The 72,089-nt window shown below is 41.2% G+C and overlaps 1 protein-coding gene across 4 annotated transcripts; it reads left to right on the top strand.

The window, feature by feature from the left end:
- The first annotated feature begins 19,033 nt into the window (after positions 1–19,033).
- On the top strand, positions 19,034–59,789 carry TMEM196 (transmembrane protein 196). 4 transcript variants are annotated; one of them, XM_072153810.1, is made up of 5 exons: positions 19,034–19,917; positions 49,044–49,100; positions 51,831–52,073; positions 53,733–53,858; positions 58,402–59,789. In XM_072153810.1, the coding sequence occupies exons 1-4, from the start codon at positions 19,765–19,767 to the stop codon at positions 53,817–53,819; spliced, it is 540 nt and encodes a 179-aa protein (XP_072009911.1). In that variant the 5' UTR covers positions 19,034–19,764; the 3' UTR covers positions 53,820–53,858; positions 58,402–59,789. The 4 variants fall into 4 exon arrangements, with proteins under 4 accessions (XP_072009911.1, XP_072009910.1, XP_072009913.1 ...); XM_072153809.1 differs by having other exon boundaries at positions 19,034–19,935; XM_072153812.1 differs by lacking the exon at positions 53,733–53,858.
- The last annotated feature ends 12,300 nt before the right edge of the window (positions 59,790–72,089 follow it).

Genomic DNA, 72,089 nt, shown 5'->3' with positions numbered 1-72,089 from the left:
ATAAGTAAAGATTACTCATGGAAGTAATTTGATTTAATCCATACCTCCCATTTATGCATGAAGGAGGAATAGCTAAGATTTTGTAGAGTGATAGCCTGGAGTTGACTTGTGAGATTACTTGATGGAAGAGAGGGCTGGTGGACTCCTTCCAATGTGTGGTTAAGACTAGTTTAGAAGTCATTAAGACGTGGACTCCTACTGTTTTGTGTTTGGAAGTAAGTTTATCAATATTAATCAGAAGAAGAGTGAAGAGTGGACCCTGGAGAAACAATAACCGAGTTGCCTCATAAATTGAAAATTCTAGAGAAGGCTTCCTGCCAATATGGGCGAATAGTAGGGCTTGATCAGAGAGTGTGAAGCAATGTTCCATTTTGGTCACAGAATCACAATCGTGTTTTGACTAGTGCATCCTGGTAGGAAACACTATGAAATGTAGAATGAGTTAAGGCCACAGATCTAGACCAGTGAGTCAAAGAGTATGTGGTATCTAGGCCCTTTTCTCATTGAGCCATGTGTGGAACCTTAACAAACTCTTCCTTATTGTCTAGCAAATTATAGAAAAGAGAGATGCCCTTCTTCTTAAAAGTGGTATTTGACATGAACTTGGTATTTGCATAAAAGTGAAAGAGAGTTATAGTGCAGGAAGTTTCAGATTTTAAGATAGGAGTAGTATTCCCTTTGGGGAAATTCCTGTTTTGGAGCACAGAGAACTAAAAGGAGCAATACTCTTGTTTTCTGTATTATGAAATCTGATGTCATATAAGCCACTCTTTAGGATTAAATCTGGGAAGATATAGTCTAGATAATCTAACGGAACCACATCTAGAGAAATTTCTTTCTGATCTGCTAAGTTATCTTAAAGAGAACCCCTCAGGCAAATTAACCCCCTTAACTAAATATATTTTCATAAACTGTCATTAGAAAGCATTGCCCCTATCCCTTCATTGTCCCTCTATTTGCCTGTAAACTGAAGCAATGAGGTCCTGAAGCTGTATGCAAATGACCTGTGAGATGTCCAATGAGTCATTATCATATTCAGCTGTCCATCTTATTCATGAGTGGGAGGCACAGCCACACCCCTAGTGCTTGACTGACAGCCTGTATAATGATGTGAGGTGTTATGGTGTAATGGCTCCTCCATGTGCTTCCTGGTGCTGGCACCCCCTGCATTCTGTGTGTGTATAGGAGAGATACAACAGCTCCAGGCAGCCATGTTATAGCAGAGCATGTCAGGTTCTTGTGTAGCTGATGTCTGTGTCTCACACATGTGTATTAGGGGGGGGGGGAGCTTGTCAGCAGATAAAGCACAGACACCAGCAATGATTTACTATACATTACACACAGACATGAGCAGGGGGAGAAGAGGGGAGGGGTAACAGGGGTGACATCACTGCCTCTGACCATGTAACCAGCCTCATTTACATAATAAAGAAAAGATGATTTTACAATGATTCATGTATAGATTGACTAGATAAAGGCTGGGATGGAATCCTTGTTAGCTGCTCCAACAGGCAGTGGGGACAGGACTAGTGACAGAGACTTGATAACAGGAGTCCTTTAAAGTTTGCGCCTTGCCAGATCTGGGGCTCTAACTGTTACCAGTCGTGACGGGGGGAGACCTTTGCCACATATAGTCCAGTATCTGGTAGAAGAGTGGGATATGAAACCACTTTTCATCCCATTGACAGATGTTTCCTAAAACTAGGAATAGATAAGGACAATAATCCAACAAAATTTAGACGTATGTAGATCAAATTTAATCTTTAATTGTGAACAGTAATTGGACACTGACAAATAATTTAGGAAACACCCAAACCATCAATTTAAAGAGAACCCGTCATGCAAAATAACCCCCCTAAACTAAATATATTTTCATAAACTGCCATTAGAGAGCATTGCCTCTATCCCTTCATTGTCCCTCTACATGCCTGTAAACCTAAGAAATGAGGTCCTAAAGCTGTATGCAAATGACCTGTGAAATGTCCAATGAAGCATTAGCATATTCAAGCTGTCCACTCTATTCATGAGTGGGAGGCACAGCCACACCCCCAGTGCTTGACTGACAGCCTGTATAATGATGTGAGGCTGTATAATGATGTGCTTCCTGGTGCTGGTGGCCACGCCCCCTGCAGCCTGTGTGTGTGTGTGTGTATAGGAGAGATACAGCAGCTCCAGGCAGCCATGTTACAGCAGAACATGTCAGATTCATGTGTAGCTGATGTCTGTGTCTCTCACCTGTATATTAGGAGGATGCAGCATGTCAGCAATGCTTTACTATACATTACACACAGACATGAGCAGGGGGAGGAGAGGGGAGGTGGAACAGGGGTGACATCACTGCCTCTGACCATGTGACCAGCCTCATTTACATAATAAAGAATTGATGATTTTACAATGATTAATGTATGAAATAACTAGATAAAGGCTGGGATGGGATCCTTGTGAGCTGCTCCAACAGGTAGAGGTGACAGAAATAGTGACACAGACCTGATGACAGGTGTCCTTTAAGGCGAGATAAAAGGTGCTATCATTAGGCACAGGTTATTAAATGATCAGAAAAGCAGATATACTAATATAAAGTCTCAGTCATATCTCTCAGGGGTCTGGCTTTCTTAAGGTACATGAATACCATGATTTCTTCATATACTCAGTGTGTACATCAGATAAGCTTTGGGTGTATATGCCAAGCATATCCATAGACACTAGCAGATAGAGCCATCATTTTTGCCTATGTCTGACCAATATATGTTGTAGTAAGATGCCAGTATTCCTCCTGCTGAGCAACGTATATGCACAGCAGAGGCCATTGGAGTCTATGGGGGACGGATGCAACATGTTGCATTTCTCCCCAGCCTCTCACTGCTCCTCCCACTTTCATAGGTAGATACCAGGAGAGGCAGGGCCACAAAGCAGACTTATGAATAGGGCCTACTACTCCACACCATATACACAAATACTGCATAAATACATACAAAAAATACACATCATATATGCATACAACATATACACACATATATATATATATATGTACAGTAGGATATACACAAAAAACATCCAGCATATACACACCCAATTCTACAGATGCTGGGGCCCCCTGACACTGTGGGCCCCATAGCAGCTGCTATGGCTGCTACCCCTGTAATTACGCCCCTGGTAGATACAGTGTGGGAGATTCATTATGCCTTTTCCACCAGGCGTAAAGGCACATGAATCTCCCATACCTGCCAGTTTTTCTCTGACCAGCATGCCAATATGGGCGTGTCGGGGCAGAGAGTGGGCGGGAGGAGGGTGGTGACTTTAGCAAAAGACTCTGCCTGTTCATATCTGGTCTACAGGTCCGAACTGATGGAGTTTGTGCTCGCATTTACTAAGAGGATGAAGTCTCTTAGTGAATAGTGTCTCATGACTGCCAGCGGTGGAAATTTTCAGACACTGGCATTAAAAACACCAGTTTTAATGATTTCCTCCCAGTGTGCATAGAGAGGGACACTTGCTGGCCCTATGTAAGGAATCCTCTTGATGTTACCTTATAACATGTGAGAAGAAGAACTAGGAATGAATCTCACCATAGAAAACTGACACTTTTCTGTATTTATTAATCTTTTATAAATAATATTTTCAATTTGAAACGTCCTTTCATTGCTATGAACCAAATTTGAAGCAAAAGGGTTAATAGTGTTCACAAATACCTGGGCCAAGGTCTTGTTACTCTTGTGAGAAAAGAAAGCATATTGATGATGGAACAAAGGATCAGGAAGCATCTTGTTAGATTCGGCATCTCATTTTCACCAGGTATTATGTCAGTGACTGCTCACCACAAAGGAGCTGTTACTATCATGTCAAAAGAGACGTAATTGCTGTCTGTCAGGTTCTAAGTCTATACTATGTAATGGAAACAAAACAATGTCACTCACTCTGATCTGTGGACACAGGAGGTTACTGACGGAAAATATTTTACACATCAGCGATTATTTTAATTAGAAATGTATTAGGAGAGATGACTTAATCGATGTTGACAGGTATGGATATGCACAATGTAAATGTTAGGAAGAGTCATGTTATGCACAGGAAGTTACATTTATAAAATAGTAATGGGAAGGAGGACGTATGTTTGGTTTGGATAGTACATATCCATGTACAAGTACAGATTTCTTAAGGGAATATGTCATGTTTGTAGGTAGCATGTGATAGAGCAGGAGGAGCTGAGCAGATTGTATGTAATGGCAGGCAGGATGTTATAGAGCTGGAGACACTAGGCAGATACAAAATTGTGTCTGCAGGCATCATCTTAAAGAGCAAAATGAACTAGGCAGATTGTACATAGTGTCCGTTCTGCAGGCAGCATGTTATAGAGCAGGAGGAGCTCTAAGTGTCTAATGGAACAGGAACTTAGAATATTAATATAAAGTTTTCCCAGTAAAATGTTTGACTATATCTTGTACTTCATGCCTTTAAATGTGTATTAGTGACATATTAGTGACACTTAGTGACATGTTATGACAAAGTGACTTTTTGACTCCAAGGTAAGGCTATACTCACAGGTATATACAGGTATATACGTCCCCCATAGATGGCAATGGACGCCGTACCATTCCGTAGCTGAGAGAAAGATAGGACAAGTCCTATTTCTCCCCTGAATACAGCTCTGTACGCCATATATCACTATGGAGAGGGGCGCCGAGCAGGGCCGGATTAAGGTTGGTGGGGGCCCCTGGGCGCAAAATCTGGTGGAGGCCCCCATTGAGTGTAGCATGCATACACGTCCTCCTGCTCACTTTCCACTATCCCAGCTGTAACACAACTACATACAGCCGCCTCATCCCCAGTAACACAGCTACATACAGCCGTCTCGCCCCCAGTAACACAGCTACATACAGCCGCTTCATCCCCAGTAACACAGCTACATACAGCCGCCTCGCCCCCAGTAACACAGCTACATACAACCGCCTCGCCCCCTGTAACACAGCTACATACAGCCGCCTCGCCCCCAGTAACACAGCTACATACAGCCGCTTCATCCCCAGTAACACAGCTACATACAGCCGCCTCACCCCCAGTAACACAGCTACATACAGCCGCCTCATCCCCAGTAACACAGCTACATACAGCCGTCTCGCCCCCAGTAACACAGCTACATACAGCCGCTTCATCCCCAGTAACACAGCTACATACAGCCGCCTCGCCCCCAGTAACACAGCTACATACAACCGCCTCGCCCCCTGTAACACAGCTACATACAGCCGCCTCGCCCCCAGTAACACAGCTACATACAGCCGCTTCATCCCCAGTAACACAGCTACATACTGCCTCCTCACCCCCAGTAACACAGCTACATACAGCCGCCTCGCCTCCAGTAACACAGCTACATACAGCCGCCTCGCCCCCAGTAACACAGCTACATACAGCCGCCTCGCCCCCAGTAACACAGCTACATACATCCGTCTCGCCCCCAGTAACACAGCTACATACAGCCGCCTCGCCCCCAGTAACACAGCTACATAGAGCAGCCTCATCCCCAGAATTACAGGTACATACAGCCGCCTCGCCCCCAGTAACACAGCTACATACAGCCGCCTCGCCCCCAGTAACACAGCTACATACAGCTGCCTCGCCCCCAGTAACACAGCTACATACAGCCGCCTAATCCCCAGTAACACAGCTACATACAGCCACCTCATCCCCAGTAACACCGCTACATACAGCCGCCTCACCCCCAGTAACACAGCTACATACAGCCGCCTCGTCCCCAGTAACACAGCTACATACAGCCGCCTCGTCCCCAGTAACACAGCTACATACAGCCACCTCATCCCCAGTAACACCGCTACATACAGCCGCCTCGCACCCAGTAACACAGCTACATACAGCCGCCTCGTCCCCAGTAACACAGCTACATACAGCCGCCTTATCCCCAGTAACACAGCTACATACAGCCACCTCATCCCCAGTAACACCACTACATACAGCCGCCTCGCACCCAGTAACACAGCTACATACAGCCGCCTCGTCCCCAGTAACACATCTTTATATCTACCTTCACCCCTACCAGATATGCAGTCCCATGTAACATACACCTCAGCCCGCACAGCCACACACACACATTCACTGTATAGAGCATATACATACATACCATATACACAGCATATACAAAAACACACATCATATATATACATATATTTTAAGGTGTATATGCTGATATAAATTTATGCGCGTATAAATACAGCATATACATATATACACAGTAGATTCATATATACACATATCCACAGCATATACATATATACACAGTAGATTCATATATACACATATCCACAGCATATACATATATACACAGTAGATTCGTATATACACATATCCACAGCATATTCATATATACACAGTAGATTCGTATATACACATATACACAGCATATACATATATACACAGTAGATTCGTATATACACATATACACAGCATATATATATATATATATGTATATATATATACACAACAGATGCATATATACACATATATACACAGCATATACACAGTAGATGCATATATACACATTTATACACAGTATATACATATTTAGGGCTCATTTACACGGCCGTCTGGGGGGACGTACATACGGCCGCAAATTTGCGGCCGCATATATGTCCCCATAGAGGGCAATGGCGGGCCGGCAGAGGTAGGGTGCTGATCCGCGCTGTACACCGCAAAAAGATAGAGCATGCTCTATCTTCTTACGAGTGTGCGGCCATGCGCCGCTGTTTTCTATGGAGGGAGAAGGGATCACCTCCTCCTCCTATCCAGCACACGGCGGTATACCAACATGGCGGGCATACCGCGTGTGAATGTACCCATACACAGTATATACACAGTAGATGCACATATACACAGTATATACGCAGTAGATGCACATATACACAGTATATACGCAGTAGATGCACATATACACAGTATATACGCAGTAGATGCACATATACACAGTATATACGCAGTAGATGCGCATATACAGAGTATATACGCAGTAGATGCGCATATACAGAGTATATACGCAGTAGATGCGCATATACAGAGTATATACGCAGTAGATGCGCATATACAGAGTATATACGCAGTAGATGCGCATATACAGAGTATATACGCAGTAGATGCGCATATACAGAGTATATACGCAGTAGATGCGCATATACAGAGTATATACGCAGTAGATGCGCATATACAGAGTATATACGCAGTAGATGCGCATATACAGAGTATATACGCAGTAGATGCGCATATACAGAGTATATACGCAGTAGATGCGCACATACAGAGTATATACGCAGTAGATGCGCACATACAGAGTATATACGCAGTAGATGCGCACATACAGAGTATATACGCAGTAGATGCGCACATACAGAGTATATACGCAGTAGATGCGCACATACAGAGTATATACGCAGTAGATGCGCACATACAGAGTATATACGCAGTAGATGCGCACATACAGAGTATATACGCAGTAGATGCGCACATACAGAGTATATACGCAGTAGATGCGCACATACAGAGTATATACGCAGTAGATGCGCACATACAGAGTATATACGCAGTAGATGCGCACATACAGAGTATATACGCAGTAGATGCGCACATACAGAGTATATACGCAGTAGATGCGCACATACAGAGTATATACGCAGTAGATGCGCACATACAGAGTATATACGCAGTAGATGCGCACATACAGAGTATATACGCAGTAGATGCGCACATACAGAGTATATACGCAGTAGATGCGCACATACAGAGTATATACACAGTAGATGCACATATACGCAGTATATACGCAGTAGATGCACATATGCGCAGTATATACACTGTACATACACATATACACTGTATATACATATATACACTGTATATACATATATATACACCTACATATTTACACACAAATACATATTTACACACAAATACATGGGTATTCGAGCGGGGGGGCGCTGGCCGGACTGTTGCTTGTACGGGCGTGGGGGGGGGGGCGGCGGCGCGTTCCGGACTTTCGCTTGTACGGGTGCGGGGGGGGGGGGGGCGCGGGCCGGACTGTTGCTTGTACGGGCGCGGGGGGGCGCTTTTGCTTCGCATGTTAGGAGGGGGCAGGGGGACCGTGTTCGGGTGGGTGGAGTGGCTGAGGGTGGGTGCTTTTTCGGGCGCGGGGCGGCGGGAGTTGCTTGTTCTGCCGTGGGAGGGGAGCGGTGTTCAGCCAGGTGCTTTTTTCGGGGGGGGGAGGTGCGGAGGGCGGGGGTGGCGCGAATACTTGCGGGCTGCTTGGATGGCCGTGCGTGTGGGCGGGTGTGGAGGCGGTCAACTTTTCGGGGGGGGGGCGTGTGGCTCAGAGTTGCAGGGGAATAGGCGGAGGGCTGGCGTGGGGCGGTAAGCTTGAACATGCAAGCAGATGGGCGGGTGGGGAGGCTGTGACCTGTGCCGGGGGGCGGGAAGGTGGCACTGGCAGTCTCCTGTGCCGGGGATGCGGCTGGGCTTCAGGGAGATGTCGGCTCAGGAGGGCAGGCGCAGGGGGTGGCATCTGGGGGGGCAAGATGGTGGGGGCCCCAGGGCTCGAGCCCCGGGAGCCCCGCCTATAATCCGGCCCTGGCGCCGAGGGTGCCGACATGTGACCACCGTACTACACATCGTGTGAATGCAGCCTAAGAATGACTTGCTTGATTTCTTATTATATACCGAGTTACATATACAAGTGAACCATAAAAGTTAAAGTGAGACATCCTTTATTAATTTGCAATACTGTAATAATAAATATCCAAAAGGGTATTGTTCAGAAAACAAAGAGGGAAATTCATTATTGTACCTGTGCCAAAAAATACAGATTTGCACCAAAATGAGTCCAAAACATCTTCCGGCACATTTAAGAAGATATTTACCCCATTTTTCTTGTACTTTTCTGACTCATCCGACAAAGGGGACGTAACCTTGTGGAAAGGGACGTGGCTTCTGAGAAAGGAGGCATGGCCTAATGGAAATGAGGAGGGCGCATCACAATGTGGCACACAGTTTACACCAGCTAAAAGTAGGTCTAAAAGGAGCACTCCACAGTCTTCAACAGATCGGAAGTGCTAAAGTAATTCCATCATGTTACGCGCCTGATGATTAAGACAGTTGCACAACACGCAAAAAGCTAATGGGATGCCTATTTTTGTACAAAGATGATAAAGGCAATGGATAAAAAAAAAATTTATTCAGATTTAAATAATATGTTCCAGGTATGGACGGGGCTCTAAATCAGTGATTACCTCATTCTTCTGGAAAGTGTGAGTCTTTATCAAAAGAAGAGAAAATCCCGGCACTTCGAGGTAACAAATTCTCTGGATGTGTTTTGGCTCACCTGAGCAGTTGAAAAAGGCTCCGGTGAGCCAAAAGATCCGGAGATCAGTTTGCATAAAATATTTGCAATAAAAGAAGCATCTTGCCACCTGAAGTGCCGGGATTTTCTCTTCTTCAGATTTAAATAATATTTAGATTTTTTTTTAGTTATATTTTTTTTACACATGTTGCTTTTCTTTTTTCTATAAAAAATATATTACAAATATGTTTATAGTTAAAATATAAAAATATACATGAAACAAAATGGCACATCTTTAATAGGGATTAGTATTTTTTACAGAACTGCAACCATATTGTCACGGAAATTCCTAACCTCTTTAAGTCAAGAATTGTGATGGTGACTGACTAGTAGTTGCTCACCATAAGAGACAAGGTGAGTAAAAATGCAAATAGGATGTCAACTTCCATGAATACTATCCTCCAGCAATTCCTAATTACTTCTGGAATCCATGCCAAGTGTCTCCCGATGTCATTCTTCATTTCATTTTTGAGTAATTTTACATAAGAAATGTCATAGTTTAATGAATAGGTCCCTTAGTGTGCTATAGAAGGAGATGTTCAACCGGGAGTTTGTTTGTTGTATAACCAGTCTACAACCAACTTCTACATTCCCTAACAGCTGTCAGATCAACTGATCTCCAGCTGGGAAACCACTTTTACAGCAGTTTTCTTCCTCTTACTCTCTGACAGCTTATTATGACTCAAGTGGAAATGTTATATAAAGGAATCTGCTTATGGAAACATTGTTGGTATCATATAGTCGCAAGCTTGGCTTAAAATCATCAATATAAGAAGGACACCAAGAAAAAAAAACGGTAGGACAACGCTGGAACAATCTTCTGCCTTAAAAATTAATGCACGTCCATTAAGCTGTTGTTACTTTGTTATGAATCAATATACACAGCCATTAAAGGCAGGGTGAGACAACGCTGGTTGAGACGGGTACTGTTTGTCCCTGGGTATGACAGGTTTCAGTCTCCATCAGTCCAGCTTCTCTCTGGAAATCAATTTAAGTCCATTTTTGTTTTCAGGGACGTCGCAAGACTTCTGTCTCCAGTTGAAAAGTCAGGAATAGAACATCCATTCCAAAACACAAAGAATTAGCTCTTAATTTATTCAAATTCTACTGACCAATTGCTTAGTCAGTCCAGTTGAATTGATCAGGTTGACCCTGTCACTGAAAATCAATGGGATATTTTTACCTAAAGCCTTATTTTCTTTGGTTGTTGACTGCGAATTCTATACATTTATTCAGTCTTTTTTAATTCAGTTTATCATTGATCATAACAAAAGCCAAAATGTTCTTCAGAGACCATTTTATGTCATTAGTACATGATAGAATGTATTGACTTAAGATCTGGTTTCCTTTGTCAGACTCAGTTCACACTCGGTAACAATGGAAACGAAGAACTTTGACTTCCATGTTCTGTAAGGCTGTCTTTTTTTACACATCTGTTATAATAGCAAAAAAAAGGAGGCTGGCTGTTACTTTATATTTTTGGGGCATTTCATAATGGAAGGGGGAATGGAAAGCGCCAAATACAGGTGTTAATTAAAGAGGACACTAAGGGACATTAAGCCACCCACAGTCTTTACGGAACAGTGTTTTAGGGTCCCTACGTGCCCGCTATTAAAATAAAAAACTTTAAGACTTACAATGTTCCAGTGCTCCCTGCATCTGTGCAGTCACATGGTGAAGCTGGCGTACACCCCAAATTCACTGCCCATGTGCCATAGTTACGGCACTTGTGCAATGAAGCCAGGGTGTGCAGCTCCTTCTCCATTGAAGTATTTTATAGGCACAAGGAGTATTAAGCTTTTTTATAGTCCCCATAGAGGGGCTTGGTAAAGGGTGATTTGAGACACCACTGGACCTGTGGGTAGTTTTGTGTCCCAAATTGCCCTGACAGGTCCATTTAAACCTGATTTAGAATGTTGCTCCATTCATTCAAACAAACCTGCAGCATCAGCAGATGGAAGTTCTAGTTGGAGACTCTGATGGCAGTGAAAGCAAAGTCTTATCTCCTACTGAAGGAGGATCGGCAATAGATTTCATCAATTCATAGTAAAGAAATCTCTCACACAAAGAGGAAATTACCTTGGAAACATTTTCTTGATGTCCATTTCTCTGAAGAAGGTGATGGATAATTAGGAGAATCTAGTTTGTCCATAGCATTATTATTAATTCATTTTCTCTGCCTGCAGAGAACTAATCTGGAATGATTGTCTACCTAGAGCCTCAGTGTGTGTTACACTAACATAATCTATAAATTACCAAATGAACACATACACAGTACTGGTAACATCATTGTTGTTATATTGTGGACATAAAATGAAGTCAAGATTCAATTAGGTGTTTTGTAGTATAAAAGGTATTCACATTTATGTTTTTGGACTGAAGTTCCTTGGGTCCACCAGAGGAAATCTCATGTCACTATAAACAGAATATGTGCACAGTCACTTTTAATTGTAAAGTACCATTTGATGTTTTTGTACATGTAGGACACAGCCTTAAAAGAAATCTACCATTTGATTTCATGCATTATGAACCAAACCTACCTTGAGAATGCTGCAGCTACACTAATGCAGAAACATATCTTGTTTAATCCCTGAGCTGAGTGGTTTTGCTGAAAAAACAATTATAAAATTCTAATAATGAAGCTCTGTCGCTTCTGTGCCTAGCTTGGGCGCTTGTCCTCTTACATTAAGTATACACTGCTTCAGAGAATGATGCAATCACTGTGTATGAGTCATCCAGCTCAGGTTGATAGGTCCTGTCTGGACAATTCAGGAAGCTCCATGTAATGTGTTTATAAACGATAGGCTGAATACAATCCAGCTTTCCCAAATCCTGAGTGTTATAATTGTCTTTTCAGCAAAACCACTCAAGATTAAAGATTAATCATTAAACAAGATATGTGCCTGCATCCATGTAGCTACAGCATTCTCAAGGTACGTTTGGTTCATAATGCATGAAATTAAATGGTAGATTTCCTTTAATAGGGTCATGAATGAACGTTTCAGATCAAGATCCTTGTTGAAATCAAAATCTGTAGATCTGGTCCTTTACTGGATTTTTGAGGTGGGATTTATCACCACATTGGCCCAGATACATCATTGTATCCATGCCTGTTTTTTGCCTATCTTTGCACTTAAAAAATTGGGGGGGGGGGCTTTTATGAATTTGGGCGCAGGGTGGTGCTCGAAGTGTGCTTTATTTTTCAGTGTGACATAAGTTTGTGGCACAAGGGGTTGATGATTTGGCACACAAACCAAAAGGTAAAGAACTGTCTCCCCATTCACAAAGGTGAAATAGAACTCCCTACATCAGCTTAAGTTGCTCTAATTTTGTGCTAGAAGCTGCACCACAAAACGAGTTGGAAAAATAGAAGTGCCATAAAAGTGTCGGATTGACAAGCAGCACCACAATTCTGCATCAAAAAACAGAACAAATTGAGAGTGTCGGAAAAGCACCAAAATTGTGACACCAACACTTCATAAGGGCGCAGCAAAGGAGAAACAAAATTCAGCCAGTTTTCCTTTTGAAAGGCGATAATAAATGGCCCCCAATGTCTTTGGAGCTTGCACATGTATTAATCAAGTGTTTGCGTCACTTTTCTGGTAAATCTGCGTCACATCTTGAAAACAGTCCAGATTTACTAAGAGCATGCGCCAATTTGCACCACTATTGATATGTCTGGGCCATTGCCTGGTTTCTTCATGTGGTGATAAACCTCCCCTCTCCCTACTCAGTGTTTATTACTTGACTGCCTGGAGTCATTGGAATATTATATGGCACACATCAACTTTTTTTTAATTACCAACTTTTCCAAAAGAAGGGAGACCTACCAAAGTTCCGGAAGAACAATCTTAGTAGAAGCTCTGACAGATAAATTGGCAATGGGACAAAAAGTGGTCTCTCGCACCAAAAAGTGGGGGTGCTATTATAAATAAGATTGCCAGAGCAGAAAGGGGACAAGTCTCCTACCAAACTCCTGAGACCACAGCACTTGATGCTGCTAAGTATGACTAAAACACAAAACGTTTCAAAGATTTTCAGCTCTACGATGGCTGTAAATGAGGTTTCAGTAAAAAGGGTCGGCTCTATAACCATGGAGTCAAAATATACACACATTCAGAGTGTTAGGGTCCGAATGAGGATGATTTATTATATATGAATGTGTATTTTAGACATATGTAAAATTTTGACTTGACCTTATGGTCTTCCTAGACATAAGTCATAAGTAGGGATGAGCTCACCCACTTAGGTCGGAAAGACCCGAACTTAAAAATCCTGTTTGGGCCTGAGTTCCAGTATTGAGCCCAGACTAGGACCTCGCCCCCAGTAATTGCGATCACTTTCTTCTAAAGTATAAGATAGAAAACCTTGTGCTTTTATATTACATATATACTGTATCCGGGCTCTCCTTCAAATAGTTCAACATAAATCTGGACTGTGCCTTGTGACAATGGATGAAATTAGAAATGATTACGCTCCACAGTGATATCTTTTATACCAGACTATGGCACTTAATCAAATACAGAGCTGATCTTTCAACTTCGTTACTTGTACCCTTTCATCAGTTCTGACTCATGGCAAAAGATATTGATGTGGATATTAAAGAATGGACTTGCGTTCTTTTCAAGAAAGCTGTATTGGAAAAAATGACATAAGAGTGATATGATGTTTATTCCTAATTGAAAAATGGAGGAATTTTTACTACATTATATCATGTACCAACTTTATAAGTATGTTAGCAGCGCACCCCAAAAAATCATTATGTACTATATGTCTCATTCTCGAAACCCTTCAGCCATTTTTCTTTTTAATTAGATTTTCTGCTCAAGGACATGAGATACTTCAGTGAAGGTTACTAAGATTCCCATCAAATCACTGAGGAACCATGTTCTTTTGAGCAACGGACAAAATGTGCTACAGTCATTTTATACCTCTCCAGATTACTGCTGGTGCTCTTACTCCTTGCCCCAATATTTCTTTAATCAAAGGATTTGCATCATGGTTGTGGCCAAGGTTACCATCTCAGAGAAGAGTCTTATTTGATACAGATGGAATTTGGGGGCTACAGTTGGAGTATCACTTCAGACCCCCCCTATCTTTGGTTCTATAGTATGTAGGAATATAATTTTGTTGCCATATGTAAGATAAGAATCTTGTGGTTCTGTGATATACAGAACTAGAGATAAAGACTGCTCTAGACATTATTGGAGATATCAGCTTCAGACAAAATCCCACCTTTATGTACTGTCTGCTTCTCCAGTTTTGAAAGATTTGAAAGATTAAATTCTTATCTTTGAACCCTTGCCACAAAACTTTTTAAAAGTGCATCGATAGGGTGAGCCCTGCACATATACCATGGGAGTTGGCTGCATATTGCAGCAAACACCTGTAGCTAACACCCTAGAGGGTGCTTACCCTTTAAATGCCTCCAACAATGTTGCCAGAGACATTTAAAACCTGGAACCCTATTGGCTCAGATTATTGTTCCCAGTGACGTTTTTGAGGATCAACGATCCATAACCATGACAGCCTGGAGTCTATTGATAAAAATTATGCTTTAAATAGCTCGATATGGTGCAATATGCAAAAAGTTATGTATTTTTTGTATAAAAGGTTCTCATTTTTTTAAATCTATTAAAACATCATACACCTATATAAATTAGTTATCCCCATGATGATTCTGACCTGAAGAATAAAGGAGAGGTGTCATTTGGAGAAAACCATGAACCACCCCAAAGCAGAGTCCACCTGAAAATGGCGCAAATCCTATTTTTTGTTCATTTCAATTTAATTTTCCATTATATTGAATGGAATATTAAATAAAGTACAATTTGTTGCAAGAAAAACAAGGCATCTTTATTAGATATTTGTAAAACTGGAAATCATTTAATAAGAATGTAAGTTGAAAATAAAATGGCAGCTACAAGGCGGCATAGAAAAAAATTTTAACATAAAAAAAAAATATTTTTCTTTTCCTAAGAACAAGTTAATTAAAGTTAATCAATAAACCGTATGATTATTGCAATGATGCATTTAAAAAAACCATAAAACCTGCAAAAAAAACCTCAAATGTTACGATAACAAACTAATTTTAAAAGTTTCAGGATGCGACAAAACAACTTAAATAAACACTGCTCTACTGCTCCCTGAGGTTCATTGTTTCCAGAAGTAGATGTAACATGGCTAAGCTTGTTCTTGGACTTTTTCTATACCTTGATGTGGGTGAACAACAATTTACAGCATTTCAATTACAGTTTATTTGTCCAACTCCCGTAAATAGAGATAGGTTCTAGTAAATAAAATGTTATCTTTATGGACAACATGGACTGAGCTACTGGCAACGTACATCAAAATGTACAACTCTTTGTGTAGTCATCAACAAAATTTAGTGTATCCCAGAATCTAACTACAGTTCTCTATATCAGACTGACAGTCAAACGTTTTAGCTCAAATCCACCAAAGATAGGCATTTTAATTAAAAAAAACTTAATCTTTATTGTCTTCATATTAAAATCATGGACACATACAAATCAGATAATCCAACGCGTTTCAGACTTGGTGTACTTGGTGGATTTGAGTTGGAACGTTTGTCTGCATGTTGATCACGCTCAGGTGAAGTGAGGATCCGTGCTCTCCCCCATCAGGCACATTCACGTGGTAGAAGCTGAAAGTTACCTTGTAGCACTTTACTCTATATCAGACTGCAGCAGCCCAGCCCACAGCTGGCACAGAGTGAGCACAACTACTTAGAGGACAGTTACTAAATGACTGAGATTTCTATTTTTTTTACTCCAGTACATGTGTTTTTGTTTATGCTAAAATTTTTAATTTATTTGATACATCTAGCTAACAAACTACAGATACATTTGCTCTTCCTCCCTCCTACAGACATTAGTTGGCAGAGATTTGTTTGGAGCAGTTAATGAATGGAGGAGGGACAGGGAGGGAGGAAGAGCAAGCAGAGCAGAGAGAAGAGAATGATGATGATACAGGGATTGCAGCCTTGCACAATCACACTAATAACCCACCGGGGCACATTTACTAAGAAAGTTGGAAACTGCTCTGCCTGTGTATAATGCTGGGTATAATGCTATCCTACACTGTCCCCACAGAGTTCACCAACTTTTTTGTGGTGCACCTTTATCATAGGAAGTGCAACAGACTTTGCATGTTAAATACGGCGTTTGGTCCAACTGGGCACCAGAACACCCCCTAATGTGTGTCGCATGGAGGCTGCAGATGTGCCACACAAAAGCCCTTAGTAAATGTGCCCCACTGTTTATGTTCAAGATGCTGACTTATAGGTTTCTTTTGGTATTTTTTCATCCTCTATAGATAATATGCATCTCTATCAAGATACTCCAAGAATCTGTATTCCATAGAGTTATCTCCAAGGCAATGGGGACAGATGTAAATGACTTCTAAGCTATTCTGACATATCTCAATGAATTTTTTATTTGACAAAGTTAGCTTTACAAAAAAATTATCATTATTATCATTACTTTTTTTAATACGACCTTTGCATGTTGTGTAGTAACTGAGCTGCTGCCCTTGGCTCTTATCCATTGTCTATAGTATCACATACAATGTAAAATTCCTCGTCATTCACTCCATAGATTCCTCAACTATAATAATAATAATCTTTATTTATATAGCGCCATCAGATTCCATAGCGCTTTACAAATCTTCATTGTGTTATTCTTTCATCACTGAACATAAGAGTATGCACAAGGTGTATATACATATCTAGATAATCGAGATATTTTTAGTTCACCGTTTTTCATGTAAATGCTGTCTTTCTGGGAGCACTGAATGTCATGACTGGTGTGCTGGGTATAAGACAAGCGAGATAATCAATGGTAACGCAATATGTTAGAGTTTATATGTAGCAAGCCATCTGTTTATTAGTCTGGTTACATATGTCATGCAATATGTTGTCACCATTATGTATTATAGAGTCGGGGGCATACAGTTAGGGACTACTGTAGCACAGTTAGGAGTTTTATGATAGCATTTCTTGATTAGATCTGAGGATTCATGCTGAGTCACATGATTATAAGCTAGATACTTTTAAAGGTGACCCAAGGGAAGTGATGCCATCTGCCACATGTACATGTACCAATACAGCTAAACAGATCGGCATTGAGGGTCTACAGGGCATCTCGGAAATATCCCACCATCTTGAAAATTATTTAAAAGATGTTAAAGGGGTTTTCCTATTTTAACAAGTAGTTGATATTGTTGGAATAATGAAAAGTTATACAAATTTCCAATATACTTTCTGTATTAATTTCTCACGGACTTCTAGATCTCTGCTTGCTGTCATTCTATAGAAAGCTTCTATCTTTACTTCCAGTGGATAGAAATCTGTCTATCACGACTCGTATACCCCTGGTCAGCTCTGATTACTCTCTGTGATATAACGAGCTGTTCTGACCATGGTCAGATTTCTATCCACTGGAAGTAACATAGAAGCTTTCTATAGAAGGACAGCAAGCAGAGATCTAGAAAACTGTGAGGAATTGATACAGAAAGCATATTGGTAAATTGTATAATTTTTATCATGCAAACAATAACATTAATTTGCCGTAGTGGAATACCCCTTTAAACGGAAAGTAATGGTGTTGTCACTATGAGCTTCAGTGGATATAATTAGTGGAAACAATACGATCCTTACTTTTAAAAACTTTCAGTTTTTTAAGATACTCCAAGAATCTGTATTCCATAGAGTTATCTCCAAGGCAATGGGGACAGATGTAAATGACTTCTAAGCTATTCTGACATATCTCAATGAATTTTTTATTTGACAAAGTTAGCTTTACAAAAAAATCAATAAGTAAGTAACCGAGTTTGGAGTGTTCCTGCAGATCTCATACTGTCCAATGAGTGCTGCAAGACACACCCTTTTGACAATGGAATGTTAACCCCCAATTGTAAAGTATAACTTTACAGGAGGAATGACAAAGTAATGGTACATGGCAGAGCTACAGAAAAAGGTCAACATCTGCAAAGAATTTGTATGTTCTCTCCGTGTTTGTGTGGGTTTCCTCCGGGTCCTCTGGTTTCCTCCCACACTCCAAAAAAACATACTGGTAGAATGATTAGATTGTGAGCCCCATGGGGACAAGGACATATTTTGCAAGCTCTGTGCATCGCTGTGTAATCTATTAGAGCTATATAAATAAAGAATTATTATTATTAAGATGCTTAAAAATGTATCTACAATATATTTACAAAAACTGATACGTCAGGCGAGGTTTCCGCAGACATCTGTTGCAGTCATATGTATCACCATATCACATCAATACCTAACATTATCTTACAATCAGATGTATTTCATGGTATTTCTGCGTAAACCAAGATAAAATATTGCGGTGGTAATTTTTAATCCTTTGCTAAATTCTCTGTAATATTCTTTACGACAACACAGCATCACATCAATTAACACTCTTTAGTTCCAGCAGGAAATTCTGCTCCATGATTGTGTAACCCTCTCAGTGCTGTGTCATCAGCTGCGGTCCATGTGCTCTGATCAATACTCTGGAAGCCTATTCATGTAGCATTCATCATGTGTCTGGCTTCTCCCACGGACATACATTACAGTCGGTTTGTTATGAGATCTGCTCTATTAACCCAGCACTTATACAGCAGCTCAGAAACTGCACAGACCCTCTCACCACGGCGAATGTCTGTGATAAAGGCAGAGGTGATAAATCTCCTGCCCCCCTGCTGATGCTAACACAGAGGCTCTGCAATTCCGAGAGGAGCAGCTCTTTAAATTGCCTGTGTCTCCTCATACTGCTGGAGACACCCACATCTTTATGCTGCCTTAGGCAGTGCCTAATCTTACCTAATGGAATAGCCCTCCCTGCCTGTACATAAAACCTCAGTCTGCTATAGTGACACAAGAGACAAACTAGGAAAGACTCCAGTGTGGGTTGTATGTGATAGATGGAGCCGACAAGAGATTTAATGAAGGCAACTGAACAGGAGCTACTTACGTGAAAGAGCACAGAGAAGTGGATGGTTCAGCACTCTGGACAGCAGCTCAATGTGATAGAGTGAATTTAAAGGTTTAGCACTCTGGACGGAAACTCTATCCGAAGGGAATACTATAGGGTGACTTGGAAGCTTCAACACTCCGGTCGACGACTCTATGGTTGCACGGATGGTTGCCTAAATACCTGAAATATCACATGGAAGTTTGAAGTCTTTGGAAAGAGTTGCGATTTATCATTTGTCATCTAAGAATATGCTCTGGTGGAAAACTTTGGATAAGAGCAGAGCCAATAAACCTAAGAAGAAGCTCCTGTGAAGGTTGATGATTAATACTTGGCTTTCTTGCTTGCTCAGAAAGGAATGATGACTGGAGAAGCATGTGCACCAGTAGCCAAATCATTGGAAGCCTCTTGGTGCTCTCTGTGTTGGAGATAGGACTGGGCTTATCCAGTGTGGCTGTGGGAGCCGTCACTTTTGTCAGGGTCAGGACTGGGAAGAATGCACCACCACAGCTGGGAGACTCTTCTCCGGTATGGAGCGGGGCGTGTGTACGTTAGTCATTTCACTATCTTTTCACTATTATTAATATTTATTCTTCATATTTGTAACAAATTCTACAATTCCGTAGTCTATCATAGCTAGTAAGTACGAAGGCAAGAAACACTTTTTATAATAATATGATTATTAATATTTCTATTTACGGCCATTATCATTACTTTTTTTAATACGACCTTTGCATGTTGTGTAGTAACTGAGCTGCTGCCCTTGGCTCTTATCCATTGTCTATAGTATCACATACAATGTAAAATTCCTCGTCATTCACTCCATAGATTCCTCAACTATAATAATAATAATCTTTATTTATATAGCGCCATCAGATTCCATAGCGCTTTACAAATCTTCATTGTGTTATTCTTTCATCACTGAACATAAGAGTATGCACAAGGTGTATATACATATCTAGATAATCGAGATATTTTTAGTTCACCGTTTTTCATGTAAATGCTGTCTTTCTGGGAGCACTGAATGTCATGACTGGTGTGCTGGGTATAAGACAAGCGAGATAATCAATGGTAACGCAATATGTTAGAGTTTATATGTAGCAAGCCATCTGTTTATTAGTCTGGTTACATATGTCATGCAATATGTTGTCACCATTATGTATTATAGAGTCGGGGGCATACAGTTAGGGACTACTGTAGCACAGTTAGGAGTTTTATGATAGCATTTCTTGATTAGATCTGAGGATTCATGCTGAGTCACATGATTATAAGCTAGATACTTTTAAAGGTGACCCAAGGGAAGTGATGCCATCTGCCACATGTACATGTACCAATACAGCTAAACAGATCGGCATTGAGGGTCTACAGGGCATCTCGGAAATATCCCACCATCTTGAAAATTATTTAAAAGATGTTAAAGGGGTTTTCCTATTTTAACAAGTAGTTGATATTGTTGGAATAATGAAAAGTTATACAAATTTCCAATATACTTTCTGTATTAATTTCTCACGGACTTCTAGATCTCTGCTTGCTGTCATTCTATAGAAAGCTTCTATCTTTACTTCCAGTGGATAGAAATCTGTCTATCACGACTCGTATACCCCTGGTCAGCTCTGATTACTCTCTGTGATATAACGAGCTGTTCTGACCATGGTCAGATTTCTATCCACTGGAAGTAACATAGAAGCTTTCTATAGAAGGACAGCAAGCAGAGATCTAGAAAACTGTGAGGAATTGATACAGAAAGCATATTGGTAAATTGTATAATTTTTATCATGCAAACAATAACATTAATTTGCCGTAGTGGAATACCCCTTTAAACGGAAAGTAATGGTGTTGTCACTATGAGCTTCAGTGGATATAATTAGTGGAAACAATACGATCCTTACTTTTATGGAAAAAAATGTAATTAATATGAACAATTCTGTTTAAGCTCTTTTCACACTACCTTATATGTCAACCGTATACTAGTTCAACCAATGGGAGCTAGCATACATCCGCCATTGGAGTGCTTTGCGCATGGCACAGTACGGTGTGTCACCATACCATGCCGTCACTGGAAAAAAGATATATCATGCTATCATCTTTTGCAGTACACATGTCCCGGCTGTACCTCTATGGAGAGGGGAGAGGTAAGTGTATGTCCAGCCGAATGTATGCTACGCCCGGGTGTAGCAAACGGCCTAAGAAGCCTAAACTTGGTTTTCTCTAAACATGTGCAATCTAGCTATCTGCATGTACAGCACCGTGGAAAAGTTTTGGGCAGGTTTAAAAACTATGCTGTGAAATATATCAAATCTATATTTGATATCATATCATATCTATCATATCTATCATATATCATATCTATATATAAAAGTTTGCCTTCAAGACAGTAGCAATTCTTCTAGGTTGACTTGCACATGATTTCTGAAGGAACTTAGCAGGAAGGTTGTTATATATCTTAAGGAACCTAGAACAGATATTCTGTGGATGTGCTCTGCTCATGTGATCTTACACAGTCATGATGTTGTTGAGTTTAGGACCGTATCATCACTTTTGGGACTCCTTGTTTTTCTGTCCAATGAAGATTGTTGTTAAAGGGGTTGTCCACTTTACCTCAAGTTTTTTGTAATGTGTGTGTAAGTATGGGGGGGGGGGGCAGGACATTAGGTAATTTACCAATATACATCTATGAAAATGTGTATGTAAAGTGATCCCTCCTGTATTTTGCCTGACTTTTGGTCACATCCTTCCCTTACTAACGAAGTACCCAATATTCTTCCCAAATTAATAAAATTCCCAGCAGCCTCCCCTCACTGATGAAATGCCCCTTGCAGCCTCCCCCAGTAATGATATGCTCTATGAAGCCCTCCCTAGTAATGATATGCCCCATGCAATTCCCCAGTAATAATATGCCCCATGCAGCCCTCCCCTATTAAAGATAAGCACCCTAAAGTCTCCCCCAGTAATGATAGACCTCACACAGCCCTCTCCCTTAATTATATATCCCATGCAGCCCTCCCTTGTAATGAAATACCCTTCAGCAGATAACCCCCCCCCCCCCAAGTTATGAAACAGACCCCTTAAAAAGAATAAACTTAATACTCACTCCCGGTGTCCTCTTCTCATATCACACACCGCCGCGTCATAGCACGTGTGTGGGCAGAGCGCATAGACGCGCCTTTGCCTGCACTAGCAGAAAGACGCTGGGAGCCACGAGGAGAAGAGGACACCAGGGGTGAGCGTCAGAGGTAAGTATTTGTATATTAATTGTGCTGAAAAATTCAGCTTATACTCGAATATACACAGTATAAAGAGTTTGCAAATTATAACTGCAATTCCTTCTAGATGAGTAGTTTGCTGCTACTGGTGCGGTCATGCACAGTCTTATGAAGTCCAATAAGCTCTGACAGTATGAGACTATTCAGACCCCCAACTAGTGAGACCCAAAATGCTTATTTTCAGACTGAACAACAGAGGAATGGCACAGTATGGAATTAGAAGAGAAAATGCTGCAGAATTGTTGTTTATGGGAATGTGGGAATATGGGGAGTGCTTATTAGACATCTCAGAGAGGTGATGGGTCCTCTAAAGTCAAGATGTTGGTAGCCCAGTAATTTATCTTCTGTTTAGTGTACACTCAAGTAGGGTGGGAAGTACTCTTTCTGTTGGTTTCAATAGATAGTCCTGGAGACCTCACTCAGGCTCAAAACTGTTTAAGAAGATGCAGAGCAAAAAGGAAACAATTGTATAATAATCTCACGTTCAGCTAAGGCCAAGAAAGGAGGTAGCCAAAAGTAAAACGCTAGCGGGGGTGGAAAGTTAACTTTTTATACAAAAACTCAATGTGATAAACATAAAATTAGAAATTCATGTTTCAGGTTTAGAGAGGTCGCATCTGGGTTTAGGAGTCACAATGAATGAATACAGGGAATAAAGAAAAGTAATACAATCTTTTAATAAACTTTCAGTTTTTTATGTCATGATTAATAGATCATTTGCCATCATGCATTGCTTATTTCCAGAGAATAGAAATCTTTCCATGCTTATATGATGAGCAGGAAGGTATACTTTTCATAACACACATCTCTTGCTTGCCCATCATGACGATGGATTTATTTTCATACACTGAAAGTAAGCAATGTCTGACAACAAGCAGAGGTCTAGAAGACCATAAGTAACTGTTATAGAAAGTATATTGTAAAATTGTATAACTTTTCATCCAGGGGCACACCACTTATGAGGCAACCTGAGAAATGTCCCTCGGGCGGCACCCCCGGCTGGATGATGGCCGGGCGGCATCTTGGGGCAGTTCTGCCCCCATGGTAAGAAAACACCTGGCCGCAGCCCAAGACCGTGGAATACCTGGTTTTGGACCACAGCCAAGTGAATTTAAACATTAAAAAAGAAACAAAAAAGAAATGCTATCTTTACTTTGCATTAGGCAGCAGAGAGGCTAGGTTCAGCCCTGCTTTCATCATACAAACAATAATATTTATTTGCTGAAACTGAACAACCTGTTTAAGAGATCTTACTCCTTGTAGAGATTTTATGACCTCCCATTGCCTTATGAAAGCTGGTGGCACAGGTAGTGAGTTTGTAGCAATGTCTTCCAGCATTGTTACAGTCCAGCGCAGGACGCGTCTCTGACTGATAGAGACAGCTGGAGACTATAGAGAGAAGGCAGAAGCGGTCTATTACCCTACTTCTGTCTTCCCCATTCCTTGCTGAAGTAGTGCTATATAGTGAATAGACTAAGTAGCAGTGCCGGTGAATTTATATACCCGGTAGTCACAGGGTCTGAAATTATCAACCAGAGATGCTGGTTCTTAATGGACCCAGTACAGCTCTGATCAAGACATTTTCCCCCATAGGGGTTGTTTCCCACTGTAACTGGGGCTCTTATAGATGTTTCAGCTACAGTGGAAAACTTGTTAAAAAATGTATAGTGTAAAACTGTGGAAATGTCCCCCAATATGTCCTAATGGGGGACATACATATGAAGAAATAAAAACATATCATTATATATTATTATTTCCCAATATATTAGTACACTATGTAAAACATTGCTCCATTTACCCAAGGCCAGTGCATGATTAAACCTTGCCCTTCCCACCGAGCCTGATACAAATCAGGGTCTTCCAGGCACAGAAATGCACCATAATCTGCAACCGTACATGCGCAGGCAATAATAACATAGAACGTGCACAGGTGCGGGGTAGGAATGCCCCACGTTGGCTCACCTTGCCAGCTACCATGGCCTCCTAATGGTGTAACGTAAAACTGAGAGACAAGCCTTGATAAATCTCCCCCCGTTATATATCAACAAGACAACATTCATGTGAAATACATATTATATATCAAAAAGTCACACAATAGGAAATTCATTTGTAATGGTCATTATGAATTTGTTAAGTAAATTAACTATTATACCTATACATTCTAAAAAAAAATGTCCCTACTTTTTGTAACTCTAACCCCCCCTCCCACAAAATATTAAAAAAATAAATAAGTATTTTAACAATTGCTATTTTTAACTAGTCTTATGTGTCCCAAAAAAACTTTCTAACCTAAACTTCAAAAAAAGTCTATTGTGATTAGCTAACTGATCATCCACACTTAAGGTAGGTAGAAGTGCTGAGTGCTGTTTACTACATAAACTTTGCTGAATAGTAACTTATATTTTTCCATATCTTAAAAACTTCAATTTGTCATAAATGAGTGTGTTAGTAAACTGCTTGCCTGTATTAATGTCAATTCTTCATATAAAGGCTTCTATAGTTACACTCCCCACATTCAAATATCCATTTGAATATCTACTTTTCTCATTTTTCCATGTAAAGAGCTGTGTGAGGGCTTGTTTTTTGCATAACAAATTATACTTCTTGGTGACAGTAATTTTCAGCCATTTACTGAGAAGCTGGAAAAAAATTCCAAATGTGGCAAAAAAGGCAAAAAAATTTGCTCCATTTTCTTGTGGGCTTGATTTTTATGACTTTCACTCTGCACTCCAAATTATACATCTACTTTATGCTTTGATTCAGTATGATCATGGTGATACCAAATTTATATAAGTCGTATAGTGTTTTAATTAGAGATGAGCGAGCACTAAAATGCTCGGGTACTCGTTAGTCGAGACAAACTTTTCCCGATGCTCGAGTGCTCGTCTCGACTAACGAGCCCCATTGAAGTCAATGGGAGACTCAAGCATTTTTCAAGGGGACCAAGGCTCTGCACAGGGAAGCTTGGCCAAACACCTGGGAACCTCAGAAAAGGATGGAAACACCACGGAAATGGACAGGAAACAACAGGGGCAGCATGCATGGATGCCTCTGAGGCTGCTTAATCGCACCATTATGCCAAATTTATGGGCAACAGCATGGCCATGACAGAGTGACCGAATGAGGCTAGATAGCATCTAAAACATGCAATAATTGACCCTGACACTATAGGGGACGGCATGCAGAGGCAGCGGCAGCAGTGGCAGGCTAGAGAGTCTCATGGCGACATACCCTGAATGGACTCAGGTTTCACCAAAGGAGGTGAAATGATTTCCTATGTGAACAAAAGGTTGACGGTATATTTAGTCGATAACACAGCATGGTGTCGACATAGTGACCAAGTTCCATAACGTATCTGGTGAAACACCCGAAAAATGAGCCCGACACAGAGCTCTTTTGATAAGGGGACGACATGTGGAGGCAGCCATGGAGACGACTTCCATGATTAAGAGCGACAGTATGGGGCATTCATATTGCGCTGCTATGATTGCAACTTCAGGTCTCCAGCATGGCGGCGGCAGATGGGCCGAGTTCCACTATGTATCTGGTGAAACACCTGAAAATTCTGCCTGACACAGCTCGTTTGATAAGGGGATGATGTGCTGCATATGCTCTCGTGCTCCAGCGTCTGGGGTATAGAGAGTTGAAATGAGACATTGGTGGACGCTGTGGAGGATCGTGGAGGCAAAATGGACAGGAAACAGCAGGGGCAGCATGCATGGATGCCTCTGAGGCTGCCTAATCTTGGGATGGAGCTGGCGGTCCACTGCCAGGCGAGCTTTCGCCTGTCCAAGCCCCTGTCTCTCGGCTACTCCCCACCCAAAATGGGCCTGGGGGCCAGAAGCGTTTACTTTGAAAAAATTATAATTTTCAAAGCAGGCCGGGTCGTTTGAATATTTCACCTAGGAATAATGGAATAGCATAGTGGTTTTAATTGTTTTTACGGAAATGGTTCCATGATTAAGAGCGACAGTATGGGGAATCCATATTGCGCTGCTATGATTGCAACTTCAGGTCTCCAGCATGGCGGCGACAGAAGGGCCGCGTTCCACTATGTATCTGGTGAAACACCTGAAAATTCTGCCTGACACAGCTCGTTTGATAAGGGGACGATGTATGGAGGCAGTGAACTAGTAGTAGATTAAAGGTGCTGCAGTTAAAACTATGTTGGTTGGATCTTGAGATGGAGCTGGCGCTCCGCTGCCAGGCGAGCTTTCGCCAATCCAAGCCCCTGTCTTTAGGCTACTCCCCAAACAGCACTTCTAAGAACCTTTTGTATAAGATCAAGTGTAGTAGCGTTCTTATAAGTTTAGGATATGGCGGGTGAGGGGAATGTAAACAGATGCGCAAGAAGCGCTGAAATAATATTGGTAAATGATAAAAGTTTGCCAGTATATTTTGTGGATTACACAGCAGGGTGGCGACAAAGTTAACAAGTTTGATGTGGAAGCCATGAAAACAACCCAAAATTCTGCCCGACAAAGCTCGTTTGATAAGGGGACGATGTATGGAGGCAGTGAACTAGTAGTAGATTAAAGGTGCTGCAGTTAAAACTATGTTAGTTGGATCTTGAGATGGAGCTGGCGCTCCGCAGCCAGACGAGCTTTCGTCAATCCAAGCCCCTGTCTCTAGGCTACTCCCCAAACAGCACTTCTAAGAACCTTTTGTATAAGATCAAGTGTAGTAGCGTTCTTATAAGTTTAGGATATGGCGGGTGAGGGGAATGTAAACAGACGCGCAAGAAGCGCTGAAATAATATTGGTAAATGATAAAAGTTTGCCAGTATATTTTGTGGATTACACAGCAGGGTGGCGACAAAGTTAACAAGTTTGATGTGGAAGCCATGAAAACAACCCAAAATTCTGCCTGACACAGCTCGTTTGATAAGGGGACGATGTATGGAGGCAGTGAACTAGTAGTAGATTAAAGGTGCTGCAGTTAAAACTATGTTAGTTGGATCTTGAGATGGAACTGGCGCTCCGCAGCCAGGCAAGCTTTCGCCAATCCAAGCACCTGTCTCTAGGCTACTCCCCAAACAGCACTTCTAAGAACCTTTTGTATAAGATCAAGTGTAGTAGCGTTCTTATAAGTTTAGGATATGGCGGGTGAGGGGAATGTAAACAGATGCGCAAGAAGCGCTGAAATAATATTGGTAAATGATAAAAGTTTGCCAGTATATTTTGTGGATTACACAGCAGGGTGGCGACAAAGTTAACAAGTTTGATGTGGAATCCATGAAAATAACCCAAAATTCTGCCTGACACAGTTCGTTTGATAAGGAGACCATGTATGGAGGCAGCTATATGGACGACTTTTGGAGGCAGCTATGGCGATGACGTGTGGAGGTAGCAATGGAGACAACGTGTGGAGCCAGCTAAAAGGACGACATGTGGAGGCTGCTATGGAGACAATTTAATTTGGATAGTGCCTGTATGTGGCAGTCCAAAAAAGTTTTCAAACCAGAGGAGCAGGTAGGTGGTCCTCCAGAAAAATTAAATAAATTGAGTGCCTGTATGTGGCAGTCCAAAAAAGTTTTCAAACCAGAGGAGCAGGTAGGTGGTCCTCCAGAAAAATTAAATAAATTGAGTGCCTGTATGTGGCAGTCCAAAAAAGTTTTCAAACCAGAGGAGCAGGTAGGTGGTCCTCCAGAAAAATTAAATAGATTTAGTGCCTGTATGTGGCACTCCCAAAAATTGCTTAAAACAGAGGACCGGGTAGGTGGCCCTCCAGAAAAATTAAATACATAGAGTACTATAGCTAGAGCCAGTTAGCCCTGGCAAAAAATAGCCAGGAGGAGAAGGAGGACAATGATGAGGAGGAGTGCATACATTATTCAGTTGAGCTTCTTTCACCTGGTGGAGAATGAAAATCCGAAGAAATCCAGGCTTTATTCATCTTGATATGGGTCAGCCTGTCAGCGCTGTCAGTCGACAGGCGTGTACGCTTATCGGTGATGATGCCACCAGCTGCACTGAAAACCCGCTCGGACAACACGCTAGCGGCAGGGCAGGCAAGAACCTCCAAGGCGTACAGCGCCAGTTCGTGCCACATGTCCAGCTTTGAAACCCAGTAGTTGTAGGGAGCTGTGTGATCATTTAGGACGATGGTATGGTCAGCTACGTACTCCCTCACCATCTTTCTGTAAAGATCAGCCCTACTCTGCCGAGACTGGGGACAGGTGACAGTGTCTTGCTGGGGTGACATAAAACTGACAAAGGCCTTGTAAAGCGTACCCCTGCCAGTGCTGGACAAGCTGCCTGCTCGCCTACTCTCCCTCGCTACTTGTCCCGCAGAAGTACGCCCTCTGCCGCTAGCGCTGTCAGAAGGGAAATACTGTTTCAGCTTGTGCACCGGGGCCTGCTGGTATCCATGCATTCTCACACTCCTCTCCAGGGATGAGAGTGGAAAGATTTTGCTTGTACCGTGGGTCCAGGAGAGTGAATACCCAGTAATCGGTGCTGGAATAAATTCTTTGAACGCGAGGGTCACGGGATAGGCAGCCTAGCATGAAATCTGCCATATGCGCCAGAGTACCAACGCCTAAGAATTCACTCCCCTCACTGGCCTGACTGTCCATTTCCTCCTCCTCCAACTCCTCCAACTCCTCTTCTTCTGCCCATACACGCTCAACAGTGAAGGACTGAACAATGGTCCCCTCTGCTGTCTCGCCAACATTCTCCTCCTCTTCCTCCTCATCCTCCACCACCTCCTCCGATATGCGCTGAGAACCAGACCTAAGGGTGCTTTGGCTATCAACAAGGGAATCTTCTTCCCCCGTCTCTTGTGACGAGCGCAAAGCTTCCGACTTCATGCTGACCAGAGAGTTTTTCAACAAGCCAAGCAGCGGGATGGTGAGGCTGATGATAGCGGCATCGCCACTGACCATCTGTGTTGACTCCTCAAAGTTACTCAGCACCTGACAGATATCAGACATCCACGTCCACTCCTCATTGTAGACTTGAGGAAGCTGACTGACCTGACTACCAGTTCTGGTGGAAGTTGACATCTGGTAGTCGACAATCGCTCTGCGCTGCTGGTAAACTCTGGATAACATGGTTAATGTTGAATTCCACCTCGTGGGCACGTCGCAAAACAGTCGGTGAGCGGGCAGTTGGAGGCGGCGCTGCGCTGCCCTTAGAGTGGCAGCATCTGTGCTGGACTTCCTGACATGCGCACAGATGCGGCGCACCTTCGAGAGCAAATCAGACAGATTGGGGTATGTCTTGAGGAAACACTGAACTATGAGATTTAACACATGGGCCAGACATGCACCAGCTCTGGCCCTGCCTCTCCGTCTGGCCCCACCACTGCCTCTTCCAACCTGTTCTGCTATAGGACTCGCCTCCGTCTCAGAAGCACTGTGTTCACCCGGCCTATCAACCCAGCTTGGGTCTGTCACCTCATCATCCTCCGATCCCTCAGTCTGCTCCCCCCTCGGACTTCCTGCCCTGACAACAACTTCACCACTGTCTGACAACCGTGTCTCCTCATCGTCCGACACCTCTTTACACACTTCTTCCACTACGTCAATAATGTCATCATCACCCACAGACTGTGACTGGTGGAAAACCTGGGCATCGGAAAATTGCTCAGCAGCAACCGGACAAGTGGTTTGTGACTGTGGGAAGGGTCCAGAAAACAGTTCCTCAGAGTATGCCGGTTCAAATGCCAAATTTTGCTGGGAGGGGGCAGACTGGGGGGAAGGAGGCTGAGGTGGAGGAGCCGGAGGAGTGCTGATTTCGGTGACATGGGTGGACTGCGTGGAAGACTGACTGGTGGACAAATGGCTAGAAGCATTGTCCGCAATCCACGACATCACCTCTTCGCACTGTTCTGGCCTCAACAGTGCTCTACCACGAGTCCCAGTAACTTGAGACATGATGAACCTAGGGAGTGTAGCTCTGCGGCGTTCCCCTGCTCCCTCATCAGCAGGTGGTGTCTCACCCCGCCCAGGACCACGGCCTCTGACCCCTGCAGTAGTTGGACGCACACGTCCACGCCCTCGTCCTCTACCCCTAGCCCTCGGGTTAAACATTTTCCAAATTAAAGTGTAAACTTTTAATTTTTTTTTTTTGTGTTTATTTTTTTTTATTTTTATTTTTTTTTTAACAAAACGATGCTATCCTATTGCTATGGCTAGTTTCTAACCTACACTGACAGCACACAACTGGATTTTGTGCTGTGCCTGATGAGTTTGAGCTATAAAATGAAATAAAGGTAAGAAAAATAAATAAATCAGCAGACTCTGCCTAATTCTAATCAAACCCCTAATAAATTGTCCCACTTCGGTGTTTGAGGTGGATATGCGTGTCACTAAGAGCTAAACACAACGGTCGCAGGTCTCCCAGCAAATTCCTCACAATATGGTACTAGCTGCACTACTAATGCCAACAAGCCCAGCCACAAGCAAACAAAAAAAGGAAAATATAACGCTATTGTAGGCCTAAGTAAGCCGTTGGGGTTCTCCTATGGCTATTTTGTAGCCGACACTGAAAGCACACTGCTTTGCAAGATGAGTTTGAGCTATAAAATGAAATAAAGGTAAAAAAAATAAAATAAATCAGCAGACTCTGCCTAATTCTAATCAAACCCCTAATAAATTGTCCCACTTCGGTGTTTGAGGTGGATATGCGTGTCACTAAGAGCTAAACACAACGGTTGCAGGTCTCCCAGCAAATTCCTCACAATATGGTACTAGCTTCACTACTAGTACCAGCAAGCCCAGCCACAAGCAAACAAAAAAAAGGAAAATATAACGCTATTGTAGGCCTAAGTAAGCCGTTGGGGTTCTCCTATGGCTATTTTGTAGCCGACACTGAAAGCACACTGCTTTGCAAGATGAGTTTGAGCTATAAAATGAAATAAAGGTAAAAAAATAAATAAATCAGCAGACTCTGCCTAATTCTAATCAAACCCCTAATAAATTGTCCCACTTTGGTGTTTGAGGTGGATATGTGTGTCATATGTGGATATGTAGCAAGTCCCCCTGCAAATTCCTCACAATATGGTACTAGCTGCACTACTAGTGCCAGCAAGCCCAGCCACAAGCAAATAAAAAAAAAAATGTATAACGTTATTGTAGCCCTAAGAAGGGCTGTTGGGTTCTTGTAGAATCACTCCTGTCTAACACTATTCTAATAGAACAGCCTAACGCTTTCCCTGACCAGCAGCAGCTCTCTCCCTAGCGGCATCCAGACACAGAATGATCCGAGCAGCGCGGGCAGGGGCTAGTCTATTCCAGGGTCACCTGATCTGGCCAGCCAACCACTGCTATCGACGTGTAAGGATACCACGTCATGCTGGGTGTAGTGCAAAGTCTCCTGGCTTGTGATTGGCTCTGTTTCTGGCCGCCAAAAAGCAAAACGGCGGGAGATGCCATTTTCTCGAGCGGGCGAAGTATTCGTCCGAGCAACGAGCAGTTTCGAGTACGCTAATGCTCGAACGAGCATCAAGCTCGGACGAGTATGTTCGCTCATCTCTAGTTTTAATATATTTAAATTTTTTTAAAAACATGGTGTATGAAAAAAAATTTGGTTTTGCCATCTTCTGAAGCTTATTACTTTTTCAGACGGTGTCATTTTCATTACTACCATTTGCAGTACAATATGACCTTTAGATCACTTTTTATTAAAAGCTTAAAAGTGGCGTTTCGGACACCTGGGTGATATTTTCGGGCATTCACCACCATAACATATGACATAACAGTTATGAAATTTTGATATAAAGGGCATTTTGGGATGCCGGCATACCTAAAATGTGTGTGATTTTTACTGTTTCTTTATTTTTGTACCAATTCTAGGAAAAGGAGGGTTATTTGAATTTTTAGGTGTTTTTTAGTCATTTTTAATTTTTTTACTTTACATTTTTTTACTATATTTTAGACCCTCTAGGGTACTTTAGCCTTAGACAGTATTATTGCACTACCACTGTATTGCAATATATGATGTTTTAACACATGATTTATTACAATGTGCCACTGGCATATTGTAACAAAGCTGCAGAAACCATACAGCCTCGGGTCTTACAGTCCGACATGGCAACTGATCGCCACCCCTAATAACAGGGGTGGCGAACCTATGGCACGGGTGCCAGAGGCGGCACTCTGAGCCCTTTCTGTGGGCACCCAGGCCATCACCCCAGAATGAAGTTCACCAGACAGGACTCAAAGAATCTGCCTGCAGAATATTCCTACAATGATAGGCGAATTTGCCCTCCTCCTTTCAACTGGGTTGGTGTCCTTGGGGGGCTGAAGGATTGAAAGTTGTTAATGAACAAAGAAAAATACATTACTGCTTAAATTGCTGCGCTGTGCTTGAAATAAGACAAAGAAAGGAACACAACAGAGGACGGCGCCTCGGGTAATAACGTCTGGTACCACACTGATGTCTAGATAAAAGGAGGTGCTCACCTGAGGATTTCTTGTAACTGTGCTCGTAGAATATGATATATATGAGAAGAGGTTCTTCTTCTTGATAAGGTCCAGAGAACGTTGTTGGGGTATGTTTTTAGGGCGCACACTGTCCTAGCAGCTCCCACAGTCAGGAGGGACCGGCAACGTCAAAGGCGTCCGGTGGAACAAAATTTAAATGACGAAAAAAAGAGAGTACCCTGACTTTCGCAGGGCGCTGACAGTGCACTTCCCAAAATTATTTAAACAATACCCTTAGTTATAAAAATATATTTAATCTATTAAAATACATACATAAAATATGTCCAAAACGTGACGCGTTTCGGGTGTGCAACACCCTTTCTCAAACAGAGGACAATAGACAAGGTAACACAATGACATTCATATATAGTGTAAAGAGAAGATGCAATTGACTCACATGATTACATGCTGATCAGGATCCAGTTTCCGGGTTCGCATGCCGGAAAAAAACCGCGAAACGGCAGTGTGTTAGTGCGCCTGCGCGGTTGTCACTGGGGCGCCGGATGTTTAGCCGGCATACCATGGCAACGCTCGCGCACATGAGGTAAGTATAAATAAACATAATTAACGGAGCATCACAGCGCAATTAAGCACTAGTGAGTATAAGGGAAATTAACATTATTAATGGGACGCTTGATTGAATAATAAAGGAAATAGAATATGGTGAATGATTAAGTGTTGGGGAAATACCGATTATGTGTATAAAGGGGGATGATTTAAGGAAGAAGTGTACCAAAATGACCTGTAGAATCACAGGTCATTGGTAGATGATGTCAGTAGTAATCAACAACCTCAAAAAAGGTAGTGATCCGGAATAAAAATATTGAGGAGTAACCTAAAATATTGGGAAATGATTATTCAATAAATATACATGAGTATAAATAATTAGATATACATAATATAATAAATTTCTAAAATATTAAAAGGAATGAATCCATGGTTGCATTATTTATACCAACATACGTTCCAGATTAATTTACAAAAATTATGAACATATAAAACACTTAATAGGTATGAATCTAAAAGAATAGGTATGAATCTAAAAGAATAGACAAATACATTCGCCTACACCTAAATAAACTTGATTCCAACAAAAAAACAATGCACATGTAATATAGTAGAGTATAGTAGTAGATGCGGGGAAGGGGGGGGGGGGAGAGAAAAGGGGGGGAAAAAAAACTATGTTACTCAAGGTTGTGTATACGGTGTTCTCTAGTATATATTCTCTAGGCTTTCATTAAGACCTGCGGGTATCAAACTCTGCATTTTATATATCCAATACATCTCACGCCTTTTGAGATGGTTGAATCTCTGTGGAACCATAGGGCCGATGTGTTCAATCGGAATTATACTAAATTCTCTCATATTGCAATCGTGGTGTGTAGCTGCATGCCGTGACACACTATGTAGGGTGAAGCCATTCTGAATATTATGTCTATGGGTATTGAGTCTTTCCCTTAGGGGCTGGATGGTGCGTCCAATATACTGTAATCCACACTTACATTCTATAAGATAAATAATGTAGTTGGATCCACAGTTTACAAAACTTTTTATTGGATATGTCTCCTTCGTTATATTGGACGTAAATGTCTTCTGCCTGTGTTTTATGGAGTCGCAACACTTACAGCGTGCGTGTCCACATTTGTAGCTGCCTACAACTTTAGGGAACAGTGTGGTTGGAGGATTTACGGTCGTCATGGGTTTTAGACGACTAGGGGCCAGGATGTTCTTAAGTGTCCGGGCCCTCCTGAAAGTCAGGCGTGGGTTTTTGGGGATAATCTCCTTTAGGTATGGATCATGTAATAAGATGTCCCAATGTTTCTTCAGGATATTTCTTATTTTCTTACTATCCGAAGAGTAGGTCGTAATAAAATTTATATCAAAAACTTCCTCTCTTTCTTTTTCTTTTTCTTTTCCTTTGGGTTGTAGGCAAAATCTCTGTGTTAGTTTGCCCGCTTTCTCGTTGGCCCTTTTAATCAAAGTAGAAGGGTAGCCCTTTGCCCTGAATCTTTCTGTAAGGACTCTACTCTGGACGACGTAATCCGAGTCGTCCGTACAGTTCCTCCTAATTCTTTTGTACTGCCCGTAAGGTACATTAGTCAACCATTTTTTAAAATGGTTGCTGTCGAATCCCAGGTAGCTGTTGCTATCAACTGGTTTGAAGTAAGATTTTGTCTTGATTGCACCTTCGGATGTGTGGAATACTACCACATCTAAAAATTCAGCGTTATTTTTCACTACATTACATGTAAACTCCAGTGCCCATTCGTTCTCGTTAATGTCTTTAACAAAATTCCTGGCTTCCTCCTCACTCCCTTTCCAAATGATGAAGACGTCATCTATAAATCTTTTGTACAATTGGCAGTATCCAAAATCTTTATGTTGGTAGATGACCTGTTCCTCAAATAAACCAACATAAAGATTCGCAAAACTGGGAGCAAATTTGCTCCCCATGGCGGTACCCCTTTTTTGTAAAAATATCCTGTTCAGAAAAGAAAAATAATTATGTTTGAGAATGAACTCAGTGGCCCGTAGTATAAAATTGGTTTGAAGGTCGATGACTGAGGGGTCCTTATTTAGGTAATGGGAGATGGCATGGATCCCGAGGTCGTGTGGAATGTTGGTGTACAGTGAGCTGATGTCCATTGTAATAAATAGCCAAGAATTATCCCATTTTTGTTCGAGGACATGTCTAAGTAGGTCTGATGTATCGAGTAGGAAAGCATCTAGACCCCTAACATACTTCTGTAGGTGTAGGTCCACATAGTGGGAAAGGTTAGATGTGAGAGAATTTATACCCGATATGATGGGTCTACCGGGGGGGTTTGTCTGGCTTTTATGTATTTTAGGTAGATGGTAAAAGAGGGCCATAGCTGGTTCCTCCGTCTTCAGATACTTATGCTCCTTGGCGTTCAAGATCCCTACCTCTAGACCTTCATCAAGAAATTTGTAGAGAGTTGTTTTAAATTCCAGGGTAGGATCATGATCTAGCCTAGAATAAAAGGCCTTGTCGGCAAGGAGACGTTCTGCTTCTAAGGTATAATCCGACCTGTTTTGGATGACAATTCCCCCCCCTTATCTGCCGCCTTTATTACTAAGTGCTGTCTATTGGCTAGGTCCTTGAGTGCTAACCTCTCTTTATATGTTAGGTTATTCTTCTTCTTAGTCTCTACACTCTTTATAGCATGGAGGTCCTGAAACTCCGTGGACACCAAACTATAAAAAGTTTCCACAAAGTTCCCTTTGTGGTGGACCGGATAGAATGTGGACATTGGTTTTAGATTTGTGTGTTGAAAGAGTGTATCCGGAGAGGTTTCTTTTGGCTGGGGAGTGAACTTAGAGGTAGTGGGGTCTTCACTGTGAGTAGTGGGGTTAGGGTTACCAATATTGTTATCAGTTAGGTTGAAATGTCTTTTTAAAGTTAATTTCCTGATGAATTTATTGAGATCAATGAAAAGATCGAAGTCGTTTGATCTAGACATAGGGCAAAAAGAGAGCCCCTTTTCTAGAAGTGTGGTCTCCTGTATTGTGAGAGTATGATTGGACAGATTGAAAATCTTAACTAGATTATTTTTCTTATTATCCTTATATACTTCTAATCCTGTTACTACCTGTTCCTTTTGTATTTGGGGGTCTCTACTAGTGAGTCCTCCTGGGATGAGGCTGTGTCGATGTCTGTTTTTTCCTCCTCTTCTGCCTCTCTTGTGTTGTTTTTCCTTTTGAGGCTTAGAGGGGGGGCTGGAAATACCGTCTCTTTTAACACTGTTTTTAGGGTGTAGGGGTGTAATAATTTTTGTTTTATTTCCCCTGGTAGCCCTAAAAAAGACTCGGTGTCATTGAGTGAAGGTAAGTCCTCAGATCGTGTATAGTCCAACACTGTTCTTTTGATGTCACTTTCATTAAGGGGTGTGAAGAATTGTTGTTGGTGTTCTCCCTGTGGGCTCCTTGGGGAAGGGCTCGCTCCATGGGTAGTTAGTATTGAATCATTAAGATCGAAGGTATCTGTGTGAGGAAATTTACCTGATGGGAGTGTAGGTTTGGGAATGTTTTTCATGAGTAGATCTATCTCTTTTTGATCCTTACTCTGGAATTGGGTTTCTTGGGGATCAGGATTTAGTGATGTAGTAGGTATTTCTGGTTCGTTTGTACGTGCCCAATTAGTTGTATAATGTTTGCCCCCCCCAGGTACAGATTTGGTTTTGTGAGTATAATTAGTAGTTGATTTGAATGTTCTAGAGGATGTCTGTGTTTTCTTCGGATGATTCTTTTTATATTTCTTATTGGGACCACTGGGGGAATCTGTGTGTACAGTAGGTATCTTGTTTACGGCTGTATGTATGTGCTGCTCGTTATTATCATGCGACTGGTGGTTCCTTACACTTACTTGGTCCCTGTTCTTGTTTTTCAACCAGTATTTGATGTTATTAGACCCATAATCCCTACGGTCCCTAGCTAATTTGCCTAGTTTCCTACTCAGTATTTCTTTCTCAAATGTTTCTATATTCATTGAAACTTTTTTATCTAATTTAATAAATACAGAGGAATGTTCAAAAGGAGTTAGCTCAGTGAGAATGTCATCTATTCTCTTAGTACAATCTGATGTAAGGGATAGTCTCTTTTTAGATAGAATATCGAGAAGTGCTGTAGAACAGTCATGTAAAACGTTATCCCAAGCCGCTATAAAAGATTCATCGTTTTTGAAGGCCGGCTCTGGGCGTAACCTTAAGCCCCTTGGGATGATTTTCTCATTTATATAGGTGTCCAAAAAAAGTTTGTCCAAATGATGTTGGGACTCTGCTTTTCTCCATTTTTCCAACTCAAAGAATAGGTGTTCAATCATTTTTTCATCGGGCTTATTTTCTTTTGGTGGTTCACATACCTGGATAGCTTCTTTCCATGTGGTTCTGGTGTAGATGGTAAAGGCTTGTTCCCTCTCGCGGAATCTCAATTCTCCTTTAGACATTTTTTTTGTTGGGCAGACTGATGTATCCTGGCGACCAAAGTCCTCTCTGTTGGTCTGTACCCGGATTCAATTCTGAACCGGCAAATGGTGTGCTTGAAATAAGACAAAGAAAGGAACACAACAGAGGACGGCGCCTCGGGTAATAACGTCTGGTACCACACTGATGTCTAGATAAAAGGAGGTGCTCACCTGAGGATTTCTTGTAACTGTGCTCGTAGAATATGATATATATGAGAAGAGGTTCTTCTTCTTGATAAGGTCCAGAGAACGTTGTTGGGGTATGTTTTTAGGGCGCACACTGTCCTAGCAGCTCCCACAGTCAGGAGGGACCGGCAACGTCAAAGGCGTCCGGTGGAACAAAATTTAAATGACGAAAAAAAGAGAGTACCCTGACTTTCGCAGGGCGCTGACAGTGCACTTCCCAAAATTATTTAAACAATACCCTTAGTTATAAAAATATATTTAATCTATTAAAATACATACATAAAATATGTCCAAAACGTGACGCGTTTCGGGTGTGCAACACCCTTTCTCAAACAGAGGACAATAGACAAGGTAACACAATGACATTCATATATAGTGTAAAGAGAAGATGCAATTGACTCACATGATTACATGCTGATCAGGATCCAGTTTCCGGGTTCGCATGCCGGAAAAAAACCGCGAAACGGCAGTGTGTTAGTGCGCCTGCGCGGTTGTCACTGGGGCGCCGGATGTTTAGCAGGTCTTAATGAAAGCCTAGAGAATATATACTAGAGAACACCGTATACACAACCTTGAGTAACATAGTTTTTTTTCCCCCCCTTTTCTCTCCCCCCCCCCCCTTCCCCGCATCTACTACTATACTCTACTATATTACATGTGCATTGTTTTTTTGTTGGAATCAAGTTTATTTAGGTGTAGGCGAATGTATTTGTCTATTCTTTTAGATTCATACCTATTCTTTTAGATTCATACCTATTAAGTGTTTTATATGTTCATAATTTTTGTAAATTAATCTGGAACGTATGTTGGTATAAATAATGCAACCATGGATTCATTCCTTTTAATATTTTAGAAATTTATTATATTATGTATATCTAATTATTTATACTCATGTATATTTATTGAATAATCATTTCCCAATATTTTAGGTTACTCCTCAATATTTTTATTCCGGATCACTACCTTTTTTGAGGTTGTTGATTACTACTGACATCATCTACCAATGACCTGTGATTCTACAGGTCATTTTGGTACACTTCTTCCTTAAATCATCCCCCTTTATACACATAATCGGTATTTCCCCAACACTTAATCATTCACCATATTCTATTTCCTTTATTATTCAATCAAGCGTCCCATTAATAATGTTAATTTCCCTTATACTCACTAGTGCTTAATTGCGCTGTGATGCTCCGTTAATTATGTTTATTTATACTTACCTCATGTGCGCGAGCGTTGCCATGGTATGCCGGCTAAACATCCGGCGCCCCAGTGACAACCGCGCAGGCGCACTAACACACTGCCGTTTCGCGGTTTTTTTCCGGCATGCGAACCCGGAAACTGGATCCTGATCAGCATGTAATCATGTGAGTCAATTGCATCTTCTCTTTACACTATATATGAATGTCATTGTGTTACCTTGTCTATTGTCCTCTGTTTGAGAAAGGGTGTTGCACACCCGAAACGCGTCACGTTTTGGACATATTTTATGTATGTATTTTAATAGATTAAATATATTTTTATAACTAAGGGTATTGTTTAAATAATTTTGGGAAGTGCACTGTCAGCGCCCTGCGAAAGTCAGGGTACTCTCTTTTTTTCGTCATTTAAATTGCTGCGCTGGCACTTTGCAATAAATAGGTGGCTTTTGGTTGAGGTTTGGGCACTGAGGCTCTAAAAGGTTCGCCATCACTGCCTTATAACATCAAAGGGAGTGACGATCAAAACAAAGATGGTGGTGCTCATGCGCCCATGCTTTGTCACCGGTGGTGGAGTTAACACCTTCAATCGGGGTGTTAACGATGGGTGTTTGCTGCAATATGCAGCAAACCCCACGTCTGTATGACGAGGGCTCACACATTAACTAAGATTAACAATGACGCTGGGTTAGACATAGGTGACATTATTAATGATCCCATCCATCCACACCAGTGCAAGAGCACGTGCTAGACTGTGATAGCAGAGGATGAAATATTAGGGAGATCCACCTAAATGTTCATCTACGTTTTCAATGATTAGAGTAATTTATTTTTTAATAAGGGCATATAGAAAGAAGTTCTTAGCCTGATGGTGTGTTGTAATAAAAAGACATCCAAACCAGTGGCCAGAAATCCTTTTTAATATGGAAAACTATGCTATGACCTTCGCTTGTCCTTTGTGAATATTGTAGATAAGTCTTTAGAAATACTAAGCTGTTTCAGGCTTTTATTCTGCACATATTTTCCACTAAAATCTAAACATCTCTGTAGATAATGATCTGTTTTGTCCACAGACCTAGAGATTTGTCTTTAGCTGTACATTGTGACTACTCAAGAAAAGCGTTACAAATTGTCAGATTTCTCTAAATGTTGTGGGGTCAGGACACAAATGTATAATGTAATCAGTAAAGTAGTGTAGGATGACGGTGCAAAAACTTTACCCTTACACTTCTTGTCTACAACTTTGCTTATACCGTAATTTTAGTATAAATGTGATGTTTACACAATAAAGATAATTTTTAACCCATTAGATTACAATTTTACACAGTATTATCGCTGTTTTAGCTCCTATCAATCAGTAATGGTCAGTGTAAAATTCCAGAGTGTGGGTGGGGACCCTCAAAGTAGACACATTGGGGCACATTTACTTATCCGTTCCCCGGAGTTCACAGAAAGGGCATTGTTCGATGATAATGTACTGATTCACTAAGATTGTGCGCCCGATATCATGTATGTGTCGCTTCCCTGCTCAGGTCCGATGGAGTTCACCTTCTTCTTTGTGGTGCAAGTGCTTGGGACAGAATTTAAATGTCAAATCTCACGCTCAGTCCAAATCAGTTGGATTGTCCGACGGCACTCGCCTCCCCCCACCCCCCACCCAATTTTTTTTCTCATGAAAACCAGCGAAGCAGCACCAAAAACAGTTGCATGCGATACAATTCCAGCGCAGACACCTGTTAAATACCTGTCAAAGCCGTGTAATTCCTGAAAATGGCGAACAGACCGATGAAAGTGTGATCTGCGACCCTTAGTAAATAAGCCCCATTATGATCCCTGTAGTGCTATGCAATGCTTTGTGCTGACAATGTGCTTAGATTATCAGGGTCCAAGGTTTATCTACACTTTCATTTAGCTTCTGAACAATCTACTAGTATCTGAAAAAGAGAGATCAGAGATGAGAGATCAGTGAGATGAATATAACACACAATGACACTCCAACTCATAGTATCATAGTATCCTAGTATATAAGGTTGGAAAAAGACACAAGTCCATCAAGTCCAACATTTAAGAATTAAACAAATGTCTTTTCCTCATAATCCGTGATATTTTTTTCTCTCCAGAACATGTACATAGAGTCCGCCATAACAACCTCCTGCGGCAGAGAGTTCCATAGTCTCACTGCTCTTACAGGCGTAGAGGATTACCCCTGTCTATGGTGATGGTAGAATTGCCTCTCCTCTAGGCGTGGAGGATGCCCCTTGTACTGGTCACAGGCCTAGGTATAAAAAGACATTTTTATACCTAGAGAGATCCTTGTACTGCCCGATCAGGCATTTGTACATTATAATGAGGCCTCTCCTCAGTTGTCTTTTTTGTAAACTGAATAATCTCAATTTCGTAATCTATCAATGTATTCTAGTCCCCCCATTCCCGTAATAATCTTGGTTGCTCTCCTCTGCACCCGTTCAGTTCACACTGGTGCCCAAAACTGTACACAATATTCCATGTGTGGTCTGACCAGGGATTTGTATAAGGGCAAAACTATGTCTTTATCATGAGAATCTATTCCTCTCTTGATATATAGTTCCATCGTCTCACTGCTCTTACATTAAAGAACCTTTGTCTATGGCAATGGTAGAACCACCTCTCCTCTAGGCATGGTTAAGGTATCTTTGGAGAGATCCTTGTACTGCCTGTTCAGGTATTTGTACATTGTAATGAGGTTTTCCCTCAGCCATATTTTTCTGAATAACTGAATAACCCCAAATATTGTAATCTGTCCTTGTATTCTATTTCCCCCATTCCCTAATAATCCTGGTTGCTCAACTCTGCAACCATTCCAGTTCTACTATGTCCTTATCATGAGAACCTATTCCTTTCTTGATATATCCCTTAATTTTATTTGCTTAGCAGCAGCTGCCTGACTCTGGTCACTAAAATTAAGTTTACCATCCACCAGTCTTTTTCAGCTGCAGTTTTACTTAGTAATTGACTGTTTAGAACATAATTTTACTTTCTGTTTCTAAATTCACAAGATTACATTTATCTACCTTAAACTTGATCAACCATTTCTCCACCCATTCCACCAGCTTCCACAAATCCCTCTGTAATGCTATACCATTGGCCTCAGTATTAATTATTTTACACACCTTAGTATCATCTGCAAATATTGAAACTTGACTGTGTAAACCCACTACACAGTAATTGATAAAAAAAATAACAAGAAGTAGTCACAATCTATAACTAAGCCAAATGCTTACCCAGATATACATATTTTCCCCTAGTTTTATGTACCAACCTTTTATGCAGCACTGTATCAAATGCTTTGTAAAAGTCCAGATGTACAACATCCCACCACCTCCCAGGTCCAGTCTGGAAAAGCAGCCAATCACATTACTCTGACAGGACTGATCCCTCATAAACCCATGCTAATGCATGGTTATGAGGTAATGTTATGAGAGAATGGCATCTCTAACAAACCCCTCTAACAAACAGAAGTTAGACTCACAGGTCTGTAGTTTCCAGAATCGCTGTTGATCCTTTTTTGTATATTGGCACCACATTTGCTATGCGCCAGTCCAGTGTAACAGAACCAGTCCTCAGGGAATCTTCAAATATTAAAAACAATGGTTTGTCTATCACGGTACATAGTTCATTCTGTACCCGGGGTTGTATACCATCTGGGCCTGTCTATTTTGGTGGTTGTGAGGTGACGCTGTACACCTTCCTGGGTTAAACTGTTGACATTCCAAAGAGAATTTACACTATTCCTCATCGTATATTGCACCAGGGGATTTTCCTGGGTAAAGACAATCGAGAAGGTGACATTCTATAGATTGACCCTTTCCACATCTCCCTTCACCATGACCCCCAGGTTACTCTTCAGAGGGCCCACACTCTCCGTTTTAGTTTCTTATCATTTATATACTTGAAAAATAATTTGGTATTATTTTACTCACCTTGGCAATATTTCTATCAGTCTCTATTTTAGCTGCCTTTACCTGTTTCTTACAAAGTTTATTTTTCTCTCTATAATTCTGTAACGCCTCATCGCTACCTTTGTGTTTATCTTTCTCGCTTATTGTTCACTTATTGTACTAATTAACCAAATTGTCTTTTTCTTTTTTCTCTTTTTTAGAATACTTGTGAAAATGTCCCATTTGGACATCTGGGGGTGCTTTTTGTTTTTGAGAACATTGTCCTAGTTTATGCCTAGGTCCTCCCTTAGCTGCTGAAAATGTGCCCTCCTCAAGTTTAGAGTGTGTGTCGCTCCTATACTAACAATCTTAGTAAAGCATAATATAAAATGATTGATATTGTGGTCACAACATGTAATTAATCAATGTTGGATACAATGAGGTCCAGGAGTGCCCACTCCCCTCTTGTGGGCTCCAGGACTAGTTGCAACAGCTAATTGTCTTTTGTTGTTGACAAAAACCTGTTGCCTTAAGTTACTTCACCATTCTTTGATGCTATATCCATTTGACTTTTCAGCAGTTCCTATGCTGCCTCCATTATCTTTGGAGCCTGCTATACACAGTCAGACACAGTCAACCTGACACACATTCAGCTCTGCTATACTGCTTTCCCCTGCTATAAAGATCTTATCTGTTGATTGTATAGTAAGTTTCCTCATACTGCTGCTTCAATCATACAATGGAGGGCTCCAGCATATCCTACTGTATGCTTATACAGTTGAAGGTGTCGCCTTGTTCCTGTTATAGCAAAATTAACATCATAATAAAATAATGATATCTGCATGGCTAATGCTGCTTGTTGCTATATAGTACACATATATACTGTGTAAGCAACATATATACTACATAAGTAAGTGGACTCTTAAAAGCTTGATGAGAAGGATGTTTTAGCCTTCACTTGTTTTAGTTTTTAAATATCTTTGCTCCTCATATCTTAGCTTTCTCTTGCCTTTACCTGGCTGTCTAATCAGTTACCAGCCTAACTAACCTGATTATTTACTTTAGCCCAATTCCTGTTTGGCCTGCTCGGCTTGGTCAATGCCTCCTCCTCACCATGCTGTGGATCACCCTGGTCACATGACATGAATTGCTGAATTGAGAAGGAGCCATTGGACAAGGGGAGGAGCCACTGGACTCGGTCAAGCAGGACACTCCCTCTCTGACTCGCAGCTAGGTAAGATAACAAAGTTATTTTTAGTTAAAAGAAGGGTATTATTTAGCTAATAGGGCTCTGTGGGAATCTGTTACTAACTGTATTTGTGAAAAATGTGGTGACAGGTTCCCTTTAAGACTTTTATATACTGCATGTTGGAACCATGGAGCCGCTGGAATCATCAGAAGCCCTTACCACCTTCTTTATCAGATATGTGATTGATTTAGCAGTACATAATGGCCTCTTTAATAAGAGGTAGAAAGTGACAAAGGAACTCATACAAGTACAGTCTACAGGAAAAAGAGTCCGTAACTGAAGCTACTTGTTATTTGCTAGTTATAGCTCAGGAGAAAATAAAGCCATTATATAGCTCCACATTTCAAAGTAAAGATTCCACAAGAATATTAGGGCAGGGGGTTAAGATGATTAAAATAGGTTCATATAGAAAAGGGTCAATACTGAACAATAAGGAATTGCAATAGGAGTTATTAATGTAATGACACATAAGTCAAGGACACAGGGTCTGGTTAGTTAAGCCAGAGGTTATCCAAGCAAATATTGATTGGGTTCAGTCCTTTTTTATCTTGTAAGTTGTCGCTTTATCAATAATGCTGTGTATTGGCTTCTTTCACTTTTAGGACAGTTGTTTCATTTACTTTGTGGTGCAGGGAAAAGATGATAGATAGGTAGATAGATAGATAGATGATAGATAGATAGATAGATAGATAGATAGATAGATAGATAGATAGATAGATAGAGAAAATTTCAAGCAGCACCATACACAAATCCATGCAGGGTAGGTGCACACCAATTTGAGACTGTGCAACCAAAATATGACCGGTCCTACCAAAATATACAAAGAAACAACAAGCACTACATTTCGGCCAATGAGCCCTTTTCCTGCTTGAGAAAGGCTAAAATGTAGTGTTTGAAATAAACACAATTTTCTCTTTTTGAACAGATATATAGATAGATAGCTTGCTAGGTAGATGGATAATAGATATATGATAGATATAAAGGTAACAGATGGAATAGAAAGAATCAAAAAATCTGTTTTTACTTTAATTGGAGTGCTGCCCATTTTTTGCTGCTATTATTGGAGGATTTGAGGCCCGGCCTGAGGACGCCTGCACCCACTTACACTATATACAGATTGCGCTGCTTGAACTTTCTATACATAGATAGATACTTCAGGAAAATCCAAGCAGCACAAGTGGCAGATAAGTGGGTGCAAGCTCAAATCAGACCAAGCCTCAGGTCGACCAAAAATATGTAGCAGAAAATCAAGCAGTGCTCCAAATAACTGTTAAAAAATTGTTCTTTTATTCTATATCCAAAAGGTGCAAAGTTTCGGCTCAATAGAGCCGCTTGAGAAAGGCTCAGTTGAGTCGAAATGTTGCACCACTTGGATATGGAATAAGAAAAGAACACTTTTTTACCACTTATTTGGAGTACTGCTTGGTTTTCTTCGATAGATAGATAGATAGATAGATAGATAGATAGATAGATAGATATGAGATAGATAGATAGATAGATAGATATGAGATAGATGGATAGATAGATAGATAGATAGATAGATAGATAGATAGATAGATAGATAGATAGATAGATAGACGATATATAGCTGCATCTGGTTAACAAAGGCAGCATAAGGTCTATAGTCATCTTGTAGACATACTGACCGGGTGGCAGCTCCACTATATTATAGATTTAGACTGTGGGAAAGAGGGAGTTTTAGAGATATCTTTAAGCAGTATCAAAAGGTTTGCAATTTTTTCTGTTATCCAACTATTTACCCCTTCCCCGTTATCACAGCACCCAAGCTCAGTTTAGTCTTTGTTTTTGCAAACCTTAATATTTAACCTCAACAAAACCCCTTTTGGAAAGGTTATACAGTGTGTATAATAGTTACGATGAAGACCAAACACAAAAACAACACTATGAGCCTTAGGGCTGGAGGCTGGGACTGTAATTTTTATGCCATGCAATCGTAGCTTATCTATTTTGTAACATGTGCATATAAAAATTTAGGCTACAAGAAAGACAAATAATGTCTATTGATCTTGACAAAGTGAAAATGGATCAATATGCTCTAGGGACCCATTTCACGCTCTAGTGGAAATTACCAACTTATGGGTTTAACCTATGTAACAACAGTAAAAAAGATAATAAATAACATAATTTCGCTCACCCAGCCAGTCTGTTTTATAGCCAGATTACTAATCATGTATTTTGCAGTGGAAGGAGAGCCTATGGCCCAGATTTATAAAAAAGTAGTGCTTAGTGAAGTTAGCCTCACAAATGTGCAGTGTGCGCCAGATTATTGAATATTGCTGCATGGTCTTCATGAATCTGACGCCACCTGCACTGCTCCGGCAGAGTACACCAATTTTTTTTGGTGCACCTTTAACATAGAGTATGTGAAACTATTCTTTCGAGGGTCAGGAAGTAAAGGTTCTTCTTAACTAGAGACTGTCAATTAAGACTGCCGTGTAGGCATGTGGAGACTTATAGCCATTGGCTATAAGTTCCTTCACTATACAATCCAAATGACACAATGACAGAGATTTCTGTAAAAAAGAATTTTAAACTTTGCAGAAAAAAATATTTGCATTTCCATATTTTTACTTTGGTTTTGTTTGGTGTCATCTTTTGCAAGCTGATTTTCATTGATAGTATTTTGGCAACTGTATGACCTTTGATCTGGTGGGGAAAGTGCCCAGAGCCTATGGCTTTGTGAGCTGGTGCCAGAAGCATGGCATAATAGTACTGCACAGGGTGGGGAGGGCAATTCACTGATGCCTGTGCAGTACTTACGCCCCCCGTTGGGAAAATAATCTTTGGAACAACCTTCCTCTGTGGCTGAAACGGAAGAAGTCTGCAAAAAAAAAAAGAATTGGATGCCCTCTAACATCTAAATATGTAACTTGCCTCTTTCCTTTCAGCCTTGTCCTTTGCCTTTTCATCCTGGACTTGCCTTGATAAACAGTTTTTTATTATCTTGATAACTTTGTAACAAGGTAATCATTTCCTATTTCTTTTTCTTAATAAAATATTGAAGGCGAATGTAAATATATTTCAAATGTATGGCAAAGTTTTATGTCGGAAGTTACAAAACGGCACATCTTCAGGCTAAAACTGCATTTTTAGTTCTTGCCTGAAGTTTGAATTTTAATATTTTCTAAATGAGAACCCATCAGTGTTCAGATATGTTTCTGTAAAATTATGGACTTGTAATATTCTCTAGCATAAACTAAACCCTGACAACTGCAGAATTGCACCGTCAATCTACATGAGAACCAGATTGGGCCCAGCCTCAGATTTCTATTTCTCATAAAACCCATACCTGTTCGCATACCATATTAGATAAATTCATAGGGGTTTCTCCAGCTCAAGTCTTACAAAAATTACTTCCAATCTGGTCGACTCCATGTTACCATGAAGAGCAGCACCAAACTGACAAAATAATAAAAAATGTGAGCAGAAGAGGGTGAGACACTAACCAAGTTTACAACCAGATGGCAACACAGTACAGAATGAGGAGGTCAGAAAACAGAGAAAAGGGTAGGCAAATAAAATCTATGTCAGGCAGAATTAACACATTGGGGCAGATTTACTTACCCGGTCCATTCGCAGCGCGTTCTCTGTGGAGGATTCAGGTCTTCCGGTGATTCATTAAGGTAGTTCCCCCGATGTCCACCAGGTGTCGCTGCTGCGCTGAATTCTATTGGAGTTTACTGAAGTTCACCAAGCCAGGCCGTGTGCAGGTAAGCGCGTGTCAAGTGACACATTTTTTAAAAAAAATACGGTGGTTTCTCCGAATTTGACGGGTTTTCCGACGGCCACGCCTCCCGATTTCCGTCTTGTGCATGCCGGCGCCATTGCGCCACAATCCGATCGCGTGCGCCAAAATCCCGGGGCAATTCAGGGAAAATCGTCGAAAAACTGTAAAATTCGGGGAACCCGACGTAAAAACGCGATTGGGGTCCTTAGTAAATGACCCCCATACAGTATGTAGACCCAATCACTGCCAGGGAAGTTTAGCCCCATGGATAGTATTAAAGCTGGCTAAGGAACTAGGCTAAGAAAACCACTCAAGATGTAAACCCTTGTCTACCACTCAGGACTCAGGACTCCAAACAGGCAATGTGACAAGAGACCTCTACAGCTTCATAGGCTGAGCTCTAGTTTTCTGTAAAGGTCAATATTGAGGGCAGTGATTTGCTGCAGATTTAAATTGCCCTGAACAGAACATCACTAGACTGAATGGGACATACCAGCTTCATGGTATCTTCTGAAGAGGACATTCACGCTTATTATAATTATTTTTATATAAAGCTGCATTAAGACAACATTGTGAGATTTTTATATTCACTTCAAGGGTAAAACGTATAGAATAATGTTATCTAAAGAAATGAATACATAATCAAGTATTCGGTTAATAAATAGATTTTTCTCTATTGCAGTTTCTTATTTGTGGAGTTTGTGGAATCTTCTGCGCCAAAAAGAAATCAGGACTCATAGTAAGTGCTTGTTATAATAAAGATATTGGGGGATATTTATCAGGACCTCTGCGCAACGCTTATTGCTAGCTTTTGCGATCATTTGCCCCGATCCGCCACCTTCACGCCAGTGGGGCGTGGAGGGGGGCGCGGCCGGACGGGACTGGGCCAGAGCGGGGCGTTACTGTCCCAGCACCTGCGCACTTGCTGTTGCCGGCGACTTTTCATATGTGAAAAGTCGTCGGCCGCGTTCTTTTCTACGCCAGGGCCTGCCTGGCGTAAGATAAACACTTCACAGCCTCCCGCCCCGATACATCAAGAGGCAGAAGCAGAAGCCTCTTGATGTATCGGTCTGCAAATTTGCAGCGGAGGTGCTATCATAGATAAATATCCCCCATAGTGGGGAAAAGTAGAAAAGTATGGTGCTCAGTGTTAAGTTTGCAAGCAGTAAAACATCCTCCTACAAAGTGGAAATTATGTTCCAGGTTGTTAACCCTCTCCTATCCATATTGATTGTTGAGTAAGGCCTAAAGAAGGGAACCAGACGTTATAAAATAAATAAATAAAACTAATTTTAGAGGTACAACATCATCTACCATTGAGTCAACCCTTAATTCTGCTGGGTAGACCCCATGATTATAACTATATGTTTATAAGTAGCTCTTCTCCTTTACTTTAGCTGTAAAATCAACATTTTTTATGCTAATGAAACCCAAGTATTATATGCCCGGGGAACACCTCTTACACACTTCCCTGCTCTCTGCTGCTCCCCTTACCACTGTCTGCCAGAAATAGTGCAGGAGCTCAGAAAAGATACTCACTATTGCTGCAATATTTATGGCAGACTATGGGAGGGGGGAGCGGCAGGGAGCAGGGAGACAGGAAGATGTGGTGCATGTAATAGCCAGAGCTCCTGGGGGCTCTAGTGATGCCCCCAGAGCCCTTGGGATTCAATAGCATAAAAATAAAGTTGATTTTTATAGCTAAAGCGAAGGAGCAGATCTCATAATAAACATAGTTATAATGACAGTGCTGGGGTCTACCCAGCAGCATTACGGGTTACTCTACCACTAACTAAATGGTAGATATCCTTTAAATAATACTTAAAGGGAACTAGTTAAAATAACCCACACTAACTAAACATATCTTCTAAAAGTGCTATTATACCGTAGTAAAACTATCCCTATACATTCATAAAGTTGAATCACCATTTATGCATATTCATGTTCTTCTGGGTCAGCCTTGCCTCCAGCTTCCTGATTAAAAAGGGGCATGCTTTCTCTTCAGCCGACTCACTCAGCTAAGCTACCTCATTCCCCCTCCCTCAGGAATGAGAGAGACACTGACTCACTGAAAAGAAATCAACTCCCTCTTTCCCCCACCCTTAGGAATTCTATTCAGTGAGTCACATACAATCAGCACCTCTCATTCATGAGGCTAAGGGGAATGAGGTAGCTGATCCAGCTAACCCTTGTGAATAAGGAAGATGGAGACATGGCTGAAGGGATAGAACAAAGCTCAAAGGAAAGACGATGATCAGACTCACATGGAGTCATTTGCATAAATGGTAGGTCAAATTTACAAACAGACTTGGGCACATCTACTTACCTGTCCGAGGAGTTCACCCAAAGTGCATTGTTCCGACAATAATGCACTGTGCCGTGATTTACTAAGCTCGTGCGCCCGATATCCTGCATGTGTCGCTTCCCCGCTCAGGTCCGCGGAGTTCACCTTCTTCTTCCCGGAGCATGTGAGTGCTTGATCTTGCGACACAATTTGAAAGTTAAATCCCTCGCTCAGTCCGAATCAGTCGATCACGTGTGACACAATCCCCAGTTAAATACCTATCAAAGTGGCTCAAATGCTAAAAAATCTCTGAAAACCCGACAAAAGGGCGGCGACGGGACATTAGTAAATAAGTGCTACTGTGCAACTTTACAGGCATGGGGAGGAAGAATATAGGGATAGTTGTACTGCTGTATAATAGCAGTTTTCAAAGATGTTTAGTTAGTGTGGGTTACTTTAACTGACAGGTTCCTTTTAATAAATTAAATGAAAAAAAGAAACATTATAAAGATAATTATTAAAAAAAAAGACATAATTTTAGAGAAAAATTATAAGTAAACATTTAATTCTGTACAAGGGCTTTCCTTTCACCACCTGAACAGTAAATATATTATAAATAATTTAGAATGTGGTGCAGCATAAATGTAAAAAATATGCTGTGTTCTGAAAGCCAAAATTAGCCGTGTCCTTGTGGTGCCGATAACAAAGGCCTCTATCTTCATTACCACTTGATGTCATTGTTTCATGCAAATCTTAAAATTCATATGCTGAAATGTACAGTTTTTTTTTTTTTGCTTCTCTTACATAACCTCCTTTCTGTGCCACTGTACCCTGCAATTTCAAAAGAACAGATTGTGCTCTGGGTGCTCGGAGCTTGGTCAAATCCAATAAAGGACATTTTCCTAAAATGAGATAAATTGCCAATAAATGGATATTATAGAGCTGTATTCTACCTTGTACCTGTATAATCTAGCCAACCATTTCTTAAATTCTGGTGTGTGAGTTTTTAATGGTCATATTAACCCTTTAAATCTTGTTTAATATTAGGGAAATCTCATTGGTGTATAAAAATGTATAGTTTTGTGATCCTACCAGATTATGACATTATTTTTTTTCTATTGTTTGCATTCTTATCATTCTTTAGAACGTTTCTAATTCTTTATTTTTTTTATCTCTGCCACAAAGATGATTCTCTTCTCCGCCTGCTGCATATGTGGACTCATCGGAGGGATCCTAAACATTCAGTTTCTTCGTGCCCTCACCAAAAGATCATCATTGCACCTCGCTTCATTGTCACTTGCATGTATCGGTATCAGCGGCTGCACTATATCCACATGGCTTACGTGTCGTCTAGCCAGTTATGAGCAGAGGAGGATGTTTCTAGAAAGAGAACACTCACTTCATCACTCTCATGAAATGACAGAAAAGGTAAATGAACACAATAAACATTTTTCAGATTAATTGGTGAATTTGTCCATTATAATTTATATTACAAATACCTCCTAAACGAGATTTTTGTAATCGCCCTTTAAAAGTTTGATTTACAAAATATTTTGTTTCCCATTAAATTACAATTCCGAAGCATCTTTTCTCATAAGTCTCTGTTTTGCTTTAAAATTTATGAATAAATTGACAACTGAGTGTTACCAGGTGTGCTGTGTTCCTGTTTACTATTACTATCTCCAATTAGGGACTCTCTATGTAGCCCTGACATTAAACATGCCATAAACTTATTGTGATGTGGGATAATAACCAAACTAGTTACCTTGCAGGTTAAAGAGAAGCTGTCAGTTCTCCCACATGTCTGTTTTAGTTAATAATTATATTCCCCACGAAATAACAATTCTAGACAATCATTTTTTAAACTGTACTTTGTTTTTTGTCATGTATGTGTAGTCAGTGGGTGTTAAGGGTTGTTACATAGTCTGACACTGTTAGCTCTCACTGGGCATTGTCAGAGAATCCAGGAACAAAACCCTAACTGGTAACGCCCACTTGGCTAATTACTCTTGCTTTTCTAGAAGCAATCACTGAGGTAATGCACAAGAAAGGTTGCAAGAAAGGGTGATCCAGAACAGTTTTCTTCATGCAAAGGGGGCGTTTGCTCAGTCGGACCGTGTGCCAAACTTAAAACATGCAAAGTCTAACAGAAATGTGTTGCACGCCCCATGTTAAAGGTGCACCAGAAAAAGTGGTGCACTCTGTAGGAGCAGTGCAGGGGGTGCCAGATTCATGAAGAGCATGCGCCAGAAATCCTGAATCTGGAGCCCCCTACACACTACACAGGACACTGCACATAGTGCACACTGCACTGTTCTTAGTAATTGTGCCCCATTGTGTGGCTACTACTCCATATTATACTGTGTTCTGCCATACAAAAGGCCTAAAGATTATTAGCAAAGTGTAAATCTGCAAGGATGACTGGAAATAGTAATAAAAATAATAATAATAATAATTTTTATTTATATAGCGCCATCAAATTCCGCAGCGCTTTACAAATCATAATTGTACCGTAACACTATAAAGCCAATTAACAAAGAAAAACCAATGTATCAAATAATATATATTCCGAAATATAGATCAACAATGTTGACCCTGGTAATGAGTTTCTGAAATAAAATCACAAAGTTTCCTTTTTTTACTGTAGAAATCCAAATCTAGATGTCAACATCACAGGGCAGCATTACCATTGCCAATAGCAATGATTTGTGCCCTGCATTGTGCCACGTACCAATTAACACCAACAGAAAAGAAATGGAAATAATGTGACTAATATTTTGCTTTGGTATAGAGCTGGAAATTGTCTATGAGAAACTTCAGGATTTTTTTTTTCTTTTTTTGCTTAGTGGAAATAAAATTATATGCTACAAATAGTAATGTACAAGGTGCCTGGGGTTGGGGACAAAAGATTACAGCTAAGGGAGATTTTTCATGTATTTAACTCCCTTGCAGAATTTCTGAAATGAGCAGCAGCGGCTTATGATGTACATTTGTAGATGAAATAAGGCTAAAGTATATATTTGTTATACCTTTTAGACATTAAAGAAAGTGAAAACTCAATAGAATAAGGATGTATTCTTTATATAGGGGATCCCTACAATTACTACTTTGGCCAATAGGACAAAAATTACCACTGGGCATACTACAGCTTTGCAATTATCATCGACTCCATGAGGTGGAAGCTCAAACCATTGTGATGACCATTGGTTTTAGGTAAAGATTTCCTTCCTATTAGCCCCTCATAAGTTATGTACATGGAATTCTTAATGTATGAGATAAAGTAGACACCTCTACTATAGCATAGATTTAGTCGCATGACATAGGTATAGAGCTGGGGGCGCAAAACCTCTGGTCAGGTGAACACCATGTGGGGGGGGGGGGGACCTATCTCCATGTTGTCTGGTTTCTTGTTCTACTTTTTGAGACTTTTTTTGTTTGACATTTTTGTTGACATAATGGGGCTCATTTACTAAGGGACTCATTTACAAATATTTCCGTTTGGCGGCGAATTGCCCCGGGATTTTGGCGCACGTAATCGTATTGTGGCGCATCGGCGCCTACTTTCACGCAACAGAAATCGGGGGGCGTGGCCGTCGGACAACCCGACGGATTCGGAAAAACTGCGGAATTTAAAAAACGAATTGTGCCGCAAGATCAAGCACTTACATGCACTGGGAAGAAGAAGCTGAACTCCGGCGGACCTCGGCGCAGCAGCGACACCTGCTGGATATCGGGCGCATGACCTTAGTGAATCCCGTCAGACCCGAATCCACGTCGGACAACACTCCGCTGGATCGCGACTGGACCGGGGAAGTAAATGTGCCCCATTAACTTGATATACCATAAATGTTTTTACTGAGAATTTCTTTACTCAATTGAAAAGTGTATTATTTGATTATTTGACCAATAGGCCTCATGCTCACAAGTATGTATATTGGCTGTGAAGTAGCTGTGAACCGTGCAAAGTGCAGCTAACTCAAGGCCCCATTGCCTTCTATTGGGTAAATTCAAAGCGCCCGCAAAAATATAGGGAATGTCCTATTACTGCCTCTCCTCACTTCGTGTCAACAGTCACTTCCATTTATCCCAATACCAGACAAGCCACAAGCAACGGCACAAGGTCTGTTGCTTGTGGCCCAAAAATGCACATCTCGGAAAAAGTGGATTAAGACTACCATGGGCTCTGGGATTTATGAATATTACAGCCCCTACATATGGTACTAGAATAAAGCTTCTCCGTAAATGGAAGATGTGTCCCTTCCACCTGCTTTCAATCTGCAGGACCTTCATTGTCCTTAAATGGTTCTTGTGTTCACTGAGAGCAGGAACAGATGTAAGAGGATTTTTAGGGTGAAGGTCTTTCTCAGTATAAAAGTTGGTGGATGGTTTGGTGGCCACTGGCCCCCTAAAAGACTTAATTCTCCACAGACCAATGTTTTATCTCATTCTTGGTGGTCCCAAATGGACAGAATTTAAAAGAAATCTACCACCAGGATGAAGGATTGTAAACCCAGCACACTGACATACTGGTTTGTGCTCCCTTGGACAGGATCCACTCTTCTTTTAGCTTCCTTTGCCCTTGTTTTAAAAAAAAAAATCTTGAAAAAATATGCAAATGAGCCCGAGGGGCTCCATAGCTGCTAATTGAGTCTTGGCCGCTGGGGCTCATTTGCATAAATGTAAAGCCTAAGAAGCTAAAAGCAGAGCAGATCCTGGCGGTGTGTAAGTGTGCTTACTATACAATCCTTTACAAATCTTGCAGCTATTTGGAGCCAAAGTGGTGAGGGTAACTATACCTACATCATTTTGTATTGTATTGCGGCTGCTTATTTGACTTTTATGTGAGACAAAATAACAGATAAAAAAACTGAATTCAATTTCAGGAGCAAGGCAGAGATTCAGCAGCCATTAACTAAAACGGAAATGACATCTTACAGTTAAGTGACACAGGTACATTTTCTGGCTCATTGATTCCCTGGCTTGTATGAAGACCTCTGCAACTGCATACAAATAGGCAATAAGGCATGATGGCAATGATGAGGATGCTACAAATCTATGATAAACTTAGTAGGAATTCAGAGATGCCCCGATATCAGACCTCTTAATGGTAAAATAGTTATGAGCCACATATTTGCTTTCTTTGTCTCAAACATCAGCGATTTTAATAGAAGAATTATGCAATGTAAGGTTGAGGGTTACTGTCTGCCTATAGTAAGACGTCTAATATTAAAGGGATAGTCTCATGTTTAATATTTGTTATACAATATATACACTCACCGGCCACTTTATTAGGTACACCATGCTAGTAACGGGTTGGACCCCCTTTTGCCTTCAGAACTGCCTCAATACTTCGTGGCATAGATTCAACAAGGTGCTGGAAGCATTCCTCAGAGATTTTGGTCCATATTGACATGATGGCATCACACAGTTGCCGCAGATTTGTCGGCTGCACATCCATGATGCGAATCTCCCGTTCCACCACATCCCAAAGATGCTCTATTGGATTGAGATTTGGTGACTGTGGAGGGCATTTGAGTACAGTGAACTCATTGTTATGTTCAAGAAACCAGTCTGAGATGATTCCAGCTTTATGACATGGCGCATTATCCTGCTGAAAGTAGCCATCAGATGTTGGGTACATTGTGGTCATAAAGGGATGGACATGGTCAGCAACAATACTCAGGTAGGCTGTGGCGTTGCAACGATGCTCAATTGGTACCAAGGGGCCCAAAGAGTGCCAAGAAAATATTCCCCACACCATGACACCACCACCACCAGCCTGAACCGTTGATACAAGGCAGGATGGATCCATGCTTTCATGTTGTTGACGCCAAATTCTGACCCTACCATCCGAATGTCGCAGCAGAAATGGAGACTCATCAGACCAGGCAACGTTTTCCAATCTTCTACTGTCCAATTTCGATGAGGTTGTGCAAATTGTAGCCTCAGTTTCCTGTTCTTAGCTGAAAGGAGTGGCAACCGGTGTGGTCTTCTGCTGCTGTAGCCCACCTGCCTCAAAGTTCGACGTACTGTGCGTTAAGAGATGCTCTTCTGCCTACCTTGGTTGTAACGGGTGGCGATTTGAGTCACTGTTGCCTTTCTATCAGCTCGAACCAGTCTCGCCATTCTCCTCTGACCTCTAGAGATGGTTGTGCGTGAAAATCCCAGTAGATCAGCAGTTTCTGAAATACTCAGACCAACCCTTCTGGCACCAACAACCATGCCACGTTCAAAGGCACTCAAATCACCTTTCTTCCCCATACTGATGCTCGGTTTGAACTGCAGGAGATTGTCTTGACCATGTCTACATGCCTAAATGCACTGAGTTGCCACCATGTGATTGGCTGATTAGAAATTAAGCGTTAACGAGCAGTTGGACAGGTGTACCTAATAAAGTGGCCGGTGAGTGTAGAGTATCATGTGATAGATACATGATAGGTACCATTCTCAAGAACGGTGGTCTGCGGACCGCTTTCCCATGGCAGGGCACATTCCCTGGTACTATGGGAGCACCAAATGTAGCTGAGTGTGCACACAGGAAGGGGATCAGTGGACCACCACTTTTGAGACAGTTTTGGGTCCCAAAACTGGGATCTGTATCTATGTATTCATGACTAGAGATGAGCGAACCCGAACTCTAAGTTCAGGTCCGTGGTTCTGGTGCATCCCGGACATATTGCTGTATTGGATTGAACAGTCTATCCAGTAAATTGATGCCCCTGGCCAACTAGCTTTGGATAGGGACACCTCTGGCCAATTATATCCATGGTTAGTTGGCTAAAGGCATCAATTGGCCAGATTAGATATTCGGCCACCAATCCAGCAATATGCCCAGGTCACGTGGGACGCACCTGGACCCGATAATAGAGTTCTGCTCCACTCACCTCTATTCATGACCTATCCTGTGCATATGTCATAAATATTAAAAATGAGAATACCCCTCTCATTTCCAGTCAACCTCTACTGTCACCATATAGGTAAAAACTGAGGATGTGACAGTGTCAGATCTGTCACATGACTAAAAATCCAAAAAAAAGTTTTCAGCGTAAGGGGGAGTAATACTGGGGGGTAAAATTCTCTGCTCAGTGGAGTGGATGGTTTTTATCTATTGATTGACATATTTCTTTATGTGCATACAAAGATTGCTGTCAGTATCTACTAGGGCCGCCTACTGGACTCCTTAGACCAGAGTGAGGATGGTTGTAAAGCAGTTTTCCCAACAATTATACTTACTCCTATCAACAGGTTAGAATATAAGAGTTTGATCACTGGAGATTCAATCAATCACAAAAAATTGGTCTCATTACAGCCCATGTGAATGAAACATTAAATTAAACCTACCATCAAAAGCAAGCATCAAGGGCCTTACTCATAGATCCGGGCAGGGTGACTGCAGTAATCTTGTTATATTTGTTATCCACGGCCTCATTTTTCCTAAAATCAACTTTTAAAATTATGATAAAGAAACAGAAGGGCTTTCCCTGAGCCCATTCGTGATCTGTCTTCCCTGGCTGTTATACGTTCTCCACCTTCCCCCTGCTCTCTCAGCCCTTCCCCTCCACCTGCCTAATGTCATCTCATGGCAGCAGATGAGGTTTCTGCACACGGTGGGTGGGGGGAAGTGCTGATGGAGCAAGTGTATACAAGAATCCTATTTGAGGATTTACTGGACATATACTGATTGACATTGGAAAATGTATTTTTAATGTCTCTATTGCTTTCGATAATTCATCCATGTTTCTGTTTCTTTTACCAGGAAACCATTGAAAACATCAGCAACGGAGGTGCACAGCTTGTTTTTAACGGACGGGTTTAGCTCTATTTTGATGAGATTTATTAGTTTACTACCTTTACTAAGACAACATTATTTTTACCAGTACTTCTCCTCCGGCTGCTGTTACTTCCAGGACGCCATCTTTTCATTTTTCAAAATGATTTTTATGAAATGATCTATCAGCAGTAAATTCCGTTGAATATTATTCCCAGGATTGCCTTGCAGCAGTGTGTTACATAGAGGAGTCTTCTATAAATATGTGTAGAGAGATTTTCTGTAGACATTTCCCACTGTTTTAACAAGTGCATACACAAAAAGCAAGACATTTAAGCCTTGCAAAGCAAAGGCTCCTGCCAGTCTGAATGTAAGAAATTGCATCAGATTAAGTGCTTTTTGATGTGTCTCCTCAGATGACCTCCAAGGATACATAATATTTCACCATAACTGGGAAAGTCACTATTGTAGTCAATCAATGTAATACACGTTTACACATTGGGGCACAATTACTTACCCGGTCCCTGCACGATCCCCGATCCGGAATGTCCAACAAGGACGAACTCTGCCACGATTCACAAAGATTGCGCGCCCGATATCCGACATGTGTCGCTTCCCAGCTCAGGTCCGCCGGAGTTCACCATCTTTTTCCCGATGCATGTAATTGCTTGGCTTTGAAGTTAAATCCCGCGGTTTGTCCGTATCCATTGGATCGTCCAATGGCCCGCCCCTCGGTTTGTGTAGCATGAAAGCTGGCGCGGTTGCACCAAAATCCGATCGCTTGGGACACAATGCCCTTCTAAATCCCCGAAAACCCGGCGGAAATGCGTGCTGCGGACTCTTAGTAAATAAGCCCTATTGTATCACTAGTATCAACCATAAAGTGTAGAATACTGTTTTACTTCTGTTACAGATTTGGTCCAAATTTTCGTAAATATATAGGTTCAAAGACAGGATCCTACATTAGGAATTGCTAATTTTTCATGAATAGACACTGTGATAGTAATCCCCACTGTATAACAGGCATATTAAACCCCACACGGGGTAAGTATAAAGACAAATGGATGATCATATACAATATAATAACATATAATTACAATATAATGCAGAAGGATATGTAAAGATTATCCTCTTCAAAACTTCTTGAGATTTGGCTTCTGAGAGGTAATTTGAGGATTAACTCTAACAACCTCCATTCAATGTTGTTATTTTGTCCAAACGTAAAAGTCGTATTGAAACAATGGGGCAGATTTACTGATAGTAGGACAATGAAATCTCAGAACAGACACTGTTAAAGTACACCGGATTTATTACACTGGTTAGTGGTGGATTATAAATCTGCTACATCTTTACATTGTCTAAATTCATACAACCTTTAAAGGAAACCTACCACTTGTAGTGGCAGGTTTCCGATGGAAATACCGGGCACCAGCTCAGGGTGAGCTGGTGCCGGAGCTTATTTTAGTTAGTGTTTTAAACCGCGGTATCGCGGTTTAAAACACTTTTTAAACGTTCTAGCCCGCGCAGGCAGGTACGCGCTCGGCGCTTACCATGCGCGCGGCTCTCATTCACTTCCTATGTAGCCGCGTGCACGGTAAGCGCCGAGCGCGTACCTGCCTGCGCCGGCTATAAAGTTTAAAAAGTGTTTTAAACCGCGATACCGCGGTTTAAAACACTAACTAAAATAAGCTCCGGTATTGCCATCGGAAATCTGCCACTACAAGTGGTAGGTTTCCTTTAAAAGGGAACCAGTCACCTGCTTTTATACCACTTTGCTAGCAGCCCCCTCAGCTAGGATATGGCATTTCTAGTATTCCTGTCACATGTGAGATGGGAGGGGGAAAGTCACGTTAGATGCCTCAGGCTCCATAGTACTCCGGAAAATGCTTTTGGCATGAGATTTAAGCAAACCTGTCACCACAAATGTCATAGTGACAGATTCCAATATCCTATGCTATGGCGATTTTAAAAATGTCTTTGTCAGCATTCTGAATCATTTCAGTACTTTATAAAACTTTATTTCATATGTTGAGGGGAGGCAGCTGCAGCCTGTGTGTGCCTGTGTCTCCTCATGCATTCTTCCTCTTCTCCACAAGTGAGGGAGGGGGGGGGGGGAGTTGGATGAGCAAGGAGGAGAGGTAACCAGACATAACACAGGGGGCATTAATTTGTTTTGTTTATCCTGTGTGCGAACTGCAGCTTAGGCCTTTGTATTGATTGAGCCATAGCCTGCTCTCTGCAGTTCAGCCCTGTCCAGCAAGGGTTACCAGCCTGATGGACAGCTGCTCGAGTCTGCTGCTGGAGCTGTGTCCAGGATCTGATTTATATACCTGCTTAGTGTACATTCACATGACCGCATATATGGGTCCCCATTGACGTGTATGGCGCCTGGGCGTGGTGCGGTGACCACATGTTGCCTCACCGCATGGTGAAATATAGGACATGTAGGAAGCGTTCATGTGAATGTACCCTAAGTCCCGTCAGACCTCGCTGGTTATACTACATATCTCTGCTTGTTTGTCGCTATTGGTTTTCTGTTGCTTACTCTGGATATCTGATCTCGGCTTTGTACTATTCACAATCCCTTTTGGACTCTGTTCTGTACTATACTTCCTGTCTTGTTGTGATCTGGACCCTTGATCTCGCTTTCTGCCTTGTTTGTTCGTCAGTCTTGTTTTGTGTCTGCCCTGTGGTTTAGGGAGGGACTGACACCCAGTTACTGCCCACTGCTTAGGGGGGCGATCAGTAAGTAGGCAGGTGAAATCTTTGGGGGACTCAGTTTCAGGTTTGCTGTCTCTGTCTGTCCTTCCTGGTGCTCCAAGTCACCCCCTCCTTACACTGACAAAGACATTTTTAGAATCAGGATAGCATGAGCTATTGAAACCTGTCACCAGCTAAAAATACCATTCCTGGTGATTGATTCCTTTTAAAGATTGGAATTATCTTTTGAACCATCTTATGGTTCTTTATGCCATATAACCAGAGTAACAGGCAGTAAAAAAACATAGGTGGAGATTAGAATTTTATCAGTAACTCACATTCCTGACTATGTCTGTAACAGCTTGTATCACTGGTTCTATAGCTCACAGAGGTACAAGCCTATATAATATATATATATATATATATATATATATATATATATATATATATATGTATATATATATATATATATATATATATATATATATAAAATATAATATCCTTAGCTTCAATATTACAACAAAAGCATTGTATTATAAAACTGAAGATAAGGGTATCTGAAATGACACTTTTTTTGCAGCCTCAGTGACTTATTTTAGGCAAAAAGTGACTCTTCTCATCTCACTTGTATATGGCTTTGTAGTAAACTTTATGGGGCTCATTTACTAAGGGTCCACGGACCGCGATTCTGACAGGTTTCCCGAATATTTCCATTTTGCCCTGAATTGCCCCAGGTTTTTGGTGCACGCGATCAGATTTCGGTGCATAGACGCCAGCCGACAGATTCGGACAAACCACGGAATTTAAAACCAGGAATTGTGTCGCAAGATTAACCACTCACATACACCAGATAGAAGAAGTTGAACTCCAGCGGGTCTCAGCGCAGAAGCGACACATGCAGGAAATTGGACGCATGACCTTAGTGAATCGCGGCAGACCCAAATCCTCGTTGAACAACGCACAGTGCGATTGTGACAGGACCGGGTAAGTAAATCTGCCCCTATGAGTTTAATGAATGCTGGACAGGATAATTTATACCCTACCTGAGGGGGCTGGTAGTTTAGTGGTGTGAAAGTTGGTGACAGTTTCCCTTTAAAAAAAGGCGGTGGGGGGTTATGAAGGTGCAAATCAAAGAAAAAAAAATCTGCCTTGAAAAGCTACATCAGGAACACTGCAACAGACACACACCGGCGAAATTCTTGATGCTTGGGTGCGAAAAACATGCGCAAATAGTCACAAAAAGCCGTAAATAATCAATACCCAAAAATGCACAAAAAGAAAACAAGCCAAAAAAAACATGTCCCAGTGGTGTTGCATTTGTAGCCACAACCCCCTTTTCCCATATGTCCTGCATCTTGTTAGGACAAGGAAAGTGTCTGAAAACAAGTGTAAACTTTTTGTTCCATTATATTAAGTTATAATATAACCAAATACAAAGAGGTAGACTGCTATTTCCCTCCATGTTTGTGTGAAAGAGTGACATGCATATTGTTATTGCCATGGGATACTGCTTCATTGATTTACCCTGGATGAATCCATGTGTATATATGATATACAGAATCTATTTTGTAGAAAACTGAAGGAAAGCATGTGTGACCAATTAGAAAACCCTTTTTATTACATACGTTTTCAGCACAAAAATAAAGTTGTAAGAGGTTTATATCAGTCTATTTAGTCATCTATGCACTGAAGCCTTATAAACATATGATCCATCTAATAATCCCCAAATATAAATCCATTAAGAGAGATCATATAAAATATGGCATCTTTTATTCTAAAGACAAATAAAGGAAAATGAACATCAACAAATGACAAACATTGTATAGAACTTTGTGAATGAATTATTGTATATTTTATAAGATATCCTATTACAGCTTTAGATCGAATTTATTTCTTGATCTACAGGTTGATTCTTTTTGCTATGGAAGTAATAGTTAGAGATGAATGCCTTTTATGTATAAAATAAATGAAGACTAAAGAATGTGTCGTGTTGTTTTTATAGTATAGTGTTACCAAGTCTAACCCCAAGAATCCAAATATTGCATATGATCTCACACATTCAAACAGGACTGAGACAAGGGTGATACAAAGATATGTCCTTTATTATCCTAATTGGAATTTGGGGTTTTCCAGGACAAAAAAAAATCAGGAAAGGTAGGAAGCACTGCCCCTGGACTGATTGGTGGGAGTGTCAGAGAAAACTAGAGAACCGCTTTAAGGACTTCTGTCACTCAACCAATTCAATAGAATATCCTAACATAGAGAAGCCGGTCAAGCATCTCTATGGAGCTGGCGGAAATTGCTGAGTTCGGCAGGGGGTATGTTGGACCCCATTTTTGTGATCCGTGGGGATCCCATCACTGAGATCCTCACTGATCAGCAAGTTAGGTAGGTGTAGGGCCTAACATGTTTCATGGGAGAATCCTTAGGACAAGCCTAAGGACAAGCACAACCTAATTTGGTAAGCCATTTCTTATCAGCTAATGAGGTTGGACCTCACAGAACATACTCACCATATGGGCAGTTTTTTTCCCTTTGTTAATTTTTGCCCATCTTCTCTAATATATAAAAAGAGAGAGACCTGCTTCTGGTAATTGTAGGGGCTCACTGATCCTGTAGAGTAGGTTGTGTGGAATAAGTTTTGATTAAGGGAAAACTTCTTTAAAAGGGATGAAGCATAAAATACCACGCACCCCATTTTATTTTATATATGTCTGTTATTTCTTCTGACAAGCTAAAGACACCTGACGTAGCACAGTATAGGGACTGCTTGTCTGCTCACAATCTATACTTTTACTCCATCACTTTACCTCTTTAATGCCTGGGGCATAAGCTGTTTTTTCTCTTGACTATCAGCAGTGGTTGCCGAAGCAACATGAAGTAGACATTTTTTGAAAAGCCAACCATATAAATACCATCTTTTAGATGGAAAATGCAATCTTTAACATAGTTACTGGTACAAAGGACAATGCCGCCTCTGGGCCACACATATAATGTCATTGTACGATGTAGAACGTTTCAGCACCCTGAGCACTAGTGACTTTTATACAGGTTTTATGCTCAATAAATGGATTAACTAAACTAGATTCCTTTTTTTCTAAATATGATTTATGATGTTGAGGTGAATATACAAATTATCACATCGTAATTGTCCTGGTAAGTGGACAAATCTCCCATTGCTCTATCACACTGCCGCTTTGTGTGTTGAACACTTGCCATCTTGACACTTCTGAGGGGACGAAACCTTTCTCTGTCATTCTCAGTACAACTTGTCTCCCCTACAATCAATATGTGACCACCAGTAGTGGATTATAATATAGGTGGTTTGGGTGGTAACCTGGGGCTCAAGCCTTCTGGGGGGTCCATGGCCACTCAAACCACCGACCAACTTTTATACTGCAAGGGACCTTCACCCACAAAATCCTCATAATCTGTTCCTGCTCTTAAAACACATGTACACAAGAGCCATTTCAGGACCTTTGAAGTTGCTCCAAAGGTCCTTAGACCGCAGATTGAAAGGAGGCAGTAGGGACACATCCTCCATTCCCCAAGAAGCGGATTCTAGTACCATATGTAGGTAGTGAATTCCAGACTTCTAGGGGCCATGGCTGACTAAATCCGACCCGGTGACCGCTGCTGTCAACCAGCCATACAGTAGTCACATTTCATGACATTTCATTATTGGAAGCCATATGCATAGAGACAGGTGTGGACTGTTTCCGCAGTAAATCCAGTAACATTTATACAGAATTTCTTCAATATTTGTCTACAAACCAGGAATGGATCCTGGAAAATTTTATGGAAAGATTTGTGTGTGTGGCCAGCAGTGGAGTGGGCCAAGTACTTGCTATAGCCAGTCATCATTGGAGAGCACTCGCACTGAAGCCCAAGTGGTCACTGGCTAGGGCACACTTCTAAGTCAGCACAGGCAGTCCCCAAATACATTGGGAAGCCGGAGTTTCCAGATGTGTCCGGTCTTTAATCATACACCAACACATATGCCAGAGCAATGCAGTCTTGGGACCTTGGAGGACCTTCCAAAGCTTCTTGAAGGGTTCATGGTTACATGTCTGTCGTGTACTGCAAACATGTTTGAGGTGTGCAGGACATTCTACTTGTTGTTTCAGCAAGGTATAACCTGAGAGAGTGCAGAGGGTCTAGTCGAATTTAACACAGGGGCTCATGGGGAGCCCATAAGTTGTCTCTTACCCATATGAGGAGATTTGTACTATAAATAATGCCCTAACTGGGCCCCTAATTGATCATTAGAGTTACTGTTCCTTACTGCAGTATAAAACTTGGTGCACAGTTTGTGCCGCCATGGGCCTCCAGGAGCTAAAAGGACATCTACCATCAGATTACCTAGATGACTATTACATACCATCCCGTTCCGTTTCTCAAGCTTCATTTCTTATATCTTTGCATGGCGGGTTTTCTGTAAAATATAAGTTTATAAAATATGCAAATTAGCCTGTGGTGCTCTGCAGAGCACCATCAGGCTCTACCGTAATATAAATTATGCTAGCCCCAGGGCTCTTCCTTCTGAGAGCTGGTGAGATTATATTATATTATGTCCGAGCCTGATGGTGCTCTAGCACCACAGGCTAATTTGCATATGTTATAAAGTTATTTTTTACCAAAATGCAGCCATGCAAAGATATAAGAAATGAAGCTTGGGACAATAGGGGATGGGACGGGGAAGTAAGTAATAGTCATCTACCGTCAGGTAATGTGATTGTAGATGTCCTTTAAGGCCTCGGACTGCTGCCCAAACTACCCATATTATTGAAAAGTCATCAGCAGTGGATTTTCTGCATTTTAAGGGGCCAATAGGAATCTGCTGCTCAAGGATTTCCCAGAGTGCACTACACAAGTGTTATCTTATAAAAAAACAACAGCGATTCTGAAAAAATTCAGAATTTTCTTCAGATATATGGACTAGAGCAGTAAATTCTACTAGAAACTCAGACTCCAAAGTAAGATTGAACAGATATTTTAAAAATATATATATTTTAAAGCGAAGCTTTCAGGTTGTATACTGAGCCTTGAGAAGGTTGGAAGTATCATATACGAAGCAATCTAGTGTCAGGCAAGTAGAATTAAACAATATCTGTCATCCAGTGTGAGAAGATAATCCATGTCTGGTGTCAAATACACCAGAATAACAATTTCTGCTGCTTCAGCTCAGTCCTTCCAAGCGTCAAGTATAATACTTAGAGCCAAGTTTATAGTTCATTCGGTACGAAGTAAACAGCTCTATGGAATATTCTGCATTGCACCTCAGCCTAGATCTGTGATAGTAATAATCTTTACTTTATTCTTAGTACAGCTTGGCGCTGAGCTCAGCAAAAGGGGGTTTTAGCATCCCGAAGTTGTCAGACATTGTGAAATATCTTATAACATGATATCCATATTGTTCTACACATCAGGTGTTAGGGAAGTGTATGAGATCCAGCAGAGATGATTATGTGAATTAGAAAGGTCCAGATGATTTCCCATTCCAGACACAGATGCCAGGATGCACCTCACTTCTTAAAACCCCTCTTCCCCAACACAACTCAATCTGGATAAGAAAAAAAACAAAGATGCACATTTATCGTAGACCGCTGCTAAGTGCACCAGCAGATGCCCCCGATACCTGTCAGATCTATCGGGGTGCTCCAGCCCGGGCGTAGGCTATAGTAGGTGCACAGGTGAGGGGGCAGACACACGCAGGTCCAATCTGTGGCAAACAACATCCCTTCTTCACACCCCTCCACCCCAATGAGGGAAATAGGCCCAATTTCTAGCAGTAATTGTGCCTATGTCAGGGCTTCTACGCCAGATATCAGGTGTACAAGCCCTGATAAATGTGGCCCAATGTTTTACATTTCAGATTTTTCACCAATGCACATGTGTAAACTGGTAAGACTTATCTGTTCCAAGGGTAAGGAAGTAAGAGTTTGCCAATTAAGGCTGCCTTGTAAATGACAAGCCATCAATGCCCCACTAGGAGATTCTGGAAAATATGCAAATATGTTTTATAGGATAAGGAAAACAATACTTCTTGTACAGAAGCCCCCTTAACATCAAGCATGACTTTCAAGAAGCCTAATGACATGACATGATTTCCTCAAGCCATCCAGCAAAATGTATTAGCATATTTCCCAGAATCCACTAGTGGAGCATCAATGGCTGGAAGTCTCCACATGCCTACAAGGCGGCTTCTTACTTCCAGACCCTAGTAAATATCCTCTCACCCTGTCAATCCAGTTCCCTACATTGCACTGAAGAAATTCTTGAAAGTCATGCTTGAGGGGGTTGCCTTTCAATGTAGCTAAGAAGCATTGTTTTCCTTATCCCATAATTGCATATTTATCAGTTTCAAATCAGTCTACAATCGTAAATGGTTTTTCCAGGGTTACAACTGACTTATTCATAGCACATGCCCTTAAAATGAGATAAATGGAGATTCAACACCCAGCAACCCTACAGAACAGCTCTTCCCAAAAGCTCACTGACAGAGAATGGTACAGGAAGCAGAAAGCTCCGTTCTCTGTGTGGTGGTCAGACCTGCTTACACATAGTTCCCAACCTCCCCGAAATCAGCAGGACAGTTCCGATTTTTCATCCCGGGCAGCTGGAAGAATGTCCAGGGTTGTCTCGCTTCCTAGTCCCACGAGATGAGAAAACAGCTCCTGCTGCCTCCACACATCTCATCATGCTCTACAGTGAGATCCATGGAGGCAGCTTCTCCCCTTATTTGGCCCCAACCCCCTCTTGGGAGCATCTCAGAGCTCAAGAGGAGGGAAAAGGTAAGAAACACAATATTTATTTGTTTAATACACAGGTAGCCACAGTATGATAGAGGACAAGAGGCCACATTATGAAAGGAGGGGGCCACAGTATGATAGAGGACAAGAGGCCACATTATGAAAGGAGGGGGCCACAGTATGGGACAAGGGGGTTACAATATGAGAGGTGGGGAAAAATTTTAGAGGAGGGGGCCACAGAATAAGAGTGGACAGGGAGCCACAATATGAGAGAGGACAAGGGGCCACAGTATGAGATGATGGAGATACTTTATGTGAGGACAGGGAGCACAGTATGAGATGATGGGGCCACAATATGAGAGAGGAAAGGCGGCCCCATTGGGATGTGTAAATCCCATTCTGGAAACCCTTTAGACCTTCCCTAACCTCTCCTAAGCCAGACAGTACTGACTACTTTGATGGGGGAGTTCTACAAGCTTGTTCACAGACCAGGATATGCTCAAATTCACTAGCACTGTCTCTAAAAAACATGAACATGTGTCACTAAATTCAAGGTAGCAATGATGAGCTGACAAATGAGATAATGTTAAAAATGTTATATGGCACATAATACAGTATAATTGGTGGCCCAAGCACATCGCACCTGTGTAAGTGAGGACATGCTACTGACACACAAAGAGGCTGTTGGTACTTATGTTGGTACCTGTGTCTAAGGTTCTCAGATGTTTCTGGTTCTCAGTCTGCATCACCCATGTTACAGGATAGAACCATTATACAGGCCTATGACCATTTTAAGACAAAATGATGATGATGGCTGAAATCCTCCCAACTCCCCGGACTTTATACTATTGTTCTTTCTGTTTAGATGGATAATCAGTGTCTGCAGAGGAACATGAATGTCACTTGGCTGAATGGGTCATGCTATAGCTGGAGCTGTATGCAATATTATTCTTTGTATTGAGCAGCAGGAGCTCATGTTGTCTTTACTGACATCTAGTGAGCAATATAGAGTACTGCAAGTTTCTATAAAAGTAAGTATTTGTAGTTTTAACCAGAGGATCCACTTAGGGGCGTAACTACAGCAGTATCAGTCAGGGTCGGCTCCAGATTTCAGTAGGCCCCTAGGCGACAGTGGCTCAGTAGGCCCCTTTGCAGTGAAGTCACATGGTGGCATTAAAAATTCAGAAACTAAAACAGTCTTCTGTTCTTATGGTTATTTTATATAAGAACCCCTCACCCCCATAAAATTCACAGCATTTTATACACACTAGGCAGTGATCATTAACCCTAGAACGCATATTGGGGGCCATTTAGGCCCCAATGGTTACATTTTTGCTATTATCTGAAAAATTATTTTAGTTTGAATTTTGAAACTCCAGGTATTCCCAAGTATGTCATTGTTGATAATATCCAGTTGTTCATATAATTTTTTTTTCATGGGCATTATGGTGTAACAATGCTTGTTTGGTGAAAACTACATCTATATGAATTTGGGGCCTTTTAAGCCCCCGATGTTTTATCGTGTTCTCCGAAGTATTTGTGTCTCAAGTTACTTTATTTGTACTCAGTAATGCTGGTGGAGGGGCCAAGGTGTGGATAATAACATGTGAGGATGTCATGTAAGTTTTGGAGGGAGTGATAAGGCCATGACATCATCTCAGGTCCTCTGGACACAGTAATGAGTTGTGTATAGAGTACTGAGGACAGTATACACTTTTTTGGTGTTTTCTGTGAAAAATTAAAATGTTGCCCACTATTCATATTTTGATGAGCAATTTTGAAATAAACTTGTGAAAGTTATTTAACCCCTTAAGGACCAGGCCCTTTTTCATTTTTGCGTTTTTATTTTTCACTCCCCACCTTCAAAAATCTATAACTTTTTTATTTTTCCGTGTACAGAGCTATGTGATGGCTTATTTTCTGCGTAACAAATTGCACTTCGTAGTGATGGTATTAAATATTCCATGCCGTGTACTGGGAAGCGGGAAAAAAATTCTAAATGCAGTGAAAATGATGAAAAAACACATTTGCGCCATTTCTTGTGGGCTTGGTTTCTACAGCTTTCACTGTGCGCCCCAAATGACAGGTCTATTTAATTCATTGGGTCAATACGATCACGGGGATACCAAATTTGTATAGGTTTTATAATGTTTTCATACATTTACAAAAATTAAAACCTCCTGTACAGAAAAAAAATTCTTCATTTTGCCGTGTTCTTGCGCTAATAACTTTTTCATACTTTGGTGTATGGAGCTGTGAGTGGTGTCATTTTTTGCGACTTCTGATGACGTTTTCAATGCTTCTATTTTTAGGACTGTGCAACCTTTTGATCACTTTTTATAGAATTTTTTCTATTTTTCAAAATGGCAAAAAAATGCCATTTGCGACTTCGGGCGCTATTTTCCGCTACGGGGTTAAACGCAGTGAAAAACGGTTATTATATTTTGATAGATCGGGCATTTTCGGACGCGGCGATACCTAATGTGTTTATGATTTTTACGGTTTATTTATATTTATATCAGTTCTAGGGAAAGGGGGGTGAATTGAATTTATATGTTTTTTTAATATAATTTTTTTTTTTTTACTTTTTTTTATTTATTTTTTTTACTGTTTTTCAGACTCCCTAGGGTACTTTAACCCTAGGTTGTCTGATTGATCCTACCATACACTGCCATACTACAGTATGGCAGTATATGGGGATTTTGCATACCATCTATTACAATGTGCAGATCGCACATTGTAATAGATGCCTCGATCATGACAGCCTCGGATCTTTGTGTGATCCCAGGCTGTCATGGCAACGGATCGCCGCTCCCCGGTGACGTCACGGGGAGTGACGATCGGAGCCAAGATGGCTCTTTAATGCCGCCGGCAGCGATCAAAGGGTTAACACCCGCGATCGTTGCAAGCACCGATCGCGGGTGTTAGCGACGGGCGTTTGCTTCATTATGAAGCAAATGCCCGGTGAGTATGAAGAGGGCTCAGCCCGTGAGCCCTCTTCATACTCCCCCATGCGCAGTAAGACGTAAGGGTACGTCTTATTGCGCTATGGGGTTAAGTGTGTTTTTCTACATTATGTAATATGTATATTTTTAACGTCATGCGTTCTAGGGTTAACGGATATTTAAAAAAAAAACTTTGAAACAACAAATTGGTAAATACAGGGACATCTTATTTACGACGGGACGGCAATAAACAGACTAAAAACCTGTGAGACGAGACAAGAGAGCCCTGGCTCTTATCTGCTTGTGGCCTCCAGGTCAGATATAGGAGGTCATGAATCTGGCATGAATGTTAAGACCACTTTGTAAGGAGTTAGTCTCTGCATTAATTTATACTCCCATTCTTTCCTTTCCCTCTGTGTCTTGAAATGTCCTATTAAAATAGTAATCTTTAAATCTTCCATAGTGTGGTCCTCTCTGGAGAAATGTGCAGCCACTGGGAGATCTTGCGAGTTCATGCACTGATGGAGTTTTTGGCATGTTTTCCCAACATAAAGTGTATAAAGCGTATGGTGTATAAATGCAGTATATGGTATTGTATGTATGTGTATATTTCCTGTATGTGTGTGTATTTGTGATATATATATATGGTACTATTTGTGTGTATATGCTGTATGTATATGTGGTTCATGCATACTGCATGTATGTTTATGCTGAATATGTGAATTTGGTGTGTATATACTGTATGTATATAGCAAATAAGTATATAAATGTGTGTATATATAGTTATGACCCTTGATCCACTAGTGCTTTAAGGCTTCCACTTACCACCAGAGGCTTGCCACCAGAAGAAGATCTAATTTGTAGATAACTTTGGAAGCAATCCCTTCTACCAGGGTCAATTGGTATTCCCTATGTCACTGCTAGAGATAGAATAGAATATATAGATGACAGTTGGCAAAATTTTATTTTCTGATGACACATTAGATTGTAATATATGTGGATTGGGCCGGGAGCCTTCACCCATGAAATCCTTATACATCTATTCCTGATTTCAATACACATGTACACATAAGCCATTTAAGGACCTTTGAAGGTCCTCCAAAGGTCCTGAAACTGCAGATTGAAAGCAGGTAGAAGGGAAGCATCCTCCATTTCTCAAGAAGCTGATTCTAGTAGCATATGAAGGAAGTGATTCCGGACTTGTAGAGGCTATAATATTCATACGGCCCAGGGCCCATGGTGGTCTTAATTTGCTTCCATCCGATGAATGACGCTTTGC

Source organism: Engystomops pustulosus, chromosome 5 (assembly GCF_040894005.1).
Source record: "Engystomops pustulosus chromosome 5, aEngPut4.maternal, whole genome shotgun sequence".
NCBI classification, from domain to species: Eukaryota; Metazoa; Chordata; class Amphibia; order Anura; family Leptodactylidae; genus Engystomops; species Engystomops pustulosus.
This window is presented reverse-complemented; position numbering and strand designations above follow the sequence as displayed.

Bases quoted from the DNA above. Each gene is read 5' to 3' on its own strand.
- TMEM196 (XM_072153809.1), top strand. From the start codon at position 19,765: ATGTGCACCAGTAGCCAAATCATTGGAAGCCTCTTGGTGCTCTCTGTG. The intron at 49,101-51,830 runs GTAAGTGCTTGT...TCTGCCACAAAG, and splicing joins AAAAGAAATCAGGACTCATA to ATGATTCTCTTCTCCGCCTG. The intron at 52,074-53,732 runs GTAAATGAACAC...TTCTTTATATAG, and splicing joins CTCATGAAATGACAGAAAAG to GGGATCCCTACAATTACTAC.